Here is a 72,089-nt window from a genome sequence, read left to right as displayed (position 1 = left end):
TTATAACAATTTAGCTTCTCCAAAATCACATGCGATGCTCTCAATTCACAATTTCAATATTCACAATTTTCTCTAACCAAGGTGCACAACCACTTATTATTTCACAACAATAAACTTCCAAATGTTCAACGATAATGTTAAGATAATAACTCTTTCTCCTACATTAGGTAAATTACCACTATGCTACACAATGTGATGAAAGTTTCACTCTTTAATCTTTGAAACAACAAGATATCTCTAAACATGTTTTCACCTTTCAAAATCCCCAAAAATATTTTCTAGGGTTTAAGGCAAAAGCCCAAAACAACCATTTTCCCCCTCTTTTGAAAGGGTTTTTCTCTCAAAATAACACACCTACTATTATATGAGTTAAAAGCTCCAAGAGAAAAGAGTTAAGAAAAAGAGAGATCAAGAACCCATTTTTGGAACCATAGCATTTATGAGACAAATCTAAGCATTTAATACCATCAATGGGACCTTTCAAAACTAACCAAATCTAACATAAATATATATATATATATATATATAACTCATGGAGATTTCCCTACCTTAAGATCTTGATGAAGAAGATGATAAAACCCTAGTTTTGATTGGAAAACTCTTCAACTCTTCCACAACACCCAAAGAAACCCTAACTTGGATCTTCAAAATTAGTGTGGAATGTAGAGGATCTAGACCCAAAGGTTACAAGAATCAAAGTATTTTGGTGTTTGAGGAGGTTTTCTAGAGAGAAGGTGGAGTAAAATGGTGTTTTAGAGTGAGAGAGTGATGCCCCAAATGAGAAGTAGCTCGGCCAAAAGAGAAATAAAAAACAGAATTTCGAACTCAGGCCTGTCCCGCATGTGCGGCACGCTCCCCGCACGTGCAGTTGCCCTCTCCCGTACGTGTGGCACTAATCCTCGCACGTGCGGCTGTTCCAGCACCAGCCTCTCCGCACCTGCAATTAAAGAAGTGTGCAACCCCCAGCTCCCCCTGAAATCCGCACATGCGGCCCCTCTTCCGCACGTGCGACCCTAGGCCCCCGCATGTGCGGCAAGGCAACCAGTCTAGAAAAGTTGTTGGTTCGATCCCCGAGCACTCTAGACTTGACCTTACGCTCTCCGGAACCAGTGGAATTCAATACCGAGCAAAACAAAAGCAATAATTTTATCTAGAGGACTATTTTCGGATATTTCAAACCCAACAAAAGTAAAAGAAGAATTGAGCAACGAGGGAGAGAAAAGGAGAAGAAAAGAGGAAAAGAGAGAAGGAAAGACCCAGTCGTTATACAAACAGTTAAACACGAGTCATAAACAAGTTCAAATTAAATTAAATCTAAATCATGGGCCTTACCCATAAGTCAAACAAGGTCCAATTATATACCAAAATAGACCCAACAAATTTGTCTTAAATCCTGGTCCGAATACCCAAAACTAAATTTCAAATTCTGTTTTTTTTTTTTTTTCTTTCTTTTCTCCACCACCTTTGAAACCCACTCCACCAATTTGAGCACCAAGATTGAGATGATATTTTCTTCTTTTTGTAATCATAGATTATAGCCCGACAAGTCTACTCTTTTTTGACCATCTTTTCTTTATTTTACCCAAAACATCATCATCCTTCTCTTCTTTTTCTTTTTCTTTTTTATTTTTTTATTTATTATCATTATCTTTTCTTTTTCCTGTTTCCATTCCTATCATTATATATTCTCCCCCATCTATATATTTTTTTGATTATCATGTTTCTCCACCTGCACATGATCCCCCCCTTCCCCGCCCCAAAAAAAAAATATCCCATTTGACCATAATATATTTTATCCAACGTGCTAGACTCATATAAGAACAACATATAAAAATTTTATAATTTTCTGAGATCGGGAACAAAAAAAAAATTACATAACCAAACTGTTTTTGCACAGAAGTTACACAGCACTCAAATTCAAAAATTTGCTCAATTAAATTATGTACTGACTATTTAAAAAAAAAATTGGGTCACTATATTTAATTTGCATTTTTTTATTTTTATTTTTAATGATTTCTAAAATATTTTAATTAATTGTTTTAAATTTTTTAGGTAATTTAATTAAAATAAGCTTACAAAGTATGAAATTTGTACAAAATATTTAAAAAATTTATTGAATACAAAAAAAACATAAAAATTCAATACATTTTATATTTTATTATATTCGATGTTTTTTTTAAAGATTTTTATATATATTTTTTACTTTTTAATGTATTTAGATTAAATAAATTTTAAAAAAACAATTAAAATTTTTTAAAAAGGGGAATTTATTAGGAAATTATTTTTCAAGTATTTGTATATGAATTAGTTCATAACATACTAGCATATCACTCATGCAATGCACAGGATAAAACAATATATTATTTATTAAAAATACAATAATTATATTTAATTTTTTTTATATTTTGTCTCTCATAAATAAAATTTTATATATAAATTTAAGAGTTTTGTTTCAAATGTTCTTTTGCTATAATATATAGTATAGATAGATTAAAATTGTTGTAGTGACAATTAATAAGTAAAATTATGCTTTGTTATAAAAAAAAAATGACATAGTTCTAATACTTCACTATTTTAGAATAAAAATATATGAATTTTAAAAAATTATCATATTGGTTTTTGAAAATGAAATAATTAAAAAAAATTAAAAAGTTAATGAGTAAGAAAGAATCATCGTAACATGTAAAATTGCTAAAATCACGGTTATTCAAACGAAAAACGGTTTAGCTTAATCAGTTAAGTCAAAAGACCAATTAGCTTACACAAAAATTAATTAATTAAAACTTTTAAATTTTATTTTATTAAATTTAAACTGTCACTAAATATGGAAAGTAATCTATTAATTTAAATTTAAAATCGACACAATATAAATTTAAAATTATAATAATCTATTTCATAATTTATAAGTTTTAAACACAAATTTAAAATTATCATAATTGTCTCATAATTTTTGTATTAAAGAGCAGTAAGAGTGATATTGAGATTATCGATATATCTATATATTTTATAAAAGAATACTTTTAAGGAGAGATATTATGAGAGTTTCAAAATCCCATACAAAATTATTTTTAAAATCAAAACCTCTATGTGAGATTGTAAAATAAAAATTTTTACAAAAATTAGTATGAGATATTGATCATAAAACTTCTCACTAAAAATCTCCTTTTGCATATATGAATAATTGCATAAGACTCATTTTATGTAAGTGAAAAAATATACTTTTTCCTTCTTTTGTCGATGTGGGATTATAAAACAAAAATTAAATGGAAACTAACCAATGAGAATTTTCTTAATTGTTTAAAAGTTAACAATTATTTGGGCGGAAAGCTTATTTCGAATCAAGCAATCTTAACCGTTTAATCTTTAATTAGGTCAATCTTTAAATTATTTCGAATCAAACAAATTTAACTAATATATTTTGATAAAATCGCTAAAATCACAGTTAAACCAGCGAATCAGTCAAACTGAAAACGGTTCACCCTACCGGCTAGGTGAAAGTACCAATCATCTTATACAAAAATTAATTAATTAAAACTTTTAAAGTTTATTTTAATTTTAAAATTTAAACTATCTTTAACTAAAACACACATAACACTACAATTTTAAATGGGAGCATAAAGGTTTATATAGTGAAACAATTCATTTTTTCCTCTTTTTTCTGATATGGGATTGTAAAATAAACGTTAACAATTGTTTGGACAAGAAGTTCATTTCTAATCAAGTAATCTTAGTTGTTCAATATTGAATAAGGTTAATCTTATTTTATTTTAAATCAAACAAATCTAAGCAATATATTTTGATAAAACAGCTAAAACCGCGGTTAAACCAGTGAATCAGTCAAATTAAAAATAATTAAGCCTAATCGGCTAGGTCAAAAGACCAACCAATTTACAACAAAATTAATTAATTAAAACTTTTAAATTTTATTTTAAGATTTAAACCATCTTGAATTGAAACATGTACAATACTATAATATTAAATGAGAGTATAAGATTCATTTCATATAAGTGAAACAGCTCACTTTTTCTTTATTTTCTCGATATGAGATATTAATTATTTTAAAGTTAAATATTATGAGAGTTTCAAAATCTCATACAAAATTATTTTTAAAATCAAAACCTCTATGTTGAATGGTAAAATGAAAGTTAAATGGAAGCTAACTGATAGAGATTTTCTTAATTGTTTAAAATTAAGAAAATAAAAAAAATGATATTGATTATAAAACTTCTCACTAAAAATCTCATTTTGTTTATATAAAGGGGAGAATAAGATTTACTTTATATAAGTGAAATAATTCATTTTTCCCTTCTTTTTTCGATGTGAGATTGTAAAGTAAAAATTAAGTCGAAGCTAGCCAATGGAGATTTTCTTAATTGTTTAAAATTAAGAAAATTCAATAATTTATATAAATTGAAGCATAAGATTCACTTTATGTAAATGAAACAATTCACTGTTTTTTTTTTTTATGTGGGATTATAAAATAAAAGGTAAATGGAAGCTAGTTAATGAGAATTTTCTTAATTGTTGAAAATTAAGAAAATTCAATAATTTTAGAATGAGAGTTTAGAGCTTCCAGAAGGTTTCTGCCTCGAACCTCCCTTTATATGATTCACTTTATGTAAATGAAACAATTTACTTTTTCTTTTTTTTCCCGATGCGGGATTGTAACACTTTATATAAGTGAAACAACTCACTTTTTCTTTTTTTTTCTCGATGTGAGATTGTAATTATTTTAAAATTAAATATTATGCGAGAGTCAAAATCTCATATAAAATTATTTTTAAAACTAAAACGTCTATGTGAGATTGTAAAATGAAAGTTAAATACAAGTTAGCCAATGGGCATTTTCTTAATTGTTTAAAATTAAGAAAATCAAAAAAACGAGTATGAGATATTGATCATTGGGTTTTTCAGTAAAAATATAATTTTGCTTATATAAATAGGAACATAAGATTCACTTTATATAAGTGAAACAATTCACTTTTTTTTTTTTTTTTTTTTTTTTGGATGTGAGATTATAAAATAAAATGTAAATGGAAGCTAGCCAATGAGAATTTTCTTAATTGTTTAAAATTAAGAAAATTCAACAATTTTATAATAAAGGTTTGGAGCTCCTAGAATGCTTCTCCATAAAAATTCCATTTTCTTTATATAATATATAGATAGTGAAACAAACTTTACTTTTTCTTCTTCTTTGGATATGAGATTATAAAATATATTATAAACTAATTAGAGTTTTATTTTTATATGATTAAATGGAAATTAGCCAATGGAAGTTTTTTTTAATTATTTAAAATTAATAAAATCAGTATGAGAAATCGCGATGAAACCGGCAAATCGGTCAAACCCAAAATGGTTTAGCCTAATCGGTTAGGTCAAATGACCAACCAACTTACACAAAAATTAATTAATTAAAAATTTTAAATGTTGTTTTAATTTTAAGATTTAAATTGTCTTGAATTGAAGTACACACAATACTACACTATTAAGATTCACTTTATATATGTCAAGCCCCACTTTTTATGCCAACGGCTACCATTACCAAATCCTTTACTATAACACAATTTCATAGATCATGTGCGGAAATTCAATACAATAATGAGTACTATTATTAAAGGTTCTCTCATTCGAATATGAAATGAATGCAACATGAGATAAAAATAAACAAATTACCCGTAGGCTTACATCTTTTAAATTAAAAGAAGGGGTTTAACCCTTTTACATCAATAGCATTCCACCTACAAATAAAAGGCCCGTGGCTAACACATAAAGAAGATCTTCGATCTTGAAATCCTTCTCGACGTTCACCTAAAAAAGGATTAGCAACGTGGGATGAATATAAAGTCTAGTAGGGATCCCAATATGATCCTAAACAATAACAACATACATGAACGCTTTAAATCATATCATATGCATATAGTGACGATTTATACAGAAATATAGTTATATAAGAACTTTTCTCAAAAATCATTCATTTCGTTCAACAACATAAGCATTTTACTTTTCTTTCTTCATGTTACCTTTTTCAAAGTTCATATGACAATAACAAGTTCTTGAAAACAATCTCACAAAGCCCGTTACGTTTTCTCACACTTTCCGGACGTACACCTGATTTGCCTTTTCGAAACATGTTCACAAGTATCCAATGTCCTTCACATTATTCACAATCTCAATACAGTACTTACGTCCGTTTCCAACACATTCATGTCTTTACATATATACATTTAGTACAAAGGGAAAACAACAAGAAACCAACAACTATCTCCTCAACAAATGATGCAACTCGGCCTTCCAGAACTATAGCCATCATAACCCATAATATACATAGATATACTGAGACAATAATGATAAACAAGTCTTGCTCTACCTGCCTTAAGCACGGCAAGCCAAGGGTACACCTTTCCAAAACAAAATGCCAAGTCAATAAAGGATATACATTTCCATAACAAAACGCCAAGCCAAGGATACACCTTTCCATAACGAAATGCTAATTTACCAGACACCAACTAGAAGGTAATGGTACCTCTGTCAAGTTCTCCGGACGCTAACTGGAAGGTACTGGTACCTCTCATTCGAAGCGCGGCCAATTCTCCAAGCGATAGCTGGAAGGTGATGATACCTCTCATTCGAAGCGCAAACACATTCCCAACCATCTCAAAATACAAGAATGCATAATAACACAAGTGTAATACATACACAATGTATATAAACACACAATCACATATGGAGTACATCTCCTTTCTCCTCCCAACTAATCATACATATACAATGTATATAAACATAGTCATGTTCAATGACAACCAACGAAGGATTAGTTTCAATTCATCTAGTTCACATGTAATTTCTATAACAGTCATAGCTATCCTCCATCGATAGCTCAAAATATATATTCCTAAACATATATACAATCTCCAAAATAGATAAACTACCCATATTTTCATAGGTGAGAGATTACAAATATCCAACTTCACCATTTACATTCATATCTATCCATTTCTACATCTAATACAAAAGGAAAACAAAAATTCAATTCTCGCAAGACTTTCAGTCCAATAACAATGATAATATGTAAAGGTTCCAAGATCCGGCCTCCAGTTCATTATCAATTTATAAAGGGTGATTATTTCATTTTTCTTTCAAAAAGACCATTTTTCTTTATTTTCCAATCCACACAACTCCAACCATTTTCTAAGAATTCATTCTCGTCATTTTACAAAACCAAAACCAAATCCATCTTCTTTATTTTATAAAATCAATTCCATTGGTACCAAAATCATAACTCAACTCAACTTCACGTGATTAGTCTAAAACAATACCAACACCGTAGTTACTTCTCCTTTTATTTTCTTTTGATATAAACACAATTATACAACCCATATTAGCAAAATATAAAGATTATTTAACTTCCTTCCTTTTAAATCCATTATATCAATAATATTGAATTAGGGCCTTCCTCCCTTTTTAAACCCATTAAATCAATAATAATAAATTAGGGCTTTCCTCTCTTTCTTCACAAACATAATAAATTATTTCCCAAATAACCCAACAACAAACAACTTAAGAACTCCAATCACAAATATCAAACTCTAGATCCCCTTTCATGGCTTTCAAGAAAATCCATAATGAATATAGTTTTTATGCAATAAAATCTACCACATGTCTATCTATAGACGAAGTATTGGAAAAGAGCAAAAAAATCCCTACCTCAAGCTTAGATGAAAGAGAAGAGAGAAAAGCTCAAAAGTCGATGGTGACGAAACAACAATTTGCCCCAATCAAAACGAAGTCCTTGACAAGCTCTACACCTAATCTTAAAGAGCAAGGTGAAAAGATCACTCTAGGTGAGTAGATCTAGAGATTTAAGTGAAAAAGTTTGAGTTTTAGAGAGAGAGAGAGGAGAACTCACGGTTTGAAAGGAAAAATGGGAGGAAAAATAATGAGAAAAAGTGGTTTGGGCCTATTTAAAGGAAATAACCTTAAGGTTAAATAAAATAATAGGACCAAACCCCCCCCCCCCCCAAAAGATAGGCCCAATCAAACCCCATAAATTTGAAAAAAAACAAGCAGGAGTCGACTCTTCGAGCAGGGGGGTCGACCCTTTAGGTAGAAAAGACAATTTGGCACAAGTAAGGGGGTCGACCCTTAGACAAGAGGGGGTCGACTCTACTTTCCAGCAACTAACACATATATTCTGTAATATAAGAGGGTCGATCCTTCCCAGGAAGGGGTCGACCCTATATTCCAGCAACACTTCCAGAAACTTCACCAACAGGTAAGGATCGACTCTTAGGAAGGCTGGTGTCGACCCTATAATATAATTTCTAAGTCTCTAAGGAACTTTTGACAAGAACAAGTGTGAACAACAAAACTCAACGAGTTTAAATCGGATCATACTCCTCCAAAACCAACATACAACAACACCAAAGATCCCCAAAATAAAATAAAGGATTCAAATATACTTCCCAAAAGTTTTAAAAGGGTACAAGTGCTACAATATATGTGAAACAATTCACTTTTTTTAATTTTTATTTTTTACTTTTCCGATGTGGGATTATAAAATAAAAGTTAACAATTATTTGGACGAAAATTTTATTTCTAATCAAGCAATCTCATCTTTAGTTTATTTCGGATCAAACAAATCTAATTAATATATTTTGATAAAACTGCTAAAATCGCGGTTAAACCAACAAATCAATCAAATCAAAAATAATTTAGTCTAATCTGCTAGGTCATAATTAATTAATTAAAACTTTTAAAATTTAAACTATATTGAATTGAAACATACATAACATTATAATATTAAATGGGATGAGAGTATAAGATTCACTTTATATAAGTAAAACAATTTATTTTTTTTCTTCTTCTTTTTTCGATGTGGGATTATCAAATAAAAGCTACCTAATAGAGATTTTCTTAATTGTTTAAAATTAAGAAAATCAAGAAAATTAGTATGAGATATTGAAACTCTCACAGGGCTTCTCACTAAATAGGATGGGATTATAAGACTCACTTATATGAGTAAAATAACTCATTTTTTTCCTTCTTTTTCTGATGTGAGATTATCAAATAAAAGCTAGTTAATGAAGATTTTCTTAATTGTTTAAAATTAAGAAAATTAAAAACATTGGTATGAAATATTAAAACTTTCACAAGACTCCTCACTAAATCTCCCATTTTCCTTATAAAATTTATAGATTCTTATTTTCTAATAGATTCTATTATTTGGACATTTGATTTACTAAATCTTAATTATCATATTTAAGGTATTTTATGGACAATTTTACCCTTATAAATATTTTTTGAACGTTTAACAACTTGATAATGTGAATATTCATATATTTTACATGTGAATATTCTTATATTTTTCATGTGAATATTATTATTAGGAGTATTTTAGTAAGTATATCACTTATAGGACTTATTGAAATATAAAAAAATAATTTAAATTAAATAGAATATGAGTAGATGAAGAAGAATTTATGAATAAATGCCTTTAAAAAAATTACTAAAAATGAAATACAAACGGAAAAAAATTATTTTTGAAAATAATTTTTTTTTTCCTGTCTTTTGTGTTACGTGTGTAACCGAAAAGGCATACTAGTGAGATACTTTACTTTGCTTCGGAATTTTTTTTTTTTTTTTTTTTTTTGCTTTTAATTATCTTAATTTAATTTTTAATTTTTGAAATATTTTTTTAATTTTTTGTGAATATTTTTAATATTTTCAGTAATTTTTTTGTACTTTTTATACGCACCTAAAAATAAAAAATACAAAAAAATAAAAAACTTAATATTTAGAAAATTAAATTCAGATAATTAGAACGAAACAAAGTTTTTGGCCGAAGCAAAGTAAAGTATCTCACTAGTGATAACTTATGTTGTGCACGAGATTTCATAAATTAAAATAAATTATTTTAATTATCTTACAGTAATGTTTTGTCTTATGCTATGCATAAAATTTATAAGTTAATTTTTGTGTTTATAACTTTTTAAATTATTAGTTTAAAAAAATAATAAAGATCTATTTGGAGCAATTTTGATAATTTGTTAAAAGAGAGGAAGTTAAACCTTGTTAAATCAGTTATGACATATCTTTTTTTTGTTATGAAAATATACAAATTTAAAAGTAATAATTGAGATAAATATATAATTTTGTTATTAAATATGAAGTGAAGTGATATTTAACGATAATTGAGATAGTATTTCCATTATTAATCCAATAATTTAAGTTATATTTTTTAGGGTTTTTTTTTTAAGCTCCCTAATAATAACAATTTTCTGCATAAAGGACATTACAAAATGTAATACTGCCTCAGGTCCCTAACCAAAATACCAGCACATTTTATCAATTTCTTGGACCAAAATACCCTACGTCTGCTGGATATTCTCCTTTGTCATGCTGGTACTGGTGTTGGGTATTTTCCGGCGAGTACGAAAACAAATTCAGCAAAACAAAAGCACTAAGTTTGGCAAATTTGATTTTCTGGGTAAACAAACAGAGTGGAGTGAAGTTGATAGATGTATATATATATATATACAATCTGTTGCTTACTGTCTTGACTAGTATATATATGATAATTAATCAATTAAGACCATTTGCAACCATAATCAAACAGTCACTCTTAGTTATTTTATCTATGGTTGCAAACATATATATATATATATATATGATAGATACATATATATATACAATGTCAGCACATATATATATATATATATCCAGTGTTGAATATAACATCTTCAGGTTCAAAATTTCTCTGAGTGTTGAATATAACGTCTTTTGATTTTTTGGGTTTAGTAGAATTGGAGTTGTTTCTGAAAAAGCAATATTTGAACCCGTACTTGAAGAATATTGGAAAAAGAAGCTTGAGGAAGAGGCAGAGAAATTTGAATTTTCTCTAGATTTAGAGAAATTTGAATTTTCTCTGGATTCAGAGGAAGAGGCAGAGAAATTTAAATTTTCTCTGGATTCAACCCAGAGAAATTCATACCATTAAGTTTAAAGAAAATCTATCACAAACTCATAGAAGAACTATTAATTTGTTTGTGCAGGAAATTGTGATTGAATCAGCAGCAGCAAAACCAATGACAAATTGATCAAATCAGAGTTTTATCATTCCAGAGAAATTCTGGACCAGAGAAATTTTTCTCTGGGTTGAATCCAGAGAAATTCTTTGGAAGTCCAGAATTTCTTTGCTTCCAACTGATGATGGGTTGCTTTCCTTCCAACTGTCAAAATTGAACTACTTTTTGTGCATTTGGGGCTTCTTATTGAAGCTTCTTGTGTTCTTGTTTTTGTAAATTTCTCTGGCTTGTTACATTTGTGTTTCTTTATTGTGTAATTTTATCTGGCATGCTTATGTTTCTTCATTATTTTCTCAAGCAAATTATCTGTGGCTTACTACTCTATTGGTGTGGCTAATTTTCTCTGGCATTTATAATTTTCTCTGGCCAAATTACTTTTCTTACTTGTGTGTCTAATTTTCTCTGGCAGCATTTATAATTTTCTCTGGCCACAATATGTTTATGTCTTGTGTCTAATTTTCTCTAGCATATTTATTTTGTTCAATGCTCCATTTCCTCAAAATTTCTCTATTGTGTAATTTTCTCTGTCATGTTTATGTTGCTACCTTGTAATTTTCTCTGTTGTGTAATCATTGCTACCTTGTAATTTTCTCTGGGATTTAATGTTTATGTTTTCATTCTATAGAAATGGCAAAGCGCAGAAGTAGCACAACCCCAGAAATCCCGAAAAAGAAACCAAAAGTCTCTGTGTCTGCGTCTTATGATTTTAGATCAAAACGCAGTAGCAGCACCAGAACACCACAAAAAAAAAAAAACAAGTCCAAGTTGAAAAAGCAATAAGCATCAAGATCAAGACACCAACTTCAAGGGTAATTTTCACTCAACTACAAGCTTAACATTTTCTCTGTCATTTTCATTGGATTATAATAACAAACCTACGATTTTCTCTATACTACAAAGAAAAGTCCAGAAACATGAATAGTGCCAAAAAAAAAAAAATGAAAAGTGCAAAGAAAACATATCAGAAAACTTTGAAAAGTGCAAACATATAAAAACACATAAAAACACAACATATAAGTCCAGAGAAATTTGTAAACTTATCATTTGTAATACAATCATATGATTTTCTCTGGACTACAAAGAAAAGTTCAGAGAAATTTGTGAACTCATATTCACTTTCAATATAACAAAACAAAAACACATTAACATCAAGAGACAAAAATATATCAAACACAAGCACATAAAAAAATCACAGAGAAGATCTGTTATGTTCACAAAACACTCAATTCAAAAAATTTAAAAAAAAAAAAAAAAAACAAAACACTTACTACTCTATTGCTACGTCTGTAAATTTCTCTGCCTACTTACAATTTTCTCTGTGATTTTCACTGCACTACAAGTTTACAATTTTCTCTGTGATTTGAGTTCAATTATAGTAACAAACCTGCAATTTTCTCTGCACTACACAAAAAATGCAAAGTGAACAAAAAACAGAGCACAAAAACGTAGAAAAACAGAGCACCAAAAAGCAACTCATAACCATGTTGACAGAGAATGAAAAAGCAACTCCAAAAATCAAAATCAACTCCATCGAAAATTCATCAATAACAGATAATGAAAAATTAACTTCAAAAATCAAAAACAACAACACTGAGTTCGTCTCTCTCACATTGATCAAAACTAAAAACAAAAACCTAATTCAACACCTATACGATCAAATCAAATCAAAAATTGAAAACTTATCTAATTCAACTCCACATGAAATCAAATCAAACACAATGAACCAGATTTCAACTCCTACATGATCGATCAACATCTACAAACAACGAACATGATTTCAACTCGTATAGGATTTCAACACCTACAAACAACGAACAGGATTTCAACACCTACAAAAACCCTAGAAAATCTTCACAAAAATCTGAATCGTCAAGTTCATCCTCACGTAATCTCCCACAAAATATCAATATGATCTTTAGCTGCCAAATTCAAAACAACGTATATTATAAATAAGGGTAAGACAGGTATTTTACACTCTAAAATAACATTGAGGGACCTTAGGCTACAAAAGAACACATTGTGGACCTAATCCATTACTAAAAGTTGGATAGGGACCTTAAACCGATTTTTCTTATTTTTTATATTTCAATTTTATAATTAAAAATATAATATAAATATAATACGTACACGGAGTGCAAGAATGTTTTAAAGTATCTCCAACCTTTCATCATTATCTTTTATCTAATTTGATTTTAAACTTAAATAAAAAATTTAATTTAATATGAATTACTTCAATATTTTTCATTAAAATTTTATAAATTTTAAAAAAGTTCCAATCTTATCCTAATTTTTTTTTTTTTTGATGAATGAAAAAGAAATCCAATGCTTCATCTTGTGGATAGATCAAACAAAAATTATTTGTCTCACTTTCTTGTCTTGTCCTTTACTCATCCATTCGCTAATCATCAATACCAATCATAACATATAAAAACGTAATTCCTTAAAAATCTATATAATAATGTATGATGATTTTTAAATTTTTCCTATACATATTTATTCTATTAGGATATTTGAACGGCTCAGATCTATTTAAATTATAAAATAATGATTGAGATATATTTTTAAAAAAATATCTTACATGTACATTTTTCTATTTTCCTACTTCTCTCTCTTACTTTTTCTTTTTCTCACACATCTTTCTATGATCCCATGATCCCACCTTCCTCTCTCTTTTCTTTTTATTTTTTTATTTTCTCCCATTTTTATTTTTCTCTCTATTTGATTATTATTTTTTTTATATTCTTCTTTTTTTTTTCCACTTATTTTTATTCATATTATATGAAAAAGTCTGCGATCCTGATCAGATTTTGCTGTGTGTAGTGAAGATTATATTAATAAATTTTTTATTCAACAAATTAAATAAATTTGAGCAATTAATTATTATTATTAAATATATTGAATACCGATAGATTTCGTAAATTTAGACCTTATATGAATCTTCAACCTCTATATAATAAAGCAGGATGATTTTTGAATTTGTCTTACACACATTCGTCCTACTAGGACATTTGAACAGCTCAGATCTATTCAAATTATAAAACAACGGCTGAGATATATTTTTTAAAAAATATCTTACATGTACATTTTCTATTTTCCTGTTTCTCTCTCTTACTTTTTCATTTTCTCATACCCCTCTTTCCATAATCTCGTGATCCCGCCTTCCTCTCAGTTTTATTTTTATTTTTTTATTTTCTCCCGTTTTTATTCTCTCTATTTGTTTATTTTTTTTATTTTCTCATTTTTGTTCAATATATTTTATACATATTTCTATACAAAGTATGTATGCCCGTAATACATAAGGACATTACTGGCATACATACAATTTCCATGTAATTATATAAGCAAAAGCAGTATTGTATGTATGCCCGTGAAAATTGTATGTATGCTAGGCACATTTATCTATCTAGTTATATATTATATATGGAAAAACGAGTGTTCGTGAAGAGTTTTGTGAGAATTCCAAAATTTTATACTAAGGCCAAGTTTGGAAAGACTAAATAAATGCACTTTTTAACTAAAATCAATATATCATTTACGTGATTTTGTTTGAAAATAAAATGAAATCAAACTCTGGATTACCTATAGATATTCTTTATTTTAGACTTTGTTGATCCACGGACTCCGAATTTCATCAAATACAAATATTTTTGTTGTTAAAAAGAGTAATATTAGGGATTATGAAAAAAATATTATAAAATACTTTATGAAGATTTTTCATTCTTTAATTAGTGTATGATATTTTATTATATATGTAAACCAAAGGTGAAAATTTTTCACGAAACATTTCATGATATCTTTCATGATCCTTAATATTACTCTATTAAAAGATTCACAACCAATGGTTTAAATTTAAGGGATATATCAATGGTTAAAAAACTGAGAAATTTAGCCAAATTCTCTCAATTGGACCATTGTTTGGTGAAAGGGACATCTTAATTTATTTTGCTTCATAAACTCCCTAAGGAGAAAACAAATAATTGCACAAGGACAAAGTAAAGTATCTTTTTTTTTTTTTTTTTTGACAATATTACCAGAGTAACATGTTACTGTGAAACAGCATAACATGTTACTACCAAACAGAGTAATTGTCAAACAGAGTAACATGTTACTGTTACTGATTACATCAACTTCGACGGTAATAATTTTTTTTATAAAGAATTTCATAGTAACATGGATCTTATTTGATAGATTTTGATAAGAGAATTTTAAAGATACTAATTTTATTAAAAATCGACATCTACATCAAAAGTTATATTATTTTAAAGTTTAATATTTTGACAATAATAGTATGTTGTCGACTTTTCAAAAAATTTTTTTTTTTTGTCTTATTCTTAATGCATTAAAATTTTATTACGAGGGAGTTTTGACCAAATCCTTCTAAAAAATTTGTCTTATGCTCCCTTAAATCCATTATAAGGTTGTGATTCGATAACTACGTGATATATCATATATGTAGAATGAGATAATACATATGTTTAAAAATTAGTCTATAATTGTAAGAATTAAATTTTTTTAATGTCAAACAATTTGTTGAAATATACACTTTGAGTGCGTTCAGTGGCATACATCATAACTTCATAATTATTCCATAGTTATTTTGTAATAAATTCTCATAATAAAACTTGTTGTCTTTTTTTTTTTTCCCCCTAATGATGAATTAGATGAATACAATTATTGGAGTGTTAGTTAAGAGTGTAAACGATTCAACTCGGTTGGTGTGGAGAAAAAATTAACACTGAGCCAACTTTTTCATATTTGATAGTTGAGAAAACGAAATTATAGAATTTCATATTGAATAAAAATAAAGAAAAATTATGAAAGTTGTTTAATAAATGTTTTATTCTTTAGTTTTTTTTTCACAAAAAATATATTATATTGGTCACTTTTTTTTAAAAAATCAAATAATTAAAATATATAGGGTAAACTTTACTTTGTTTATTGTGGTTTGGACCATGTACAGTTTACCCCTTAACGGTTGGAAATGTTTATATAATCCTCTTGTAATTTGTGGACTGACGTGCACCGTTAAGCCCGTTTGATAAAAAAGATTAAAATACCCTTATATTTTCGTCATTTATTTGGAAGGCAAAGTGTATTTTAACTCTCAGTGCATTATATTTCATATACGATTTACTCTCTTGAACTTTGAAAATGAGAATATAATCCCTTATATTCGCCACATGCTTCATATTTGTTGTTGAGTTGGACGGAATGTTTAATGGTGCATTTCAGTCCACAAACCGCAAGAGTAAATCGCACATGGCTCAAACCAAAGAAAGGCAAAAAGTGAAATTTGCCCAAATATAAATTTGGTTGATTTAGTTTGTATTGATGTAAAAATTTATGGTACCAAAATAGACCATATGTTATGAAAAATAACTCCAAAATCAAAATTTTGCATGCTCAGTTTCGTTCTATCATTTTTTTTACACTAACTGGTTAGTGCTAGTGCTAGTGTTTGTGTTACAAAAGAAGCACGACAAAAATAAATAAATAAATAATTCTCGTCTTTGGCAATGGCAACCACATTAAAAACAAATAATTTTGGGGTCAACTTAAAAAAAAAAAGGTCTGGCTTTGGTCCAGTCTGCCATCGGACTGGACCGTACTGTTGGGCCTATGGGGGCCCACCACGGGTCTCGTTTTAAAAATTTGAACCGTTCAATGTGTAGAACTCATCGAGTGCAAATTTTTTAAAAAAATCACGTTGATCGGATATTGATAGTTATGTGATCAAATCAGTTTTGTATAAAAAAAATGGACGGTGAATAAATTAACGGTTGATAAAAAACTGTTTTGATCACATAACTATCGATATCCGATCAACGTGATTTTTCACAAGCATATCGTACTCGACGAGTTCTACACATTGAATAATTCAGATTTTCAAAACGAGACCCGTGGTGGGCCTCGAAGGGCCCAACAGCACGGTCCAGTCCGATGGTGGACTGGACCAAAGCCAGGCCCAAAAAAAAAAAACTAATGTTACGCATGGGAAAGGGTAGGTAACAATTATAGTTGACAATTAAAGAATCTTTATATTTTGCCCGATTCAGTTTGTATTAATGTAAAAATTTATGACATCAAAACAGATCATACATTATAAAAAATAGACTCAAATTGAAATTTGTGGGCTCAGTTTGGTTCCTTCGTTTTTTTTTTTTTTTGGTTTTTATTTTTTATTTTTTACACTCATTGTGCTAGAGTTTGTGCTATAGGAAAAGCAGGACAAAAAAAAAAAAAAAAAATTCAAATCTTTGGCAATAGCATTTAAAAAATTACACTGACTCCTCTGCCATTGTAATTATTTAGACGAAATTAATGTTGATATCAAAAATATATTGAATTCATACACGCTTCTTTTTCTTATTTTGTTTTACTTCTTCTGTGTTTTTTTTTTTTTCCACCCCTTTCTTTTACTTTACTTTAAAAAACAAATATATAATTTCCTTTATTTTTTTACTAAGAGTAGTTGCCTTTTATATAAGTAAGGAGTTTGTGAAATGAGACTATTAATCATAGAAGTGAGAATATAATTTCTCAAACGTCAAGATGTGAGATATATTAAATTCAAATTTCAAGAGTGTTGGTGTAATTTACCAAAATAAATAATTTTGGGGTCAACTTAAAAACAAAAGTTAAGTTACGTAGGAAATGGTAGGTAAGAATTATTGTTGGCAATTAAAGAAGCTTTTGTAATATAATCAATTGACATTAATTATAGTAGTCTATACATTTTTAAATTTGGTGATGTTACATGTACTAATTTATTGAAAATGTTTGAGTGCTCGAAATGTGTTGCTCGAATCTGGCTCGAAATCGATTTTTTTTTTTTTCATTCTTTTTCTTCCTTCTTCTGTTACAGAGGAGGCGAGAAACAGAGGCCAGAGTCGTCGCAAGCAGCTCGTCGTCGTCGCTGGCAGCAGCTCGTCGTCACAGGCAGCTCGTCATCGTAGGCAGCAGGTCGTCGTCGCAGGTCCGTCCCTCGCCTCCGCCGATCGCGTCCCCCCCTCCTCCTCCATTTTTGAGGCCCCCTCCAGTCCTTCCTCCCCCTCATCCCCCTCCTTCTCTTCTTCGTCTTCTTCCTTCTGCTAAAAAAAAAAAAAAAAAAATACAAAAACAACGCCGTTTAAAATTTGAGCCAACTTCGAGCCTGAGTAATTCGAGCTCTGTAGCGGGTTCGCTAATTTATATATTAACTAGCGTACTGGCACTAATTATAATATTATTATTAACCCCACTCATTATATAAATTATAAATATAAAAAATCTCTTAAATTATGTCACATCATCAATTGATATATTAATTATGAAAAATCTAGAAATCCCCTAGATGTTGATTTGTGATTATGTATCAATTTTAAGCAGAATATAACAATCCCAATCAAACAATCAAACAACAAAGAGACACAACGATTTAACGTGGAAAAAACCACAATTGGACACCTCCAACTGTGATCAAAAAACCACGGGCAACAGCCACAAGAACAATCCACTAAGAAGATTTAAAGGAATTACACAGGTATAGTCTCAATTACCTAGCGAATCCACAACGCCTAATTGAACCAACCTCTATGTGCCTCTTCCAACCCCATCTTCACCACGGAATTGTCTTTCTGATGAGCCACTCCGGATTCCACCAAAGCTTCAGGCTCGAATTCTTCAGAATCCACAACTGAAGAATAACTCTCTCTTTTGTGTATAACAAACAAACCTTTGATGTACTCTCTTTAAATCATGAGTTGAAGACTCAATAAAAGCATCAAAGAAAACAAACAAAATATCCCCAGATATAAACTTTAAGAACCAAAAAGAAGATCTGGAGGACTTCAATCAATCACCTAGTTTTGGGAGAAAACCAAGTATTTATAGAGAATCAAAAGTAATCCTAGATTGGGAAGAAAACAAACTTCTTGAGAAATCCGGATTCTGAGGCTCGCTCGAGCTTAGCTTTGCTGGCTCGAGCGAGGAGTGTATTTTTCATGATTTCTACTAGTGCCTTGGCTCGAGCGACGGATCCTTGGCTCGAGCGAGGAATACACTTTTTCAGGTTTTTGTATGGACGCAATCCTTGGCTCGAGCGCGCATTCCTTGGCTCGAGCGAGCAAGCCCTAGCTCGAGCGAGAATTCCTTGGCTCGAGCGAGCAACGACGGACATGCAATTTTGAATGCAATTTTGCATTTTGCTTCGGCCGCGAGCTGACCGGGCAGCTCGACCCCCGTAATAATCAGCGAAGTGGCAATCTTGAAAGCATTAACATCACAAACTTCTCTACATGGTTCGATTCGGGTTTGGATTCGCATCTAATAAACTCATAGCCTCACTGAAATAAAAAGTGCGAAAAAAAATACATCTGAAAGGAGTTTTGTCAAATGGGGTTGCCAAGAATAAAAACCTAACAAATTAATATACTAATTGATACATATAGCATTATTCTTTTAAATTAAATAGTTGTAATCTCATACAATTAAATTGTAAGGTCCAAAAAGGCACCTATCAAATTAGAACAATGTTACAGATACAAAACATACTATAAAACATTTGACCAAACACTTACATGGGTGTGAGTGGAAGCCAAACTAATTATTTTGTAAAAATTTTAAGGTCGGTAACATTTGAGTAATGCTAGAAATATTAAAATTCTATCTATATGAAACATTTGATAGATATTTTGGGCCTCTAAACATTTCTCGTAACATTTATGATCAAATTAATGTAACTTACCTATAAAAAGCCTTGCGTCCCAACTGAAAACATCATTAAACAATTCTATCAATGACAACTACTAGCGTTGGTCAGTTTGTTCTCTTCTGTTTAGTCTTCTTTATCCTGTTGGTTGGCCATAAAGGTAAGTATGTTTGCATTTTTTCTTCTAATTATAAATAAAAGATCAAGAAATATTATTAACCAAGTTTATTATAATTCATATATATATATATATTTATATTTATCTTGTTATGTATGTACAATTTAATTAACACTACTAGAAGCAAAAGATCTAACTGAGGAGTCTATCTTGTCAAAAAAAAAACATAAAAAGGATGCATACTCTTCATTCTTAATATGAATGTTTACAATGCAGGAAATGATGTGTGTAGCAGCCAAGATGAAGATGGGTTTTTAAAATCAAATTCAAATTCAAAGTTAAGTGCAGCTAATTATGTGTCTTCCAAATTGGGCAGGAAAATAGTTATACCCTTATGCTTACCATTTCCTCGTGGAAGACACAAATGTTGGTGCTGCCAAACTGTATTTCCGATTAAATTTTGTTTTAGCAATCACTCAGACAGTGAGAGCAGTTGCCCTCCTCAACCTCAATTTGTCACCAATCCACGATGCTCTAATTATATTATTGTCCATCCAAACAATAATGCTAAATATGATTTTGAATACTATTGTTCATCTTAATAATAATGCTAGATATAATTTAGCATGAATGTCCCTTTTTCAAGGTTTCGAATACCTGTTGTGGTTGCAATTTTTCTTTTTTCATAAACAACATTTTTATTGATAAATATATGGAAAATAATGAATAGGCCCAATTTTTATGCCGAAACCAACTATGATGTAAGTTGTAATTGGCCAGAAGCAATTGAGAGTCTCTCTCTGTCGATAAAGTTGGTCCAAGGAGTGCTCGGCAAGTTGGATTTTAGTTTTTTTTTTTTTTTTTTTTTTTTTTTTTTTGGGGGGACTAAAATTCACAAAAAGATAAAATAAGCTAAAATAACTTTTCTCTCACAACATCAAATTCAACTAAAAAAAAAATTAACTATCTTCCAAAACACAAAAATTTTAACTTATTAAAATGAATAGCTAAAAACTAAAATAGCCTACTAAAATAGCAACTTTCCAAACATCTACTATACATATTCACTAAATCTGGCAATCACCCTCAATTACTAGCATTAAAAGAAGCAAAGAAAGAAAATCGAAAGAGTTAATTACACTAGTAGTCCCCAAAGTATGTGTTCTATTACACTCTAATTCTTCGTTTGTTCATTTTTGTCTTCAGGATATGTAATTTACTACACTTTAATCTTTGATATTAACGCCGTTCAAAATCAGTAATGGAGAGAAGGGGTGTTTTGAAATGGGGGAATTTTTAAAAAGTAGAGAACGATTTTTTTTTTCCTAATTAATGAAGCTACAAGATTTATTTGCAAAATTTAATGCATAAATCATTTGTACCTTCATCATTTTATAATATTTTTTCACTCTCCACTTTTTTTGATGTTCTCCCTTTTGAAATTTTACAAAAAAAAAAAAAAACAAAACAAAACAAAATCAAAGTGACCAAATACATATATGGTCACAAAGTATGCATTTTATAGCATTTTGGTTCCTATAATATTCATTTTGTTTCATTTTAATTTCCAAGATATGCATTTTCTTGCACTTTTATTCCAAATATTTTAATTTTGTTACATTTTTTTGGTAATATTCTAAAAATAACCCTTCTCTTCCCGTTACTGATTTCAAATAGTGTTGATAATAAGGACTAAAGTGGAACAATTAAAGATCGGGGACTAGAGTGTAACATAAGTATACTTTAGGGACCAATCGTATAATTAACTCAAATTAAAATGGTAACTGATATTGGCAAAGCCTAAATTAACAAATCCAACCATTTGATATTTTTACATTTTCTTAATATAATACTTTTCTATTTAATACTCTTTATTTGATGTGTGCTGTTTCTTTCACTTCTTATTATGGGGGTAACCGGCTCAATTTTGTTGATTTATTTTATTTTATTTTTATTATCAATGGATCGAACGGAAACAGTCGATTTTGATGATTAAAGCAACTATAAATTAAAAATGGTAACTGATATTGGTAGCCTAAATTAACAAATCCAACAATTTGATATTTTTATATTTTCTTAATATTTTTCTATTTAATATTGTGAGAGCCGAATTCAAATTGTATCTTACACGGCATCTAGTAGCCCAGCCCATCCAATATGGGCCGAACAAGGCTCAAGCTCGTTGGGCCGGGTAATTATCAAACGCTGAGTGAGCATAGTGGGCAGGAACATTGAAGATATTTTTGGTGTACAGTCAAGTCCAGGGAAGTAAAATAGTTAATTTAAACCTTTAAGAAATAAGAAAACACGAGTCTGTTAAAGAAGCTAACTTGTTTGTTAGAGTGCTAATTCTGACATCACCGATTGGAGCGTTCGTTTTTATTTCAAGTGACATCACAAGGATCTTAAGAATTTGACTAAATTGAAGAAGTATTTCCAAATTCACTTCACCACAAATACTTTTTTTTAAATGTGTGCTGTTGTTTTCACTTCCTATTATGGGCATAATCGGCTTAATTTTGTTGATTTTTTGTTTTTATTATCAATGGACCGAAGGGAAGCAATCGACTTTGATAATTAAAGCAACTGTTCTATGTCGTTTACTGTCTTTTGTTGGCTCTGAGTTAATTTGATACCATCATGTTGGGATTTTAAAAAAAAATAAAATAAAACAGAGTAACCATTATGGTTAAGTTGGGTTCTTATAAATCAACAACCAAAACCAACACCTCAATACTAAAAAAATTTAGAAACAATTTTTTTTTGACTATTTTTATAGATAATGTGCTTTTATTATAGCATAATATATATTAGCATGTTGCTCGTGTTATGTACGGATATAAATAAATAATTAAAAGGGTAAATTATATTAATAATTCTTATAGTTTGAAAATCGTGTCACTTTGGTCCCTGATTTTTCAATTGTGACACATTGACCCTAAATTTTGAATCTTGTTCCAAATAAGGACAATTGAAGATACCATTGCTCAATTTTAAGGACAAAATTATCAATTTGATAAAATATAAACTAATTTGATAAAAATAAATGTCAAAAATATAATTTTGAATTTTAAAAAATAATTTCTATCCACCAAAGATAAAATTATGTAAAATTGATAAATCTTTTAGACATTTATTTATTTATTTTACCAAATTAATTTTTATTATGTGTTTGGAATCAATATACCTAATAGACCTAATATATGAAATATTTTTAGTATTGAATTTTTTGATTTAATGGATTAGTTTAATAATGATATCAAAGTTATCGTCATATTTGACTTTTGAAAAAATAGAAATTAATTTAATGAAAATAAAAATAACCACCCATTACATGATCATCATCCAACATATAATACAAATTAATTTGGTAAAATAAATAAATAAATAAATGTCTAAAAAATTTATCAATTTTACATAATTTCATCTTTAGTGGGTAGAAATAATTTTAAAAATTTTAAATTTTTTTTTGACATTAATTTTTGTCAAATTAATTTATATTTTATTAAATTGACGATTTTGCCCTTAAAATTGAGCAATGAAATTTTCAATTATCCTTATTTGGAACAAGATTCAAAATTTAGAGTTAAATGTGTCACAATTGAAAAGTCTACAAAAGTGACGCAAGACCCAAACTATAGTGACCTTTAGTGTAATTTACCCTAATGAAAAATTAGTCTTTAAATTTAAATAATAATATAAAATTTATCTAAAATATGTAGTAAAAATAATTTATAATTAGTTAGATTTTATTCATTTTTATCAAAGGTACACAAAAGAGAGTTTTTATTCTACATGTTCTAAGTTCTTAATAAAAAACACATGTCATCAATTATTATACTGGGCTAGCTCAAGGACTACGTTTTTAGCCTAAAAAATGCAATAGACCATAAAAATTTATCCTAAGAGTGAGTGTATGACACGAATTTAGAGTTATTGAGATGTGACATTCACTCACAATAGATGTGTTCAGCTTGCTTGGTTCTATTTTTCTAAAAATAGTTTCTAAAAAATTTTACTTTTTTATTTCTTGTGTTTTTTTGTTTTTACTAAATTTTTTAAATATTTTATGCAAATTTTTTACTTTTTAAACACACCTAACATAAATACACCTAAAAAATAAAAAAATTGTAAAAAAAATCTTTTAAAAATTCACTAAATACCAAAAATATTAAAAAAAAATATAAGAATTCAATACATTTTTTGTATTTTTATGTATTTCTTAATTTTTAAAAATATTTTTTCACAATTTTTTTATTTTTTAGATACATTTAAGTAAGGTGCATCTAAAAAAGTAAAAAAAAATGTTTAAAATTTTAAAAAATTCACTAAAAACAAAAAAATACGAAAACAAAAAAACTCAATTTTTAAAAAACTTAATCCAGAAAACTCAAACCAAACACACTGATTATTTTTATTTTTGAATATTTTTTTTGGTAGTCAAGTGAAATTTTGTCAAATTTATTAATTTAAAGTTAATACTTAAAAATTTTAAACTTTTCAATATAATATATATATTTTTTCAATAAGGTTATGACATGTGTACTTGACATTTTTGACCATTTGATAAATTATGATTAACAACTAAAAAATAATTTAAATATATTAAAATTATATATGATTCAAAATTTTTTTGGACTTTATTTTTAAATTTAAAATTAAATATAACTTAGACATATATCTAATAAAATTACTATCTAACCAAAAAGATATAGTTAAAATTATTTTTTGACATTTTATATACATTTTTTTCATTGAATTTGAATTTGAAAATTAGATATGGTTAGATATATCAATAGCTTTAAATTATATTTATTTTTTAGGTTCAAATATTTAAAAAATGAATAATATTTGAAGTAAATGAGGTAAATATTTTTATAATTTTAAATATATAATACTAAATTTAAATTTAGAATTTCTTTTTGAGGATTTTTAAATATCAAAGTAAATGTGGCTTAGTTATGATTAAATTTATTTATTTGACTTTCTATATATAAATATTTTTTTTAAATTTAAAATTATAGATACGGTTAAATACAATAGTTGTTTGTCATTTGTATTTCTTAACTTGCCTAGAGTCTCTTAGATCAAAAATTTCTTTTGCTCGGTAATAGTATACATATAGATATAGATTAGAATATACTCTATCCCTAAGAAACACACTAATTGATAAATTAAATATTCACTGAAGAAAATTGAAATTGAAAATTATGTAAAATATAATTATTGACTTTTAAGGACTGCGTGTATAAAATTAATAAAAGATACAATTTTTTTTATTTTATTTTATTTATAATCTATATGATAGGGTTATAATCAATCACAAACTCTATTTTTTAAAAGTTTAATATTGACAATTTAAAAGGCTATATATGGCACATCGATTCATTACATGATTTAGAAATAAAGAACTTGTAAAAAATCTCACACCTAATTTTAGCACCGATGCCAACAACTATTTGTAATTACCTTAGAATTTGAAAGAGGCATCTATGGTCATCTTTACATACGGGTTTGGTTTATTGTTGTTCCGTTTCTAACAAAGGTTAGATGGACATGGAGATTAAGCTTTAATGAAAAAGTAAAAAGAAAAAGAAAAAAATAATTTAAACATCAATAAAATCCTAACAATCATCAATTTGAAAGAGAAATGTGTAAAAAGTATTTATTTTAATAGAGATGAAAATGTTTCTCGTATAAGTTTCCTTCTTATTTTGAAAGCAGTAAAATATGTTTATTGCATAAGTTTTTTTTTTTTTTTTTTTAAAGTAAATTTCTCATTCTTAATATATATAGTAGAGATAGATTTGCCACTCTTATGTGAACCAGCCCATGTGAACCAGCCCATGAGTTTGCTTCAAATTTTCCGAATTTTTCAGATTCTAAGAACTGTCCCTGCGCTAAGGCCATTGAGTTCTGTACTTTAACGCCCCTAAAAGTTAGTCCAAAACAAGTTTGGGAAGATTCAAAAAAGTCAAAAAGTCAAAAAGTTACTCAAAAAGCTAAAAAGTTAACACTATTCACCAAAAGTCAACAATTACGGCTGCACAACTCCCAATTCAAATTTTTCCCTACAAATCAATTTTTACAATTTTTTATTACACATTTTTCAATAAAAAGTCAAAAAGTTAACCCAAACATCCATATTTTCAACCTCAATTTTTTAGTCCAAAAAGACAAAAAGTGCACTTTTTTAGTCTTCCCAAACTTGGCAGTCTCGTTTGGGAACAGACTAATTTAATAATTTTTTTATTATTTGGCTAAAATATGAGCTAAAAAAAATTAGTATGTTTGGGATGACTTTTTGACTTTTTATGAAAAGATGTGCAAAAAGTAGAAAGAAAAGAGAATCTTTAACTTTTTGGTATGGATTGTTGACTTTTTGACTAATTTAATAACTTTTTAACTTTTTGATTAAAAATAAGGATTCTCAAACGAGGCCTAAATTGATTATAATATATTACAAATTTAAATAAGCCTAAATTATTTTTGTTACTTTAAGGCCAATTTAAAGGATCCAAAATATTCTGCTGGCCCATATAAAAAAAAATTATTTATTATTGTGATTTGACCCAAATTAAAATTAAACATATACAAACTTTGGTGCCTCTTGAATCAGAAGAACACGACAATGAGCTCTCATCTCTCTCTCTCTCACGTTTCACGAACGAAACACAACCACTGAGCAGAGCAGCAGCCAGAAATTGGTGATGACGACTCACTCTTTCTCTCAGAGTAAGTTCTCCCTCTTTTACTATCAGATTTTAAAAGAACAAATAAATTTATCCTAATTTTTTTTCCCCTTATTTCTTTATAAGATTTTAGTGAAATAAATAATTTTGTCATAATTTTTTTACTTAGGCCTGTATTAGTTTTAATTGAATAATTTTTCCTAATTTTGTTTTATTAAATTGTGTTTCATAATTTCTTTGCTATCAGAATAATCAGTGGATTGTATTTTCATTATATAGTCATGTTCCTTAAGAAGTATAGTTTTGGAAATGAAAATAGAAAGAAGAAGTTGAAAGTAAAACAATTAATTTAGGCCAAGTTTGACATATTGTAAAAAAGTCAAAAAGTCAAAAAGTTATTCAAAAAGTTAAAAAGTTATCACTATTAAGTCAAAAAATTACGGCTGCACAACTCCCAATTCTAATTTTCCCATACATATTAATTTATACAATTTTTTAGTATATATTTTTCCATAAAAAGTCAAAAAGTTAATCCAAACATCTATTTTTTCCCTCAATTTTTTAATTCAAAAAGATAAAAATATACTTATTTAGGTCATCCCAAATCTCAATTGCACTTACAAACAATATATTCAACAATGCAACCACACTCAACTATACTCATAAACAACACATTCAATAAACAATAATTAATTCAATACATTTTAATTGAATAAAGTTTTTTTAATTTTGATAACTTTTTATTTGATACTGTAAAATAAATACATGTTGATATCTATTTTGATATCAACTGATATCAAACAAGGTAATTTTTTCTTTCTTTATGAATATAAACCTCCTTTTTGATTTCTTTATTTTCAATTTTATCCCTTAATTTATCTATTAACTTTTTTTTTTATTTGTTAATTTTTTTTGACTATCTTTTCAAATTTTATAGCTGTTCAAATGTTTTTGCCTATCTGTTTAAATATCTATTCAAATTTTATTATCTGTTCAATTTTTAACCATCTATTTAACTTTTTTTAACTATCTGTTTAAATATTTTCCTATCTGTTCATTTTTTTCTGTTCAAATTTTTATTTTTTCTGCTATCTATTCAAATTTTCTTTATCTTTTAAAATAACAATTTCTTATATGTTAAAATAACAATTTATTTTTCCTATCAGTTCAAATAACAATTTCTTTATTTGTTCAAATTTTCATACATATACACATATAGATAGATAGAGAGAGATTACAGATCTGTGAATTTGATGCTATTACAGATCTGTGAATTTTCATACATATAATTGAACCATGTTGCTGATTTGGTTGCAAAATAAAGTGTATTAAGATGGAGTTGCTTACTTATGTAAAATGGAATTTTTTGGTTTTGCAGGTCCTCATGAAAATGCTAATAGACATCATGTTCATAATGAACTGAAGATGTTGGAGTGATTCGGGTAAGGATACTGAAAAAGGTCACTCAAGGATCAGTCGTTATATTCTTAAGTCAAAAGTTGATATTCAATATGAAACTGATACTTCTAATTCAGGGGTAAGAACTTTGTCATAAAATATGAAGGCTCTTTCAAGAGTGGGAATTCTGAGTGCCTTGTTTTAGAGCATGTTCATCATGACAGACCCGAGGTAACTATATGGAACTTTAGAGGCTTTTTTTTGTCTATTCTTTCTCTGACTTCAGTTTTTATTTTAAATGTTTAGGTATTGAAAAGAGAAATAGATGTTTTCCAGCTCCAGTGGTATGCCTACTACATGTTCAGAGCGCTTGCAGGTTTACATAAGCAGGTGGGATACTACACTAACCGATAAATATGTTCTACTTGGGTGGTTATGATTTCTCCAGAGCTAATGGAGCTTTGTGTTTCTTTTTTCACTTCAGGGAATAGTTCATAGAGATGTTAAACCTGGCAACTTCCTTTTTTCTCGTAAGGTCAATAAAGGATATCTCATTGATTTTAACCTTGCTATGGTGAGTGATACTACTTGTCTTGGGATTTTTACTTCGGCATTCAAATTGTTCCAGAAATTTCTTAGTTTAATAACTTCTTTCTTTACCTTTTTCTGCATAGGATCTGCATCAGAAGTATGGAGCTATTGGTAAGCTGTTGCTTCTTTATTTTTCTATTATTTGCTAGGCAATAAATGACCTAAGATCTAGTCCAAGCCCAACCATCACATTACCACATTAGCACTTGAGCCAAAGGCCAGAGCCCCTTCCATTTCTATTTGATTCCTTATGTCATAAAAATGGGATTTGTTTTTTTAGATTCAATGAAAAAACTGCAAGTTTTAACCTGAAGAATTTGGTGTTACTGAAAAACAAAGGTGTGTTGGCTATGTTAGGTGAATTGGATGATTTGATACAACAATCTTTTAAATTCTTAGAAAGATTGCTCACAATTTTGTAACAACAAATAATTTATCCAAAAAAAAAAAAAAATAAATCTTGTAACAACAAATAAAACATTTTTGTAGTTTTGCTAGTAAGACAGACTACTTGAGTGTGTTTTCTATATTTCTTTCCTCCTGCTGTGAAGTTATCTGATCTCACTGGAATATAATTGAAAAACTGGATTAATGGAATTACTTTGCACAATTTCACCGACAAATCAAAGGTGGGCCATGATGTGAGTTTTAATCATGTTCCTCCTGCCCACACCAAGTCTCTTCCTCCTACCAATCAGAAGTTTCTGGTCAGTAAATCTTCGGAAGCAATCAACAAGCAGACAGGAAAAAGGTCCAAGCTCCTTTTATCACCCAAAAATCTGAAAAAGAAGGCGGTAGACCAAACAAATGCCTTTTCTGAATTAGGCAGTAGGAATGTGATGAAAAGCCAAGGTGCAGATGGCTCTGGGGTAACTTCAGCTAAGGATGCAACAAGCACAAGAACTCCTTCAGCGGAAAGGTTGAGGGAACCGATTCCATGCCAAGGTGGGAAGGAGCTGATCAGCCTGGTGCATAAAGCAATGCAGGGTTCAAATTATGAAGCACTCAGTGTTCCAGCTCCTAAGAGAAAGAGGGTCGTCGCACTTCCGGGAAAAGTAGATAGAAAACTTGTTTACCTTACTCCAATGCCAGTGCACTCTGCTGGCATTGCTGTTGCTGGTGCTGGCCTCCTGAAAAACAAAGGTGTGCTGACTATGTTAATTGACTTGAATGACTTGATATGACAATCTTTTAAATTCTTATTAAGATTGCTCACATTGCGTGTTCGTAGGGGATGGGAAGCAAAAGAGAGAAGGCCCTTGTGTTGGAACCAAGGGCTTTCGGGCTCCAGAGGTGAGGAATTGTTGTTATCTTCAGTTCATTATAAATCAAGTCTTTCCATAAATTTGTTGCAGCAAAATAATTAAAATTGGGAAGAATGAGAAACTTGAATGCAGGAGCAAGAGTTGCAACTTATGCTATAATGTTATCCTGACATTTAATAATGGAAAACACTTTCCACATAGTGTTTTAATCTTGTGAGAATTTGTAAGTACCGCCCTTGAATAGTAGCGAATTTCTATTCACAAAATTTGAACTTTATGGAGATCAGGTCATCATTAAATCTGTTTAGCTATATGTGAATTAATGAAGTGTGTGCACCTACTTGATGGATTTCAACTTGTGCAGCCCTTAATAATGAGGTTCTCATCTTTCTCTTCTTTGTGGTGGATTACTAAGAACTTGAAATTTTATTTACTTTGTGGTGGATTACTAAGAACTTGAAATTTTATTTAATTTATTTTACAATCAGTAGGGAAATAGAGGAAAGGGAAACTGCATCATGTAGCAAAAACCTTCAAGTTCGAACCTCAAGGTTTATGTGTTGGTAAGAAGATCAAGTGTCTTACCTTCAGTTGGTCAAATTCTAGTTGGGTGTGAAGATAAATAAAAGTATTACTGCTTGTATCATTTGAGTGAATTTTTTATTATCTTGGAGTGTAGTTTTGGTGTAACACCTAAAAAATTTATCATTCTTCTCTTTAGCCAGGAATCCAATGTTTGGCTTAAGAACTTGATTGTCGAGAAAATCAATGTTTGTAGAGTTAAATTATTACCCACTCACTTGTAGCATGTGGGCACTTGTATCAAGCCAAATATGTGGCAAGCCCTACGAGTGCCACATCACCAAAACTCTGCCCGCGTGGCAGACCAATAAGGCACCACGTGGGCATATCACATGTTTGATACATGGCGAGCCCTATGGGTGCCGTGTGCCAACGTATCACCCAAAACCAAGACTATATGCTTAGCCTAAGCGGGGGCATACATACAAGCCCAAATGTATCTAATTATGAAGAGCCCTGCAATAGGCAGCACCATGGCCTCACATGGCACATGGTCCTTCATACCTCGCTCCAAGACCAAATAATAATATAATTAGCCCCAATTCACTTAGACTTGGATTGATAAACACTGACTTTCCTAAACATTGAGATAGGTCCGCAGCTCATTCTCCTACTTGGTCACTTGGAAGCGAGCCCTTGGCTCTCCTAAACACTGAGGTGGTCCTTGGCCCATTCACTTGCTTGGTCTCTTGGGTTGGGAGTAGGACCCAGGCATTACTACTTGGAATCATCAGAGGATATTGGACTGGCGGTTGAGGTCATGGGATTGTCGAGATGGTTGTCTTCTTGCTAAGACAACTCCATCTCGACTAGGCTTGGAGAAGAGGCAATGACCTTACATTCATGTCATCCAATGCATATACGAAACGTTACTTTCCACCTATCATGAAATGTTGCTTTCCCCTTGCTGTCAAGCCACAGACAATAGAAGGGCTTATATCACTTTTGGCAGAGTTAGGGAGAACGAGCCACCTGTTCAACAGTTTGCTTGGGCTCCAATACTCTTGTGGCCTATATAACGTATCATATATGCAGCAAGAAACTCCACTCCACCACGCAATTTAAACACACTAAATCTCACACTTAAACATTCTCTCTCATATTCTACATTAATGTTCAAGGTCCATTATTGCCAACCTCTTCCTTTCGGCTTGGCCTTCTCTCCACCTCTGGTGATCTCAGTTGATTGAAGTGCCTGCCATCTTCCTACACTACCTCTAACCACACCTCTCACCCACATACCACAATTGGACTTGGTCTAATTTCAGCTTCAGAATCGTTTAATGAACTCCACTCTTATTCTTGACACAATTTTGCAAAACACACTTGCCCTTTCCACTTTACCAACATTGTCATACCCAAACAGAAATTTTGTTCAATTTTTGTAAGTAATGATTTTCTGTTTAGTTTTGTGCTAAGAGCCTAGGAGTTGAAAGTGTGAAGATTATTGTATTTTCTGTTAGTTATTTAGGGTAGTTTCGTCTATTAGATTATGGACGCGCCCGAACATACTGGAAAAATTCTGTTTTGTTCATTGGGCTTACTACAGTTCGGACTCCATGTCACGGTTTTGAATCTAATCTCACAAAGTGCAATGCAAGATCGATAAATCACCAAAGAGTCCAAATCTGACAAATCGTTTTGAAAAACTGATTTTTAGAAAGAAGTGCCAAACATGGACTGCTTTGCCAGATATAGAGTCACGACCTAAATATTTTATTTTGGGAGAATTTAGGAAAGCCTGACTCGTACTTAAGGCCACGTGTCCATCATCACCAAATTTGCCTCGGCTTGGGAACTTGGATACGATTGGGGAAGGTCATCTATAAGCACCCCCGCTCGCCCGATCCGAAGATTGGCCTGTACTAAACATGATATCTTGTTTTTGAAAACATATGCGTTCTTATTTCGGTTATTAGCTAGAATTACTATGTGATGCGCACAACACATAAGTATAGACTAGATCGCCTAAGTTGGAACAAATCACCTCATGTTTGTTTGTTTGTTTGAAAATGGTTTGAAGGTGCTACTCGCAAGTAAGCTAAGGCGTGGATTTGCCACCCTCAAGTGGGCTTTAGAAAACATGATTTTGCCACCTCAAGTGGGCTTAAAACTCGTATTTCGATGAATTGTTCAAATTCAAGTAATCTAACCTTCACCTACAGGCATAAGCAAATAGCCTCATGGCAAGTATGCTATCATGGTAACACTCACACTCATGCAAGATGCTAAAGCACAAAAGCTTACCTGGTACTCCAAGCCAAAACAATAGCTAGTTAGTAATCAATGCATGATCCTAGCTATGTTAAGATGCCTAATGCGACACATGCAAAATGCAACTAGAAATAGGCTTGGCTATCTAAGAATGTCATGTGAAATGTGACAACTCGATACACGTATTCAAGTTGGAATTAAAATACCATGTCGTTAGTATGATGCGCCGAGCCCGATGCATGCAATACAAATGAATGATGCAAACATGAGAGCATAAGAATGCTAATTGAAACATGACCTAAAACTAACTACTGAAAGCAGGTAAGTAAAATGGAGAAAGACGTGGGGTTGGAAGACATTCATATACTCACACACACTTATTACAAAATTGGCCCTCTCGACGGAGGGTCCGAATAACAAGCTAACTAGCTAATCTAAGCTAATCTAATTAAACTAGTTATTACACAACGAAATGAATAACGAACTATAGCCAATTATTACACAACTCTAACCAATTAACAAATTAACTAAGTTAGCAATTAAATAAGTATATAAACTATATGATGTAGGCTGCCTCAGCTCTGCTTTGGATGGCAAAGGATGCATGCATGCTCGAGTCACCTTGTTCGGAAATCCCTCGCGACGCCTCGATTTGCCTCTGTTTGCAATTGATCTCAGAAACTTGCACCAAGCTCCAGAGAGATGAAACTCCAACTTGGGAATCTGTAGGGATGCTGCCGATCAGATATTGGCCTTGGAGACCACCTGCCGACCACTTTTTGTGGTGAAAACTAGAAAAAATGGTCGGCCAGCCACTTTATCTGGTCGGCCGACCAGTTTTTGCTGCTAGTTTCTGGTTTTCTGCAACAGAGGGCAAGAAAGGGGCATTGCAAAGTATTTGTAACACATGTATGTGCGACCACCCTCCCTATCATTACATAACCTCAAAGGAGTGTAGGTCTCGACCCTCGGGCCACTAATCACGCATCTCGATGCATGATGGCCGAGGGGCCGAATTGCACAACTCAATATGGAATGAATGCATATACAAACACCTAAAGCCTAGAACTCCGTCATGTATAGTCAAGAGTGTCGGCGACCGGGAATCGAGGCACGTTTCATCACTTCGAGTATGAAATGTCCCTCGTTTCCCGTGTTTGGACTAACGCTTATTCCAAACACAATGCAACAAACATGGCATGCACAATGCGACTCAATCATGCAACTTAATGCAACACAACTTGGACATGCAAGCATGCAAAGGATGATCATGCAAACTTGCAAACTAGCATACACGATGCTATGAACTATATGGCATACACAACGCTCATGACACTAACATACACAATGCACGTGGTAACCAACATACATAATGCAATGAAAATGGCATGCACAAGTGCAATGATCAATCATGTAACAACATGGCATGCTCAATGCTACGAACTACATGACATACTCAATGTGCAATGGACTTAAACGGAAATGAATAGGCCTCAGCCATGTCCAAATCAACGGCCATTGATGATGAAATCAAGGCACCAAAACACACACAAACATGTATAATGCAATGGCCCAAGCCTAAGGCACAAAATACAACTCTCCAAGAGCATTGAAAAGATGAAACATGGAGTACACTGGCATGTGTTCCAGCACTGAAATGGCATGCGAGATGACTTAGAATCATGCAAAACAACTCACGCAATGCATGTTGAAAGGCTCAAGTATCGAAAGCTAGTGAAGCATATTACACTAGAGGCATGCAAGGCGATGCTCAAATGACCAAACTAACCCCAAACAGACCCTATGCAGGCCAAAACAGTAGCAAAATGAGTTGGGATGATGGCTTTGAAAGGCACAAAAATGGGGCTCATGCAATGGCTCACAAATAGGGCATAAAAGCATAACTCTAAAGAGCACTTAAAGAGTGAAAAATATGGAAGTACAGCAGCTCTACATGCTTTGAAATAACATTCCCAATGATGCCAAAACATGCAAATATCTTAAGTTAAGCATGCAAGAGACCTCAAAACTCAAAGCTAGTCAAGGCTATTACACAACAAGCATGCATGGCAAGAATCATTCGACCAAGAGGCCTCAAAATAGAGCTAAGACAGCCCAAAATATGAACAAAATCATGTTGGAGAAAAGCCAAAATGTGCTAGAATAAAGAGCCAAAACATCAAGCGAACCAAGTTAGTAAACAAGATTTACACTACAAGGATATGGAGCATGTGAGAGGTTACCAAACCAGCCAAAAACAGAGCCATGACATGTCAAATGATGACCAAAAAACCACTGAAATGGAGCTAAAACATGCTAGATTGACATGCTACCTTGATGAGCCATAAATAGGAATGCACTACACATATGAGAAGCACGCCAAGGGTGACCAAACCAACCATGAACTGAGTCTAGGAAAGCCCTAAAAGTCACTAAAAAGTGCCTGAACCAAGCCTTGAAAGTATGAAAATGTATGCACCTTTGATAGGCCAAAAATGCAAGTAAACAAGACAAAAAGAGAGAGGGTCACCCCTCTCTGATTTAGGACCTCAAAACCACATGCCAACCACTATAAATCCACTGGATTTCAGTGGCTAAAAAGCCAAGCAAGGATTAGCTCAAAGGCCCTAAGGCATGGCACAAAACAAGGCCAAACAAGGCATGCAAGAGGGTAGGAGACCCTCAGCACCCAAGAGGCCTTAAACAAACATGTTAAGTGCTCAAAAATGAAGCTTTTTTTAGTTGAAAACAAAGCTCAAATAAGCATGCAAGTATGGCTGAGAGAGTGACCAAAACAAAGCTTAAAAGGGAGAAAATAGGTTACCCTTGAACCTCAGCAAAACCAGCAGATTTTCTGAACCAAAAACCAACTCTCGAGCCATCTCAAGACCCTCAAGCAACTCAGTAACAAGGCAAGAGTGTTTGGCTATGAGGTTGTGTGCACAAGTGTGAAGCAAAACACCAATATAGAGTGAGAAAGAGAGGGATATATGCCTATGCCTTAAACAAAATTTTAGAACCTCTGCCATAAAGAGGGAGAGCCTCTCTTATAGAGGAACAAAGTTAAAGCTTCCACAAAAAGCTAAAACTTGGATGCAATCCCTCCATACACGTGTATGGAGGATACAGTCTGTGCCCTCTAGCTGGTACAGCTGGCATCCATTCAGTCTGACAAAACAGAAGGAAAGCTGCTGACCAAAAAAGGTGGTCGGCCTGCTACTTTGAGTGGTCGCCCGACCACTCGAAATGGTCTCCCAGATAAAAAAGTGGTTGGCAGGGGAAATTGGTGGTCTCCACATTGAAAGCAAGCCAATGGTGGGGTGGGAAACCAGAAAATGTGGCCCAAAGACCAAGAAAACCAGTTTCCCGACCAGAAAATCGGCTGGCGGGGAGAAAAGTGGTCTCTAAGGATAAAATCTGGTCTCCCATCCTTGTACCACTTCCCAAACAAGGAAATTAAGGTTTGTACCCAAGACAAACCAAAACGGATGCAAGACGAGGGTTCGAGAGGCAAGACGTGCGGCCGGGAGCCCCGAAAACCAGCTGCCGAGCATCAAAAGTGGCATATGACCACAAAAGTGGTCTCACGGACCACAGTGTCCCTCTAGACAGAGGAAACAAGGTGTGTTCCAAAAACCGTGCCAAACGGAGAATGTTAAGCGGTCCCAAGCTGAGGCACATGACCGACGGCTTCGAAAACTGGAAACTAGTCTCCAAATGGGAACAGTGGCCTATGACCACGAAAAGTAGCCTACGACCACTGAGAGATGGTCTACAAGACCTCTCCCTCCCTCAGGCAAGGAAAACCAGACTTGGTCCGCAAACCGAGTCAAAGCACAAAGAGTTCAGAGGCCCGAAAGCAAGGCTCTCAGCCAAAACTCTGGAAACTCGAAACGAGCATAACATGCACTGTCACCAAGCACTTAATCGGTGACGTCTGAGTCTTAAGGTCGGTCAAAAATGGGGTGTCTATAGGTTTATTTCATTTAGGTTATATATATTGTACTCAATGATTACTCAAGATATACGAAATAGATGTTCTTTGTTATCATGGTATCAGAGTGGGTTCTGGGTCAAACCTCTAGAAGCCCTTGAGTCAACGTCTTCTTCTCTGTGATTGTCTGGTTCGACTGAAGGCTTCTAGCGACCAACAGTTCTCTCGCAAATGCCTCTGCCTGGCTTCGAGACCCGATTGCCCTGTCTCGCGCCTGCCTCTTCTGTTCTGCTTCATGAATTTCGTTCGTGGTTTTCTCATTAATTTCGGCTCCAAGTCTTCAATGTCGTTCGTTGTTCTCTCGTCAATCGCAACTGCCTGACTCTACTTTGATTTCTCTCTGGTCATTCGTGGTTCTGGTCGCTGGGATTGGGACTCTTTCCTTCGCCCTTCCTCATCGTGATCTCTGGCTCACTATATCTCTCTAACTGGTACTACTCTCTCTCTCTTTTCTTCGCACTTCGTCATCGTGGTCTCTGGTTCAGTGTGTATCTGTGTCTGGTACTATTGTTATTTGCACTAGGTTGTTTGATTACAACAATATGGCTGATGATAAATTACAAGCTATCACCACTAAGTTGGATGGCACAAATTATTCTTATTGGTCTCATGTAATGAAAAATTTTATTGTGGGTAAAGGTATGTGGAACTATGTTATTGGTGTAACTACTCGACCATTAGAATCCAAAGAAACTGAGGCTGATGTTGCTAAATGGGATAAGGAAAATGCACAAATTCTTACTTGGTTTCATAATTCAGTTCAAACCACCATTGGTATGAATTTCTCCAAGTATTTTACTTCTAAACAAGTTTGGGACTACTTGAAAACTATGTATCTTGAGTCTAACTTTGCAAAACAGTATGAACTTGAGATGTCCATTCGCAGTGCTAGTCAGAAAGATAAGTCCATTCAAAAATTTTATAATGAGATGACTACTTATTAGGATCAGCTTGCTCTAACGGAACCATCAGATTTGCAGTTACTTGACAGTTATACCAAGTATCGGGAGAAACAACGTCTTGTTCAGTTTCTTATGGCCCTTCGTGATCAGTTTGAGCCACTTCAGGGCGTTATTCTTCATCGGTCCCCCTTGCCTTCTGTCGATGGTGTTGTCCGTGAGCTTATTGCAGAAGAAACTCGCTTTAAGGTGGCTCATGGTACTCCTCATTCCCAATCAGTTTTTGCCACTCCTCCGCTCTTGCCAAAACCACCATCTCCTTTATTTTAAGTTACTGGTAAGCCCAAGCCTTGGGTTTCTATGGATGAGTGCAGCTTCTGTCATTAGAAAGGTCATTGGAAACATTCTTGTCCTAAGCTGGTACAGCCCAAGGGTCGTTCACCTGGTCCATAATCCTCTAAGCCGACATCTTCGGGATCTCGCTCATCCGCCGCCTTTTCTGCACCAGTTTTTGAGAATGGTCTATCTTCCAATATGCAGTCTATGTTTAAGAAGTTCAAGTCTTTCATGGTGGCCAATCCAACTCTTTCGTCCCAGGCTTCCAGTATGACTACCATTTAATTAGGTTTGTCTGGTTCATCATCCTCAGGTAATATCCACACTTCGTGGATCTTTGATTCTGGATGTTCACATCATATGACCCCTGTTGCATCTCTCCTTAGTAATTGTGTCTCCCCTCCTTCTCTTATCACTACTGCTACTGCTAATGGTTCATCTATGCTTGTCTCCTCTATTGGTTCTATTTCCTTTTTCCATTTGTCTCTTTCTCCTGTATTTTATGTAGCTCACCTCTCACTTAGTCTTATTTCTATTAGTCAATTATCTGATTCCGGTTTCGATATTGTTTTCTCTTCCTCTCATTGTGTTGTGCAGGATCGGGTCTCCAAGAGGCAGATTGGGATCGGGCGTAGAGTTGGAGAACTATATATCTTGGACAACTTACATGTTCCTTCAGATGTGTCTTCTACTGCATTGTCTTCTTTTTGTTTAAACAATAAGTCTTCTTTATTTTATATTTGGCATTCTAGGTTAGGTCATTTGTCGAGTGATCATTTGAGGATGTTAGTTCAGTCTGGACATTTAGGCCATTTTCCCATTGCTGATATTTCAGAGTGTCGTGGTTCATACTGATGTTTAATAAAAGTAGTTCTATTTCATCTTCTCCTTTTCAATTGGTTCATACTGATGTTTGGGGTCCTTCACCTATAGTTACTAAGGGAGGTTCGCAATATTATGTGTCGTTTGTGGATGATTACAGTCGGTTTACATGGGTTTCTTTGATGACACGAAAATCTGATTTTTACAAAATATATTCCAATTTTCACTCCATGATTTGCACTTAATTTTCCACCACCATTAAAGTTCTCCGTTCTGATTTGGGGGGTGAGTATTACTTGTCTAAGTTTGAGGAGTTTTTAGTTATTCATGGTACTATTCATCAGTCTTCTTGCTTAGACACTCCTGCCCAAAATGGTCGAGCTGAGCGTAAACATCGCCATATCCTTGATACAGCTCGTTCTTTGCTACTCTCATCCTTTGTCCCTTCTGTCTTTTGGAGAGAAGCTGTGCTTACTGCTGCATATCTTCTCAATCGGATGCCTACTCCTCTTCTCTCCGGCTCATCTCCGTATGAGCGTCTTCTTGGTGTTACTCCTAATTATTCTCTTCTTCGTGTTTTCGGTTCTACATGCTTTGTGCTCCTTCCTAAACGGGCGCGCTCTAAGCTTAGTTCTCGTTGTGTCCTATGTGTCTTTTTAGGGTATGGCATTAATCAGAAAGGTTATCGGTGCTATGGTCCTGCCACCAAAAAGCTTTATGTGTCTAGGCATGTCACTTTTTTGGAAAAACTATCCTAGTACACTATACCTTCCACCCCTGTCCCTATTACCAAGGATGAATTGGTTCACATTGACCCATTTCCTTCTGATGTTTCTTCTGATGAGTTTGTTTCTGATCTTGAGATCTCTACCTTGCCTCTTCCTAGTACCTCTAATATCTCGCCAGCTCCTCCCTCTCCAGCTCCTGCTTCCCCTGCTCCTTTTCTTGTTTATTAGCGTCGCAAAACACTTCTGAGGTCGCCTGTCTCTAGCTTTACTGTCCCTCCAGCTGTTTCTTTGGATCCCGCTCCTCTTACACGTCGTTTTCCCACACGTGATCGTCGTGCTCCGAACTGGTATGGTTTTGGTAATACATGTTTTTCCCTTTCCTATCAGTCCTTTCTTTCTTGTCTTCATACTTATTTTGAGCCTAGGTCCTACAAAGAAGCTTGTCATGATCTCAATTGGATTGCTGCCATGAATGACGAGTTAACTACTTTGGCTAACACTCAGACTTGGGATTTGGTTCCATTACCTACTGGCAAGAATATTGTAGGCTGTAAATGGGTCTAGAAGGTCAAAACCCTTTCTGATGGTTCTTTGGAACAATACAAGGCTCGTTTGGTTGCCCAGGACTTTTCTCAGGAGTATGGGATTGATTACGATGAGACTTTTGCCCCCGTTGCCAAGATGACTACTACCCGCACTCTTATCTCTGTTGCTGCTGCCCATCATTGCCCTTTGTTTCAACTTGATGTCAAAAATGCCTTTCTGAATGGGCATTTTGCAGAATAAGTATATATGCGCCCTCCACCGGGTCTCTCACACTCTCCTGGTGTGGTTTGTCATCTTCGCCGTGCTCTCTATGGTCTTAAGCAGTCTCCTCTTGCTTGGTATGAGCGATTTCACTCTGTTGCACTTCAGCTTGGGTTTTGCCCTAGTCATTATGATTGTGCTCTATTTGTTCAGCGTACTTCTATTGGCCTTGTTCTTCTTCTCTTATATGTGGATGATATGATCATCACTGGCTCTAATTGTAGTACTATTAAGGAGGTTAAGCATCAGTTGTTTCAGGGGTTTGAGATGAAAGATTTAGGGTCTCTTCGATATTTTTTTGGTATTGAGGTTACTACTTCTCCTACCGGGTATCTTCTTTCTCAGACTAAATATGCCTGTGATATTCTTTCTCGTGCCAATCTCACTGATGATAAGATTGTCGACACTCCTCTTGAGTTGCATGCTAAGTTTTCTGCTTCTGATGGCGTTCCTCTTAAGGATCCCACTTTGTATCGTGAGTTGGTTGGGTGCTTTGTTTATCTCACCGTTACTCGTCCGGATATCTCCTATGCTATGCACATTCTCAGTCAGTTTGTTTCTGCTCCTCGCTCCACACACTGGGCTGCATTACTCCGTACTCTGCGCTACCTTTGGGGCACTTTGTTGCAATTTCTGCTGTTATCTGCCTCTTCGGACTTGACTTTTCGTGCCTGTGCTGACGCTGATTGGGCCGGTGACATCTCTGATCGCAAATCCACTTCTGGTCTTTGTGTTTTCCTCGGTGATTCTCTCATATCTTGGAAAAGTAAGAAACAGTCTGTTGTAGCTCGTTCCACTGCTGAGGCTGAGTATCGTGCCATGGCTCATGCTACTTCCGAGATAGTTTGGCTTTGCTGGCTTCTCTCTGATATGGGCATCTCTCTTTCTGATCCGATTCCGTTGTATTGTGATAATCAGAGTGCTGTTCAGATTGCTCATAATTCAGTCTTCCATGAGCGGACCAAGCATGTTGAAATCGATTGCCACTTTGTCCGACAGCATCTTCAGGCTGGCACTATTTCTCTTCCTTTTGTTCCGTCCTCTCTTCAGTTGGCTGATTTTTTTACGAAGACTCATACTGTTGCTCGTTTGCGTTCTCTTCTTGGCAAATTTTTGATACTTTCTGCGCTCGCATCCTCAGTTTGAGGCGGGGTGTGAAGATTATTTTATTTTCTGTTAGTTATTTAGGGTAGTTTCGTCTATTAGATTGTTAGGGTTTATTTCATTTACGTTATATATATTGTACTCAATGATTATTCGAGATATACGAAATAGATGTTCTTTGTTATCAGAAAGGAAATTACAAGCAGCCTAAATTCATAAATGGAAATAATTTTTTCTACCCTTAAAAAAATATAGAATTTTCTTTTCCCTTGGCAATTCGTTTTGATTCCTCGAGGCAAATTTATATCCTGAAGTTTCATACAACATTTATTGCTCATCTCGTCTTGGGATTTCACTGTTAGACTTTTTTAGTATATAATATTGAGTAGTTATGCAGGTATTGTTCAGGTCACCACATCAAGGCCACAAAGTGGATATCTGGTCTGCTGGGGTCACCTTACTTTACTTGATGATTGGAAGAACACCATTTACTGGTGAACCTGAACAGTGAGAATCCTTGCTATTCATCAAAGAAAACTAAATGCACACTCTGATTTACATCCTCATTATCCATCTCGCCAACATTATTGCTGTCATTTGCAGGAACATAAAGGAAATTGCAAAGTTAAAGGGCAGTGAAGATCTCTGGGAAGTGGCAAAGCTACATAACCGTGAATCTTCATGTCCAGTGGTATTCATCACTTGAATTATAAACTAATCAAGTGTACTATTGTGTTGACTATTTTATTTAGACTTTCAGTTCTGTCACAGGACCTTTTTGATGTGAAATTTTTGACATCCACAAGACTGCGAGATTGGTGCAAACAGAACACAAAAAGACCAGAATTCTTGGAGTTTATTCCAAGATCACTATTTGATCTTGTGGAGAAGTGCCTGACGGTGAATCCGAGATCGAGGATAAGTGCAGAGGAAGCGCTGAGGCACGAGTTTTTCACTCCATGCCATGATGGCCTAAGACAGGAAAGGCTGCTCAGGAAAGGGCTCAGCTTGGACTCTAGAACTACTCAGCTTTTGCATAGACAGTTAGGCGTGAGGATCCTCTAGAGTTTCTTCTCTAGAGTGATCTCTCTACAGTGAGATCCAATGGTTGATATTAAGAGATAAAAAACGACGTCGTTTGATATTTTAAAAAAAAAAAAAAAAATTCAAATCCAAAACCAAAAACAACAACAACAAAGACCAGGCTCTGTTTTTTTTTTTTCTCTTCCTGACCCAGCGTTTTTTTTTTTTTCCTTTCTTCCTCACAGATTTGAAGGACCATGCTTTGTTTTGTTTCTATGGTACACTTTGATTCTTCAAACTTCAACTACCCAACTGCTACTAGCAGTGAGTGAGAAAAATAAATACAAAATAAAGTCACTCAACATCTTCACGACTCCTCTCTCTCTTTGCTTCTTCTCTAATCTCTAGCTCAAATCTTAAATTTTCAATGAAATCTGAGATGGGTATCTCAGAAAACTTTTGAAAAAGGAAAAAAAAAAAAAATCAGATTTCAGATTTGAATTTTCTTCTACTTCTTCTGATCTCTGTTTCTCTATTTCTAATCAATGGAAATGCTTATTTCATTCTTCAACAGCAAAGACAGTTGCAGAATACAAATTGATGCCTTCAAATCATGGGTTATCTTCTAAAAGCTATAATCATCAGCAATCAATGAGTTTTTCTCAGAGCATTGCTGTTCAGATTCAAGAAATTGATCGGTTCAGATTTGCAATCAAAATAAAGAAAGAAGAATGTATCTTTGATGATGTTTTGAAACCTGATTTTTTTTTTTTTTTTTTCAAAATTGCTCACGAGGCTGAATCTCAAGTTGTTCTTCAAGTTCTTTCTCAGCCCCTTCTCCCTTTCTTCCTCTCTCTCTCTCTCTCTCTCTCTCCTCCTCTTGCATTCAAACTGTAAAACAAAGAATTTTTTTTTTGGGATTGATCTCAGCCATTGGCTTCATTAGTGGGACAGGTGTCGGGGGCTGTGAAGGATCACTCTAGAGGATCACTTCACCAAATCACTCTAGAGGATCCCAACGCGACAGTTAGAGCCTTGTGAAAGTATTTCAATAATGTTGTTAGAATAGCTTTAGCATAGCTTTAGCAGACTTCATTATTATTTGTATAGCTTTATGATAGACTAGCTTTAACTTTATATTATTAATTGTATAGTGTTTGCTTTCGGTGATAATGGTGGTATCCAATGCCCCTTTTTCTCTCTATAAAGAGAGCCTTCATCTCTTTGTAAATCACACAACATAATACAAACATTTCAGAGTCTCTCTCTCACTCTATAGCTTCTCTCACTCTCTCAAACTAATCTTACATGGTATCAGAGCCCAGTGTTACATTTCTGGCAATTTTCAATTTTTGTGTTTAGTCCCGTACACAGTGGCATACATCAAAACGCTCGGAATTTTCTCACGATTCCAACGGCACCTAGCCCGTTCTCAGAACACCCTCCACGCGCCCACACGCGCCGCCTTTACCTTCTGCGCGTCACCAGCTCCGCCACCACTCTCACACGCGCCCGCACGCGCCATCTGTTGCCACTCACCTCCGCCACGCGCCTCCACGCGCCCACACAACCGCGGCTGACGTCAGCCCTGCCACTCCCGTACGCCGCGCCTGCTATTGTGCGCCTTTCGTGCGCCGCTTCACTACATTGCACCCGCGTGCGCCAAAACGGCTATTGTGCGCCGCGCCTGCGCCTGTTTCGCTACCGTGCGCCGCCGCCTTTCTGCTAACGTGCTCCTCCCTGCACTCTGCTAACGTGCGCCGCTGACATCATCGCTGACATCATCTCTGTCCAGCAGCCTTTTCTGGCTATTTTCGACCTTCCGGACTCACTGGTACACTCTGTTTTACCAAATTTTGCTCCTACAGGTCTCTTCCTGTTGCTTTAATCCTACTTAACTAGTATTATGGATCGTCTTGACACCTCCCATCCCATTTCCGTTATTCTGAATGGTTCAAACTATGTTCTGTGGGCCCAAGCCATGTCTTCCTTTCTTAAAGGCAAGAAGCTCTGGCGAATTGTCACCGGGGATGTGACTAAACCAGTCAAAGACAGTGCCACTACTGAAACTCCTGTTCTTACTGCTACATATGAAGACCGACTTGAGGAATGGGACAGTAAGAATTACCAAATCATTACCTGGTTTCGTAATACCTCTGTTACCTCTATCAGTCTTCAATTTGGCCGGTTTCAGCTTGACTCTGTAACTACTCCTGCGAAAGACATCTGGGATTTTTTGAAAGAACGATACCAGATTACTGGTCTTGCCCATCAATATCAACTTCAGAACCAACTTCACCGCATGCGTCAAGAATCCACTCAGTCCATTAATGACTTCCTTTCTCAAATATACTCTGTTTGGGATCAGCTTGCTCTTTCAGAACCAACCTGGCATGACCCCGAAGATGCAGTTTTATTTACTAACCATCGCAACCAGCAAAGGTTGGTGCAATTTCTCATGGCTCTTACCCCCTCTTTTGAGCCCGTACGTGCCTCTCTGCTTCATCGCCATCCCTTGCCCACTCTTGAACAAGCCATTTTTGAGTTGCTATCAGAGGAGACTCGTCTAGGTACTCTTCAAACTCATCATGTGGACTCTGTTCTTGCCACTCCTCCGTCCCGGCCATCATTTACCCAGCGGACAACTGCTTGCCTCTATTGTCAGAATCGGGGCCTTCCTTCAACCCATCTCCTGGTCAATTGCCCCGTCAGATCCTGCCGCTACTGCAACAAACTTGGTCCTGGTCATCTGCAACAGGATTGTTTTCGCAATCCATCTCGCTCATCCTCCAATAGCCACTCCTCTCGCGGTGGCTCTTCCCGGGGAAGTTTTCATCGTTCCGGCAACCAGTCTCATCACACTGCTACTTCTGCTTCCGGGAATCAGTCTTATCACACTGCTGCTGCTGCTTCCGGGAATCAGTCTCATCACCCTGACACTGCCCCCTCTGCAGGGTTCTCTGAGTCACCTGCTCCATCTACCCCTCACTTTTCTCCAACGGATGTAGAGGCCATGCTCAAACAACTTCTCTCCTCATCTGGTACACCTCCTCCTACTGCTTTGTCTGTCATCCCAGGTAACTCTTCTTGGTATTTTGACTCTGCCTGTTGTAATCATATGACCTCCAGTTCTACTATCTTTTCTTCCTTATCTTCATCTCCTCATATTCCCTCAATACATACCGCTGATGGTTCCCTCATGTCTGTTCGTCATGTTGGTACTGTTTCCACCTCTTCTTTATCTCTACCTCACGTTTATCATATCCCTGCTCTTACCTTAAACCTTATTTCCATTGGTCAATTATGTGAACTTGGTCTAACTGTCACCTTTTCTGCTACTGATTGTTTGGTACAGGACCCTCAGACAGGGCAGACTATTGGGATCGGCCGTAAGCGTGGACGTCTCTATGAACTCATTCACCTTCATGTTCCTGCCTCTCCTCAGATTGCTGCTCCTACATCTACTTCCTTATTATCTCCCTTTCATCTTTGGCATTGTCGCTTAGGGCATATTTCTGTTACTCGTTTAAGGTCTTTGGTTTCTAGTGGACAGTTGGGTCATGTAATTCCCGATAATTTCGATTGTATACCCTGTCAACTTGCCAAACAACCTGCTTTATCATTTAATAAGAGTACTTCTGTTTCTCTTGCCCCTTTTGATCTTATACATTCGGATATTTGGGGGCCCTCCCCTACTACTACTATGGGGGGATCCCGCTATTTTGTTGTTTTTATTGATGATTTTTCCCGGTTTACTTGGCTTTTTCTCATGAAAAATAGGTCTGAACTTAAACACATTTATTATCGATTTGCACAAATGGTTCACACCCAATTCTCCAAAACCATCAAAATTTTTCGCTCTGACAATGCTATGGAATATCGGGATTCAGATTTCCTTTCCTTTCTTCAGCATCATGGTACACTGCCTCATCGTTCCTGTGCTGGCACGTCCCAGCAAAATGGCCGCGCTGAACGGAAACATAGGCATATTCTTGACACTACTCGCGCTCTCCTTCTCTCTTCTTCCTGTCCTGAAAACTTTTGGGGAGAAGCTGCTCTCACTGCTGTTTACACTATCAACTGTGCTCCTACCCCTGTCATCCATAATCAAACTCCCTTTGAACGTCTGCATGGCACTCCCCCTCCTTACGCCAATCTCCGGGTTTTTGGCTCTGCTTGTTTTGTTTTACTTCAATCCCATGAACACACCAAGCTTGAACCTTGCTCTCGTCTTTGTTGCTTTCTTGGGTATGGAATTGAACATAAAGGTTTTCGCTGTTGGGATCCTCTCTCTAAACGTCTTCGTATCTCCCGCTATGTCATTTTCTGGGAACACCAAATGTTTTCCTCGCTATCCTCCTTTCACTTACCCGGACTTTTCACTACTGCACTGTTTACTAATCCTTCCATCGATCTTTTCTCTGCTGAATTTGATACAGGTTCCTCCTCCATCGAGACGCCCTTGCTCACCCCTGATCCTGTCCAGCCTGCTCTACCTGAAGGTCTACCTCTGGTTGCCACACCTCCTTCTCCACCGACTCTTCCTCCCACCGATCCTCCTACGGGTCGACCCCGCCGGGTAACTCAACCTCCTATTCATCTTCGTGATTATATTGTTGGATCTGCTGCCTTCTCTACTTATGAACCTACCTCCTATCGTGAGGCTTGTACTAATCCTCTTTGGCAGCAAGCTATGACTGATGAACTCCATGCCTTGGACAAAGCTCATACTTGGGATCTTGTTGATCTTCCTCCTGGCAAGACTGCGATTGGCTGCAAATGGGTTTACAAAATCAAAACACATTCTGATGGCTCTATTGAACGCTACAAAGCTCGTCTTGTTGCCAAGGGTTTCAACCAAGAATATGGCATTGATTATGAGGAGACATTCTCTCCTGTTGCTCGGCTTACCTCTGTTCGCAGTTTACTTGCTGTTGCTACTGCTCGCCACTGGGGGCTCTTTCAGATGGATGTCAAAAATGCTTTCCTCAATGGTCATCTTCTTGAAGAGGTCTACATGCAACCCCCACCTGGGTCCACTTTTCAACCTCATCAGGTTTGCAAACTACAGCGTGCTCTCTATGGTCTCAAGCAAGCGCCTCGTGCTTGGTTTGCTAAGTTCAGTTCTACCATTCATGACTTCGGATTCACCTCTAGCTCCTATGACTCTGCTCTTTTTATACGGACTACTTCTCATGGTACTACTCTTCTTCTTCTGTATGTGGATGATATGATTATCACTGGTGATGATCAAGCTGGTATTCTCCACCTCAAACAATTTCTCCACCAACAGTTTGAGATGAAGGACCTTGGTACTCTTAACTACTTCTTAGGCCTTGAAGTCTCTCATGATTCTACTGGTTCCTATTTGTCCCAGGCCAAATATGCATCCGATCTTCTAGCTCGAGCTGGTCTTACTGATTGCAAAACTGCCTCTACTCCGGTTGATCCCCAGATTCGTCTCACTCCTCTCGATGGGACTCTTCTCTCTGATGCTACTCTTTATCGCCAGCTCGTCGGCAGTCTTGTCTATCTCACAGTCACTCGTCCTGACATTGCCTATGCTGTTCACATTGTCAGTCAGTACATGTCGGCTCCTCGCACTCCCCACTATACTGCTCTACTCCGTATCCTTCGCTACCTCAAAGGCACTATGTTCCATGGTCTTCACTTCTCGGCTTCTTCCTCTCTTGACCTACGTGCCTTTTCTGATGCTGATTGGGCTGGGGATCCTACGGATCGACGCTCCACCACGGGCTTCTGTTTCTTCTTAGGGGATTCTCTTCTTGCTTGGCGTAGCAAAAAACAATCCCTCACTGCCCGCTCTAGCACCGAAGCTGAATACCGAGCTCTTGCGGATACTACTCAAGAACTTCTCTGGCTTCGCTGGCTCCTTGCTGATATGGGTGTTTCTTCATCTGCTCCTACGCCTCTCTACTGTGACAATCAGAGTGCCATTCAGATTGCTCACAATGATGTTTTTCATGATCGCACCAAACATATTGAGATTGATTGTCATTTTATTCGCCAGCATGTCACCTGTGGAACTGTTCATCTTCTTCCTATTGCTTCAGTCGATCAACCCGCTGATATCTTCACTAAGGCTCATCCTCCTGGCCGCTTCAATGATCTTGTTTCCAAACTCAACTTGGTTGATGCTTTCCCTCCTTGAGTTTGCGGGGGGCTGTTAGAATAGCTTTAGCATAGCTTTAGCAGACTTCATTATTATTTGTATAGCTTTATGATAGACTAGCTTTAACTTTATATTATTAATTGTATAGTGTTTGCTTTCGGTGATAATGGTGGTATCCAATGCCCCTTTTTCTCTCTATAAAGAGAGCCTTCATCTCTTTGTAAATCACACAACATAATACAAACATTTCAGAGTCTCTCTCTCACTCTATAGCTTCTCTCACTCTCTCAAACTAATCTTACAAATGTAATGTTGTAAAATAATTATTTGCATTTTGTAACTATGTCAATATTTGAGTTAAGTTATTTTAGACACAGTCGATGAAAATTAATAGATTGACCTTTTTAAGAAAAAAATGGCCAGTCTGGAAACTTGCAATACGTTATGGAAACACCATACTAGCACATGTATAATAACACATTTATAACTCAGAAATGGTACAACTATTTTTTATTTTTTAAAAAAGAGAATCATCGAACAATCTCTTTAATAAATTTGAATGAAAAAGTAGTTTTTAATTTATAAAAACTAACAGGGTTAACTTACCTAACCAAACTTGATCAGAGGACTACCTACCACTTTGACTGACATGAAAGATAGGCCCAAACATGTGGTGCATGAGGAAATAATAGGTTTCCCTGGGGATTTACTGTTGCATCTTCCAAGCCTTTTAATACCCTAAAATTCGAATTGAAAACTTGTGAATAATACAAACCAAACCATTAGAACTTACTCAGTTTATTTATTTATTTAATTTATACAAATCTCTTGGGTAAAATTTATCTTGAAAACCGACTTATAAATTACAAGTTAAGGATATTTAAGAAATTTAGACTTCGTTTGACAATATGTTATTTTAATAACTTTTTTGATTTTTTATAAAAAGATATGTAAAAAACAGAACGTCATGTGATAATTTATTGTGATTTTCTAACTTTTTAACTAAAATATTTAATCCTCAAACAAGGCTTTAATTTACAAAGAAATTGAAATTTTGGATGTAGAGGATCTTGTGCCTCGACAAGAAGATTAATTGGATTAATCGTACCCGCCACATGTTTATAAAATCTGTCGCTTGCGTCAAATGCATTGCAACCAAAGTCAGACTTTGGCTTTACGCAGATAGACTTGAAAATTCGATTGCTATTATATTTCATTTCCGTTACGTCGGCTACTTCGTTCACAATTATTACAAAGTCATCTTATTTTTATTGGGATCGTACTCCCTTAGAATTTCAACATGAGATCATCTTTTGGGATTAGTTTATATTCTTACTTTGTATTTTTGAACAGAATATTCTTACTTAGAAAATATTATAAGCTCTAAATTTTTTATCAAATGAATGACTAAACATTTGATATGATGTGAGACCACAAAAAAGTGGACTCCATGCTCACGTGATATATTTGGTCATTCATTTGATAAATTTTTTTATATTCCTAACATTCCTCTTTTTATTCAGTTGATCTCTTATTTACGCCATTCCATTTATTTATTATTTTTTTTCTCCCAAACAAGGGACTTTCATGGTTCTAACAAACAAATAATTGATTAGTTGTCGATTAGAGTCTACAATTTCTGTGTTTTCACATTGACTCAAGAAAGCTCACCCAAGATCAAAAGTGGTTTCACATTGACTCAAGAAAGCTCACTCAAGATCAAAAGTGGTTTGTTAGATCTACTCTTCCAGATAGCTAATATTAAAAGGCCATGTTGTTTTGTTCCCATTGCCAACTTTTCTCAACAACTATTCATGTACAATAATTTTCATGGCTACTTCATTTCTTCTTCTTCTTTATGTCTTGGTTCTATCTTCCTTTCCATTTTCATCATCATCTTCTTCTGCAACTTTCTCTAGTTTAAGCAAAGGTTCATCTCTTTCAGTCGAGAACCCAACCCACGTTTTGATTTCACCAAACAACCTCTTCTCCTCTGGCTTTTACCCCCTCGGAGAAAACGCTTATGGCTTTGCAATCTGGTTCACCAAACCCTCCTCCCATGGAAACCACACTCTAGTTTGGCTAGCCAACCGAGACCAACCCATCAATGGCAGACTCTCAAAGCTCTCCCTCCTCAAAAATGGCGATCTCATCTTAATCGACGCAGACCAGTCAATTCTCTGGGCCACCAACACAGCTTCAATCTCTTCAGTGCAGCTACTCTTGCTTGACAATGGAAACCTCATTCTCAGCACTTCAGACAATGTTCTCTTATGGCAGAGCTTCGACTCACCCACCGATACCCTTCTTCCCCAACAACCTCTTACCAGACACACCCAACTCGTTTCGTCCAGAAGCCGGACTAACTACTCCTCCGGCCTCTACAAGCTCTTCTTCGATGACGACAATGTCCTCCGTCTAGTCTTTGACGGTCCCGAGACTTCTAGCATTTACTGGCCAGATGCATGGCTATCTGCTGATAACGATGGAAGATCAAGGTACAACGACACGAGAATTGCGGAGTTTGATTTCTTGGGTCATTTTCTATCATCGGATAAGTTGGAGTTTCGAGCTGCTGATTATGGTGCAGGGCCTCAGAGAAGATTGGTTCTGGATTTTGATGGTAATCTTCGATTGTATAGTTTGAAAGAGGAGACTGTGGATTGGGTTGTGTCCTGGCAAGCCAAGTCGAAAGCGTGTAGAATTCATGGTGCTTGTGGACTCAATGGTATGTGTAGATATAGTGCTGGGTTTGGACGAGAATGCTCGTGTTTACCTGGGTTCAGAATCAGAGATCCTACTGACTGGTCTCGCGGATGCGAACCTGAAGTCAACCTTTCCTGCAATCAAAGTGAGGAGAATTTCACTTTTTTTAAGGTCCCAAATGCTGATTTCTATGGCTATGACATCCAAATTTTGCTAAACTACACTTTGCGGAGATGCTTGAAGACGTGCTTGGACTCGTGCGATTGCAAAGGGTTCCACCACAGGTTTAACCAGAGCAGTGGTGTTTATGATTGTAATCCCAAATGGGTGCTTCGCAACGGACACTGGTCTCCGAGTCTCGCAGGAGACCTGTTTGTGAAAGTGCCTCAAACACCTTTAAACAAGGACTTCTTGAATAAGTTAGATTGCTCAGGGACTGCTAATATGGTGCAGCAGCTTGACAGAGTTTATGAAAAACGGAGCGGAAATGGGTTGCTGACATTCTTGGTTTGGTTTGCCGCTGCGGTTGGATGTGTTGAGGTGATCACCATTTGTCTGGTCTGGTGTTTCTTGAATAGAAATGGAACCCATCTAGACATGGGTGGTGGGTACATACCTGCTGCGACCGGATTCAAAAGATTCACTTATAATGAGCTAAAGCAGGCAACGAGGGGTTTTCGTGATGAGGTGGGAAGAGGAGGTGGTGGGGTGGTGTACAAAGGGGTATTGCCAGATTGTCGAGTGGCGGCAATCAAGCGACTCAGAGAAGCTAATCAAGGAGAGGCAGAGTTCCTAGCGGAGGTAAGCACCATCGGCAGGCTTAACCACATGAACTTGATAGAGCTTTGGGGATACTGTGCCGAGGGAAGGCACAAGCTTTTGGTTTACGAGTACATGGCGAACGGGTCCTTGTCAGAAAACTTGAACTCCAAAACACTTGATTGGGACACGAGGTTTCAGATTGCTGTGGGTACTGCAAAAGGCCTTGCTTACTTACATGAAGAGTGCTTGGAATGGGTTCTACACTGCGACATAAAGCCTCAAAATATATTGCTGGACTCCAATTACCAGCCAAAGGTTGCGGATTTCGGACTTTCCAAACTACTGAATAGAGGTGGTGGCGGTAGTAGCAGTGGTGGTAATAATTCGAGCTTTTCAAAGATAAGAGGAACAAGAGGTTACATGGCTCCAGAGTGGATTTTTAATTTACCCATTACCTCGAAAGTCGATGTTTATAGCTACGGAGTAGTGATGTTGGAGATGGTGACTGGAAAGAGTCCAACATCAGCTGGTGAGATGGAGCAGAGGAGGTTGATTAAATGGGTGAGAGAGAAGGTGAGTACAGGTGCAGCAATGGAGTCTTTGATTGAAGAAATTGTAGATCCTGCGATAAGTGGCAAATATGATGTGCCTAAGATGCAAATACTTGTTGCAGTGGCATTAAAATGTGTGGAGGAAGACAAAGATGCAAGGCCAAGCATGACCCAGGTCTTAGAGATGCTTCAATACCATGAAAGTAATTAGTTGCAATGGCAGTTTGTTTGTTCTAGTGATGCACAAAACATGGTATGAGACCCGTGCACACAAAACAAAGCAGTGTAGAAATTATATGTAAAATAGGAAATTTAGTTGCAGTTAAAATTTTGACAAATTCTTTTATGTCTTTTGTGATGAGACTTGCCTATAAAATTCTTATTGAGAATGCAAACCACCGCCTTTAGGGTGTACGTTAAGGTTGAAAAATGAATAAAACATGTAAAAAGGATATTATTTTATTAGTAAGATTTAACAAATAATCGTCACATTAAGTCAAAAGTTTATAGATTTTGAGTATATTTTTAGTGGTCAGATTATATTTTTAATGATAAAAATTATATTCTTAACTAAGACGCTTGTGGCGGTGGTTAACAAGATCTAATTCTTACTTGATATTTTATGGAAAAAACTTGGTCAAACGACCACCCAACGCTTGGACTAACATGCAAGCCACGAATAACATGTGGTGCATACACAAGGTTCGCAATGCATAATCTTCTAAGGCTTGTCATGTTTGTTTAGCCTCCATGGTGTGTTGGATTAGTATTTCTATGAGGGGTTGAGTTGAGATTACAAATTTTGAAAGTGAAAAGATAATTTTGTTCTCATTTTATAAAAATAATTAAATTAAATTTAATATAATGACAATTTTTATGTAGTTTTGTAAAGGAAAATTTATTCATAAATCCCATATAGTGGAATGTTGATTCATTTAGTTCTAAGAATTTCTTATGAACAAATTAATCATTTTTGTTTTGAAAAATTATATTTATTTGATTAGGTGTTGTAACGCTCCCAAAATAATATAATAAATACAATCCAAAACATTTATTAATAACTGCATACATCAGAGTAAATAATCCTTTTACTTCATGTAATCACTTATACAAAAGAGTTTAGTACAGTAAAATGCCCTATAGGCTTATACCTTTCCAAGTCTTGACTTAGTTACAACAAAATAAGATTAACTCGTACAATTAAAGCACTAGGCTATACAAAAAGTGATATGAAACAAAGAAGCTTTTGCTTCCCAAAAATCCCTCCAATGCTATTGTCTTGGCGGAGGCATGCCATCATTACTTGAAATTGTTTTTTCCAAATAGGGTGAACCACGGTCCAATAGGAATAATCTAACACAATATACGAGGTTTAAAAAAGATTTAAGTACAATATACATAAACAATGCCAGTGATAAAACATATATATTTTTATATAGTCATAAGATACCAAATCCAATTCTTAATCCATTTCTATTCGAGTCATTTCATTACATGAGCAATTTCATCATATCTCAATAACCCAAATGTGACTACGACTCATTAGTTCTATAATCACATTATCAACATATAAACACTTCAAACTGTCATTTTATGGATATTTCGTCCGCGGGATCAGCACCCATGTATAATTTCGGGACTTTCACTCACGATACTCCGGCCAACTTAATTATAATGGAGTCCATCCCCTTTCTCCTCCCAAATAATGAAGTCCATCCCCTTTCTTCTACCAAACAATCATTCATACATATGCAATGTATTTAAACATATAATCAAACAATGGAGTACATCAATTTTCTCCTCCCAAAAAATCATACAAATACTAAGTATTTAAACATCGTCATATTCAATGACAACCAACAAGAGATTAGTTTCAATTTACCTAATCTTTATGCAATTTTTACAACAATCATGACTATCCTCCACCGATAGCTCAACAGAGTTATTTCTAAACAGATATACAATCTCAGGACATATAGTTTATTTGAAAATTTGCAAAGGTATGAGATAATACATATAAAATCCCATCATTTATATCACTAATCATCAAATTTTACATTTCCAATGTCAATTCCAACTATTTATCCAAAATAACATTTTTATCCCATTAAGGCAAGTTTTTCTCTTTTTTTCAACTATTAACCCATGTACCAAAATCAACCATTTTAACATAATATGGTCTCATATTCAAACCCCAAACCCACTTATTCCATATTCCTCAAAAACTCTTTTTTTCATTTTATATCCCAAACCCTAGGTTCGTCCATAATACCCCCAAGACCACAATTGTTACACAATATACAAATAACTAAGTTAAAAACCATAACAAAGTGTAGAAAATCCCTACATCAAAGAGAGAAGACGAGCCAAACAAGAGTGAAACTCCAAGAGCACCAAAACTCACTTCTATTCGGATCAAAATAAAGATCTTGAAGCGCTCTACCTTTTTATCAAAGGCACTAGGATGAAGAGATCAACGGATCTAGATGAAATAGAAGAGAGAATGTGAGTTTTAGAGAGAGAAACTCAAGATTTTGTTTTTGAAAAGTTTTAGATAGATAGAGAGAGAGAGAGGAATGAAAAAGTGAACAAAAATGTCATCTTCACGGACTGTTATACACGTAGTTTGCTCGAGTGTGGAAAGCGATGCTCGAGCGTCAGACACAAAGTTTCGCTCGAGCGTGAAAAGTGGCACTCGAGTGTGGGATACACACTTCCAGAAGTTTTACAGACGAAGGACTCTGCTTGAGTGTGAGATTGGACGCTTGAGCGTCCAATGCATTATCCCAGTATTTGCAGATTTGCAAAAATACTAAGAGTTGATAAATCCCGCTCGAGCGCAAGAATGGCCACTCGAGTGGAGAGGCAAAATTTGTGAAGCCCGCTCGAGTGTAAGAATGCTCGCTCGAGAGGAAGAGCCAAAATCTGGGCATCACAGGTTTGGAAAAATAAGTAACCAACCTGTTCCAAATACACAATTACAACCCAATAACCAAAATAGAGGGGAGACAAGGGAAACAAGATATGAATAACCATTCAAACCATACGGACCTGAGTTTGGAATACGACAAGAGTCAGGTCAAAATTGGGATTGCTATGGGTGCCATTTGAGTTTAAGTGAATGTCTTTTTGTAATTCATTTTTCTAATTTTCTGATTCATTTATTGGATGGGAATGGAAATATGAGGCGTGAAGATTCTTTTTAGGAGGATTGGTGGTTGAAGTGTAGGTTGTTGACCGTAAAAATTTACATTTCTGTTAGTGTGATTTTCTGGTATTACATTGGAGTGTTATATTAGAATGCATTGATTGGAGTGTTATATTTAAAAAAATACATTAAGGAGTTTTTTTTTAGAATGTTGCGTTGTTACATTTGAGAAAAGTACATTAAGGAGTTTTTTTAGTGTGTTACGTTTGGGAAAAGTCCACTAAAGAGGTTTTTAGTGTGTTATAGTGATTGTAGTGTTACGTTTGGAAAAAGTATACTAATAAATTTTTCTGGAATGGTACATTGTTTCATTTTCAAAAAATACATTAATGTTGTGTTTGGTTGGAGGATTTGAGGAGGGATTTGGAAAAGGAAATGGAAAAGGTAGGTGAAATGTGAATAAAACATATCTATATTTTATTTAGTTTCACAAACCTTTCTAAATTCCTTCTCAAATCTCCCAACCAAACACAACGTAGGGAGTTTTTCAGTGTGTTAAATTGAAGTGTTACATTTTTTGAGTGTTATATTATTGTGTTACGTTTGAGAAAAATATACTAACTAGTTTTTTTGAAGTGTTATGTTGAGTAATTTTAACATTATGAGAAATCCACATTTGTTCATCAACACATAACACACGCCCATTTATATTTAGTCCTATATGTAATTCACATTAGAATAGGACCTTTGGATTCATAAGGAAAAAATGAGGACAAAACAATTTATAAGATTACTATTTAGGATTTATTGGTGTTTCATGCATTTTATAAATTTAATTACGACTAACTAATATTTATTGTATTAATGTATAAATAAACATAATTTACCTTATATTTTTTTGGGACAATTGCAAAATAAATAAATAAATAAATAGTAATAACACAAAATAATTGTTAAGTGATGGAAGTACAAAATTTTCTTGCGCATGCATAAATTGCTTGTATTTTCACCACTTTACAATTATTTTATATTGATACAATTTTTTTTTGCAATGGTTACCTATTTTATTTTCTTTTATTTTAAATTTCTATTAATTAATCCCACCGTATCCTAAGCCATGATTGGTTTACTTTTTAGAAATAATTTTTAATTTTTTTCATAAAACAAAAACTTTAATAAAAATAGATACTAAAAAAAAATTAATTTTTCAATTTTTAAAAATTAGTTGTTCAAAATTATATGAAAATGATTAATATTTTTCATTTTTTCACTAAATTATGTTTTAGATTTTTATAAAATTTTTATTAAAAAAATTAAAACTAAATCAAACAAAATCTTAATATCCAAAATTAGATTTGAAACTTTTGCAATATAAATCATAGTAAAGGATAAATCATTGAAATTAGAAAAAATAGTTTTTTTTTTTTGAGTTTTTAATCTCGCTTTTTTATTTTAATTTTTTTATAACATTTTAATTATTTTTTTTAAAATTTTAAATTCATTTAATTTGAATACACTTACAAAGTGTGAAATTTCTACAAAATATTTTAAAAAAATTATTGAATACAAAAAAAATATAAAAGTTAAATACGTTTTCATATTTTATTATATTTAATGGTTTTTTAAAAACAATTTATATAATTTTTTTACTTTTTGATGTATTTTGATTAAATAAATTTTAAAAAATAATTAAAATTTTTTAAAAAGGAGAATTTATTAGGAAATTATTTTTCAAGTATTTATATATGAATTAATTCATTACATATTCTTATATTCTAATAAATCTTATTATATGGACATTTGATTTATTAAATCTTAATTATCATATTTAAAATATTTTATAGATAATTCTATCCTTATAAATATTTTTTGAACGTTTAGTAACTTGGTGATGTGAACATTCATATATTTTACAGCGTGAACATTCACATTAACGATGCAAATATTCATATCACGGAGCATTCACAATGTCAATATGAATATTCTTATTAGGATTATTTTAGCAAGTATGTGTTGGTTGTATAATTTGTAAAAACCAATTACAATTCAACACGTGGCATGAAGAGGGCAATTTGGGGAATCAATATAAATTGCCAACCATAGTCAGACATGTGTCAACCCATATTGATAATAATGGGTTTGCGTAGCACTGGAACGATCGAGGGATATAAGGTGATGTGGCCTAACGGTTACTCACGAAGTTCAAATTTAAAATCAGGAGGGAAACTTAATTGCAAATGTGGCGTAGTGGGACTGACTGTGAGGAAGCATGTTCATCAATCATGGAAGGACATTTAGACGGTTAGAAGCCCACTTCGATAGTTATCATTGAAAAGTGTAAATAGTAGCGAAGGCCCTAGAATGAAGGACCCAGACTCAGATCAAAAAATCAATTTTATTTACTTTGTTTATTTTCCAGTTTTTACAATACTTTACATTTCTGTACTTCAAATTCTTGTACTGCACCTCATTCATATGAATAGTTTCAAATAGCTTGTTACTATAAACCTCTACGAGGCTGGGTCAGATCATTGTAAGTTTTTCATTTTACTTAATGAAATTCTGAAATTATTCTTTATTTAGTTGTTATTTGCTAAATTCTCCTAAAAAATCCACCAGTAAAAGTCCTCTTCATTGAGGCTGAAAGAACTAAAACATAATCGTCTGATAATTTGTTGACAATTAATCTTCTATAAGGACTGATAGATCCTTACTGGTACGCTTAAAATTATAATATTAACCTTCGAAAGCCAAAAAATCCAACATATATTTTTGGCACGCTTAATGGGAATAATTGAAATGGCTAGACATATGAGATAAGGAGAAAATGGATGCTTGGAAGAAGGTGTGGAAGGAGAGGTAAAGGTACATGATTCAGAGGATAATGTGATAACACATCTTATGGAAGCACCTATCTCATTAGAACCTATGGTCGAACAAACCAATAATTCAGAACATGCACCACATGTTCAAAATATTGGATATTGGACGAGGCCATGGAATTAGACCATCTATCGTTCCATCTACTCAACCAATGAATCCATGGGGAGGCCTGATAGATGCCATAGGATAGTAGTTGGATATACTAATGGTCAGACTAGTAATCAAAATTATGAAAGACCATCACCCATACCTCAATCTTGGTATGAGTCTCTTTCGAGGTCTATGGTAAATCAAAATGCCTTATTACCTAACAACGAAGCCATACAAATTGGTGGATCTAGGCCAACACAAGAAAATGGCATGAGAATGTTTCCAAATCCCATGTTTGAAGCCATACCTGGCATATGGGGTTTCACTAATCCCTTATTCGAATTCACACCCGGGGGGTTGGAAGGGTTTCCTGCAGCTAGGAGAGAAACAACACCTGTTCCTCTTATTACAGTACCTTTCATAGGTCCTTTCGCAGGACAAGTTCAGAGAGGTCAACCATACCCTCAACAGTAGCTAGTACCACAGGGACAACCAGTCCCAAATATACCTCCCTATGGACCAAGAAGATCTCAGGCACAAGATTTTCCACCAAATCCTGTGTTTGTTTCTCCAGTGGTAGTCCAACAAGCACCAAAAATGGTTCATAGGGACCAAATTGCTGATATTGTCAGAGAAATATGTGGACCTATGGCTCGAGGGGTTTAAACTCCTGTGTATAGAAAGCCATACCTAGAATGGGTGGATAGGGTGCATGAATACCCAAGGGTGTTTAGAATACTACACTTTGCTCTTTTTTATGGAAATGGAAACCAATCAATAGTGGAACACATTGCTAGGTTCGTTGCCCAATGTGGGGAATTTATCAATAATGATTACATGAAGTTAAGACTTTTTTCAAATTCTCTAACTGGGGCAGCTTTTGTATGGTATATTAGCCTTATATCTGGTTCTATCCAAACTTGGCAGCAAATGGAGGAGGCGTTTCATGCCCAATTCTTCCAAATGGAGCTAGAAGTTTCCATGGCAGACTTGGCAAGGTTGAGTCAAAGGCCTGATGAGAAGGCTATTCAATTTATTGCTAGATTCAAAAGAGCACGAAACAAATGTAGGGCCATTCTACCAGAGCCTGAATTTGTGAGATTGGTCAAAATGGTTTAGAGTTTAGGCTTCAAAAGAAGTTCGACTCAACTGAGTTTCGAGACTTAGCGGAATGATCCTATAAGTTGTCTAGATATGAATCATTATTTGAGGAAGAATAAGATCGAAGTAATGCATCATATAAGACTTATTATAGAGACCCTAATTACGAGATTGATGCAGCAAAGATCGTAGGGAAAGAGCCTACGACCTGTGAGGCATTAATTCATAAGGATACTACAATAAATTAGCAGTTTAAAAAGAAAGACCTTCATAGGAAATACTCTTTCGATTTAACAAAGGCAGATGTCATTTTTGATCATTTGCTTGTAGCAAATTTCCTAAAGTTACCAAAGGGGGTTAAAATTCCTTCTCCAGAAGAACGTAAAGGGAAAATGTATTGTAAATGGCACAATTCTTGGTCTCACTCAACTAAAAATTGTACTGTTTTTCGGGATAGGATCTAAGAACAGATTCGAAAGGGAAGTTTAAAGTTCCCAGCCAAAGTAGAGAAAGCTATGGGGATTGACACTAACCTATTCCCAGAGATTGGGAAAATTACAGCCAATGTTGGTGTGCCTGACTTCCAAAACCTATCCTTGAAGGAATTGGAGGAGGTTAATGTGCGGATGCATGTTGCCAGTCAGACTGTTTCCAAGAAAGATATCAGAAGTTCACCAGTAGATGGACAGAGCTTTGTGGACCAAAAGGAGGACTCTAGTGCGGAGACGCTAGATGATGACTCTCTAGAGGCAACTATTATGCAAAGGATGTGTCCCAGATGCAGGTTAAGTTACAAATGGTTGAAAGGTCTCCCAATTGATGGAAAACAGTATTATAAAGATGTGCAGAGATGCCCTAACCAACCAGTACTTACAATAAGAGGCCATACCCAACTGGTCCCAGACAACAGCCATTCTTGGTTGGACCACCAGCCGTTAGAGTGCACTCCAAGGGTAAGAGACCTCTCCAAGAATTCAGACCACCCAACTACTATATGATGGAAGGCAAACATCCTGAGAGGAGGGCTGAAGTGGGCTCAAGTTATGGAATCAGAGCTAGAGATTGGCCTCCTAGATCAGCCTCAAACAAGATGGAAGGTAACTACCCTGACAGAAGGCTTGAATTAGGCTCAAGATAGGGCATCAGGGCCAAACAGTGGCCTCCACAGATAACTGCGAAGCTGGCTTTGAAGGCAGAAAGAGCTAATTCAGCAACTGAACTAGTGAGTTCATGGATACTTGGGGTTTCGGATTGGTTTGTCATGCAGAACAAGCCTAAGGAAATGCCTACCCCAAGAAGTGTTATTGGAGACTAGGGTAGAATGATTAAACCTCCCTTAGTGGCTCCAAATAATTGGGTGTTACTAAAGCACCCAAAAACAAAGGAACCAAATATGGTATCAGTAATTTCTAGGTCTCAAATGAGGGAGATCCAGCGAAGGTACACTCAGTACCAAAAGGATCTAAAGGAAAGTGGAGAGAGTTCTTTATTGGCCTAGCCAAAAAGCCAGACAGAGGAAAGAGAAATCCAAAATTGGATCATAGTCCAAAATTGACTTCTCAGAACAAAAAAAGTTTCAGCAAAGAGTAGTTGGCTAAAGTTCACTCTAAACTGAAAGCCAAGGAAAGATCTAGCTAAGCAGGTCTTGAAAAGGCCTTAATAGAAAGCGACAGTGAGACAGAAGGAAAAGTTGACCTAGGCCAAAAGAAAGAAATGGTTGATGAGGAGATGTTTGAAGCCTTCATGGCTGAACATACATTTTTGATCGAAAAACCAGCAAGAATAGACCATTCGAAGGAAGTCACTAGTACTGAAGTACTAGAATGCAGCATGGAAGATGTTTCTGAAATAACTGAACAAGTTAGCTTGGAAAAAAACACAAGTGCAACCAGTAGTTCAATTTGGCTCGTTTCCTCCAGTGTTAGTGAATATGGTGCATATATTACCATAGGAGTTCCAGGCTGAAGATGGAAACCAAAAAGGTCAAGAGATTGACCCTATTCCAGTTTCTAGCGAAGATTCACAGGTTAGCATGGTTCAAGATGAATCTGAAGTGGCCACACCGATGGAAACTGAGGACGAGAGTGAGGAAGTGAGTATTAATCTCTCATATCCTTTTGAGTATCCTACAACATCTATGACATAACATGTGAAGCCCTTGTATATCAAGGCTTTTTTTGATGGGATATAGATGAATAGGGTATTGGTGGATAATAGGGCAGTAGTGAACTTGCTTCCAAAATCCTCTTTAAAGAAACTGGGAAAGAGGAACTCCAGATTAATCCCAACCAGTACAACCATTGCTAGTTTTGTTGGGGATAAGCAGATGGCTCAGGGTATTTTGCCGATCAACCTGATTGTGGAAACTAGAGATTGCATGACGGCATTCTTTGTTATTGATAGTAATGCTAAGTACAATGCTTTACTTGGTAGGGATTGTATTCACACCAACAAATGTGTGCCTTTCTCTCAACATCAGAAGATAATGATGGCCTTGTGCAATAGAGAGATAGAGGAGATCAATGCAGACCCTCAACTCTTTGTCGCTTATGCTAACTTTACAAAAGCCAAGTTGTATACTGAAGGGGTGACACCACTCAGTATATTGAGAAAACCTAGTGGTTCAGCCGTAGTGATGGCTGATGAGGAAGTAGCACACCTGAAGCACTTGGTACAAGAGAGTGTTGATGAAGAATTCGTCATCAAAGATGATAACCATGCCTGATTGTAGGCAAGAAGATGAAACCCAAGAAGCTAGACCCTTGGCTTTAGTTAAGTTTTCAGCATTGGACTTAAAATTAATAGTCCAAAAAGTTCAGGAACAAAAGAAAGAAGCCATGGTAGTTGGCTGTAAGTAGGAACAACAACAGGTCAGGCCTTTGACCTTTGATAAATACTGTGCATTGGACATTGAAACAAAAGTCCAGGAAATACAGGAAGAAGAAGCCTTATAGACAGACTTTGTCTATGAGGAAGAAGGCAAAGATGTTGAATCAAAGAAAGTGGGAGCAGAACAAAGTAAAGAAATTGCTTCGAGGGCAGAAGAAATCAAAAGAGAAGCATTAGTGAGTTCTCAAATACAAGACCCCATGGAAGAAGTTAATTTAAGGGAAGGTTCTGTACAGCAACCCACTTACATCAGTGCTTGGTTGAGTGCTCTTGACAGGGACCGGTTATTAATGGTCTTAAAGAGATATAAAGATTGTTTAGCATGGTCTTATAATAAACTACTAGGATTGGATAGGTCACTAGTGGAACATAGGCTCCCTATGAAGCCTAATTTCAAGCCATACAAGCAGAAGCTAAGAAGGATGAGTCCTGAAGTGATTCAGAAGGTCAAAGAGGAAATTCTAAGGCTCCTTAAGGCAGACTTTATTAGAATAGCCAGATATGTTGAATGGCTATCCAATATTGTACCTGTGGTTAAAAAGAACGGTAAAATGAGGGTATGCATCAATTTTAGAAACCTGAATTTAACAACTCCAAAAGATGAGTACCCCATGCCCATAGTAAACTTATTAGTGGATAGTTCAACAGGGTACAAGATTTTATCTATGATGGATGGGCATTCTGGTTACAACCAAATTTGCATTACAGAGGAGGATGTCCATAAGACACCATTCAAATGTCCTGGGAACATTGGCACCTTCGAATGGGTTAAAATGCCATTTGGCCTAAAGAATGCTAGGGCTACATATCAAAGGGCAATGAACACTATCTTTCATGATCTCATTGGAGGGTATTTAGAGTGTTATATTGATGACATTGTAGTAAAATCCCAGTCCATGGAGGAACATTTGGTTCACTTAAAAACAACTTTTGAAAGAATGAGAAAGTTCAAGTTCAAGTTGAAGCTCAATCCTCTCAAATGTGCTTTTGGTGTATCAGCTAGAAACTTCTTGGGCTATGTAGTACACAAGAAGGGAATACAAATTGATCAGAATAAAGCCAAAGCCATCATTGAGGCCAAGCCTCCATCAAGTAAGAAAGAAGTACAAAAGTTCATTGGACAGGTTAAGTTTCTTCAAAGATTTATTTCTAACACTGCAGGGAAAACTAAAGTACTTTCTTCCTTATTAAGGTTGAAAGATGAAGAGGAGTTTGTGTGGACAGCAGAACATCAAATTGCTTTCGAAGGAATTAAAGCCTACTTGGCCAAGCCTCTAGTGCTGATGCCACCAAAGAGTAATAAGCCCTTGAAGTTGTACATTGTTGCAACAGAAGATTCATTGGGAGTGTTTTTAGCTCAGGACAATCTAGAAGGCAAGGAGCAAGCAGTTTATTATCTTAGTAGGTTTTTAAATTCTTATGAATGTAAATATTCAGCTGTAGAAAAGCTGTGTCTTGCATTGTATTTTGCTGCAATGAAACTAAAATACTATGTTTTGTCTACAACTGTCTTGGTAATTGCAATCACAGATTTGGTTAAGTATATTATCTAGACCTATGTTGAGAGGGAGAATTGGTAAATGGATACTAGCTTTATCATAATTTCATCTAGAATATGTCTTTCACAAAACAGTAAAAGGACAAGTTTTAGCTAATTTCTTGGCAGACCATCCATGTCAGACAGAAAGCCAAGAGATAATAGATCTTGGTATGGTTAATATTGAGCCATGGCAAATGTGGTTTGATGGATCAAAAGCCAATGGTATAACTGGAATTGGTGTGGTGATTAAGTCACCACAAGGGGTAGAAACCACACATGGTTTCAGAGTCGATGAAATTACTTGTTCCAATAATCAAGTTGAATATGATGCTTTAATAATGGGATTGGAAATGCTTATTGGATTACAAGCTCTTGCGGTTGATAAATTTGGAGATTCTCAATTGGTGGTCAACCAAGTGAAAGAAATTTTCAAATATCAAAGTGTAAGCATGTTGCCATACTATGTTGTTGTGTGACATTTGCTTTCTCAATTTCAAATAGCAAGCGTGACTTATATCCCAAGATTCATGAATAACAAAGTCAATGATGTAGCTTAGAAAGTTTCGAATTTCAGGAGAAAGGATGGCACTCAAATGAACATAAGTCAAGCAACATATCAAAAATTAATATTGCCTTTAACTAAAAGGAATGTGGTGTTAGAAATCAATCATAATGACTTACAAGATCAAGATTGGAGGCATCCAATAATGCTGTACCTAACTAGCCCATCTTTGAAAGCCAGCAGAAAGATCAAATTACAATCTATGCAATACATAGAGTATGGTAATGCTCTTTACAAAAGGGGAGCAGATGGGTTGTTATTGGAATGTTTAGGGCCAAAGGAGGCATTGACAGCCATGACTGAAATTCATCAATGTAACAACCCTCATACTGGTTACCGATTTATGATTGATTAATTGCTAATTATTGTTAACCGAGACTGATTATGACTGATAATTGAACTGAATGAACTACGGAACTGACTGACTGAAAACTGGAACTGAATTGACTGAGTATGTATGTTAATCTGTAGTCTATCTGTTTGATTGCTTATTTGATCTGTTCATGTTTTATGTTTAAACTGCTAATTGAAGGCCTTATCGGCGGCCGAACCGGGAATTGATTGTTGTTTCTCGACCCTCATAATTAATGTGATTTTATGGTGTATTTATCTGAAATCTGATTTAGTGTGATTAAATTAGATTAAAATAAGCTAATTAAAGAGTTAGGCTTAATTACCAAATTGCCATCCTAGTGGGCCACATTGATAAACCTTGTCTAAGACTTAGTTTTGCCCTACACCACATTTGCTCAGCCATTTCTCTTGAGTGTGTAGCCGACTAGAAGAGGAGAAATAAGGAGTTAGAGTGAATTCATCTTGAATTGCTTGGAACTTGAAGAATTGCTTGGTAATTGAAGTATAGCTTGCTAATTGGAGCTTCTAGTTTTGCATTGACGACCTAAGGTAGAGTAACTACCCTTTTGTTCTTGAGTTTAAGTGATTCTTGCATGATTTATAGCAAATTGTAGCCTTGAGCCCAGTTATGGCTCTTACATGTTGAATTGTAGCTTGATTGTTGCATGCATGTTACCATTCTTGAGTTTTGAGGTTGTAAGTTCATAATTCCTCACATGCATGTCCATCTTTCGATCATACTCCGTGAGTTCATCTTGTTTTTGAAGGTTTGAGCTCTTTTGAAACAGCATTAAAGCTTTGAAAATGATTTAAGCTCATGCGCGTTCATTTGAATTGTTGTCATGAAGATTGGTTTGATATTGGGTTTGAATTAAACACCCTTGGGCCTTGATTTTACAAATTGAGGTTTGATTTATGTTATTCTATGTGGTTACAAATGTTTTCCAGAAAAGTAACCCAAGAGGATCGGATTTGGAGCATCAAAACTTGGTTTTTGGCTTGAAGGTGCAATCTGGGTTTTCCAGATTCTGCACTTCCGCTCGAGCGGGGGCTAGTGCCGCTCGAGCGTGGAATCCGAGCATCTAGCATCTTGCACTGTTTTACAGTCCCCTCGAGCGGAGAAATGGGCGCTCGAGCGGAGGCATGTGTCTCAAGCTCGAGCGGGCGTTGAGCGTTCGTCGAGCGGAGATTTCACCCATCCAACACTTTTACAGTACGCTCGAGCGAGGTATTTGACGCTCGAGCGTGTAACCTTGTTGCATGTCCGCCCGAGCGGGGAAACCTGCGCTCGAGCGGGACTCTGTTTTCTGAAAATTCTGAAAATGCTTTTAAAAGTGCATCTTTGCATCCTCATCTCATCCTAGGCATTCTTGGGCTTAGTTTAAGACATCTTATTGAGCATATAGATGTAGAACACACCGAGGCAAATTAGGGATTAAGTTATTATCTTTCCCAGCTGTGTAGCTTAGTGTGTTCAATCTGTTAACTGTGTAGGGTTGGCGACTGGGGAGCCCAAACTCTGTGAGTAACGATTGTGTAACGATATGTTCAAAAATGATTATTTTCTGAACAACTGAACTGTACTGTTTCTGAATTGAATACTGTTAATTGAATGAATGTTCTGTCCTATATTCTGAACTATATTGTGGCATCCTTAGCACCTACTGTCTATTGTTTACTGTTACTGTTACAGAGATCTCTGTCGGTTCCCTTGTTGGAACCACTACTGTTACCGACTGATGGCCATCATTTACTGCTCGGTCTTTTAAGACCTACTGTTTACTGGACTGTTATGCTAATGGATGTACCACATATGACTGTACTGACTGAACGACTGAAACACTGATTTGATGAACTGTTTTCATTACTGTAAGGACATTCATTCTTAACCTCTTTACGCATTATGTTATTCACTGGGCTTTAGCTCACTGCTCATATATATATGTAGGTGTACAGGCACTGGACCAAAGCTAGAGGCGTCAGGGTTATTCCAGTTTTGTCAAGCCAACCACTGTGCCTCACTACGAGGTTCCGAGTTCGCCATGCTATGGCTTGGGGTGTTTTGTTTTTCCCCCGTCTGTCTCCATACTGCTTGGATTACTGTATAGACTGTCAGCTACTAACTGTACTGTTATCAAGGGATTAGGTCCCTGTACGGCGTGACTGTAAATTTTGCATAGACTATACTGTTTGTATGTATGAATGCATGAAAAATCTTTTTGGCATACAGACTGTCACAGCTCAATGGACATTATTTATTTACTGTATTGGCTTCCGCCGGGCCCTGAACTCTGTTTTACTGTACTACTGATAAGCAGGCCTTCGGTAATCTCGGATTACTGGCCGGTTACGGTGCTAAACCCATAAGGCCGGGTTTGGGTCGTGACAATCAAGGCATCTGTGATGCTCATCAACCTGGTGTGAAGATGAGATGACTACTTCGAAGGCATTCTTACTATTGGCCCACTGTAGACTGCTCGAACTCCGCTCCGCGCGCAAGGGCGCGAATTGTAAGTTCTAGCTACTACAGTTTGAACTCCTATCACGGTTCTGAATTTAATCTCACAAAGTGCAATGTAAGACTGATAAATCACCAAAGAGTCCAAATCCGGCAAATCGTTTTGGAAAATCGATTTTAATCAAAAAGTGCCAAACATGGACTGCTTTTCCAGATTTTAGAGTCGCCACATAAATATTTTGTTTTGGAAAATTTAGAAAACCCTGACTTATGCCTAAAGCCACGTGTCTGTCATCACCAAAGTTGCCTCGGCTTGGAAACTTGGGTACGAGAGGGGAAGGTCATGCAATGAGCACCCCCGCTCGCCCGATCAAAGGATCGACCTTTACTAACATGACATGTTGTTTTTGAAAACACATGTGTTCTTATTCCGATTTATTAGCTAGCTTACTATGTGATGCGCACGGCATATAAGTATAGACTCAATCACGCGGATTGGAACAAAACAACTCATGTTTGTTTTTCAAAAAATGATTTGAAGTTGCTACTCGCAAGTAGGCTAAGACGCGGATTTGCCACCCTCAAGTGGGCTTGGAAAACAACATGTTTTTGCCACTCTCAAGTGGGCTTAAAACTCATTTTTTTTGATGAATTGTTCCAATTCAAGCAATCTAACCTTCATCCACAGGTATCCATGCAGTTAAAAACTTAAGTAGTTAGCCTCATGGCAAGTATGCTAACATGGCAACATTTGTACACATGCAAAGATGCTAAAGCGTAAACACTCACAGTGTACTCCGAGCCATAAAAGAAGCTAGTTAGTAATTAATGCATGATCCTAACTATGTTAAGATGCCTAATGCAACACATGCAAATGCAATTAAAATAGGCTCGGCTATCTAGAATGGCATATGAATGCGACATTTGATAACATGTATTCAAATAGGTATTGAAATACAATGCAGTTTGAATGACGCGCCGAGCCCGGTGCATGCAAGACATATGAATGATGCACACATGCAAGCGTAAGGATGCTAATCGAAATATGCCCTAAACTAACCATTGAAAGCGGTAAGTAAAAGGGAGAAAGAAATGGGGTTGGAAGACATGCATCACACACTCGCACACTTATTACAAAATTTGCCCTCTCAACGGAGGGTCCGAATAATGAGCTAACTAGCTAAGCTAAGCTAATTAAGTACAAACCAAAACTAATTAACTAACAAACTAATTAATTATTATAATTCAAATTGAAACAAATAGCTATGCTAAGATAATTAGAATATCACAACAAATTGAATGACTAATCATGCAAACTAATCGTAAGCAGTGAAATGGCCTCGCGAGCAAGGAAGAGATGCATGCTCGGTCGGCTTTGCTCGGAAATTCACTACCGTGCCTCATGATGCCTCTGTTTGCACTGTTTTGGACTTCTGAAAATTGTGCCACTTTCCAATATGCTTCTGATCTATCTTATGACCATGCTGAGGGGTGGTCGGCCAAGAGGGAAGGCCATCGGCCAAGTATAATGGTCATCGGCCAATTTTATAACCGATCGGCAGACTTTGATGGTCGATCGGCAGCTTTAATGGTCGATCGGCCACTATTTCCTGCAAATTCTCCCTTTTGCTGCAACAGAGCACTAACAGAGGCATGGCAGTGTATTTGCAGGAAAATATGTGTGCAACTACACTCCTTATCATGTTTAAAGCTCAAAGGAGTATAGTGCTTGGCTCTCGAGCCATCAATTACGCATCTCAATGCATGATAGCCAAAAAGGCCGATTTGCACAAATTAATGTCAAATGAATGCATGCAAATACCACATAAGATTCAATGAACCTCCACCTTATCATGCATGATCAAAGGCGTCAGTGACCGAATGAATGAGGCGCGTTTCATCACTTCAAGTATGAAACGCCCCTCGTTCCCCGTGTTTGGATCAACATTCGATCCAAAAACGATGCAATGCATAAACATGCAAACATAATGCAACATGCAAATGTGACAACGTGCAAACAACATGAGCATGCAACAACATGCAAACAACAATGCAATGGCAAGGGCAATGTAATGCAACATCTAATGGACCAAACCAAACTCAAACAAACCTCATGCATGCCAAGACAATTGCCAAGGCATGCTGAAAATGAAGTCTAAAAGCATATACAAGCATGCATGCCAATTGGTTCACAAGTAAGGCATGAAGGCACCAACTCTCAAGCACATTGAAGGAGTGGAAAATGTGAGAGTATGACAATGAAATAGGCTTTGAAATCACATTTCAAAGGATGCTAAATCATGCACATATGACAAACAAAGCATGCTAGTGGGTTCGAAGCTTAAAGCTAGCCAAGGGACTTACACCATGACCATATCAAGCAAGCCCCAAAGGGCCAAGGTGACTCAAAACAGTCCCAAGGAAGGTCAAAATAAGACCAAAAACATGCTTGAACATAGCCAACACAAGCTAGAATTAAAGGCATGAAGCATGGAGCATACAAGGGCAATGAGAGGGATTACACTACACCCATCGAAACCAAGCATGAGATGACTTCACCAACTAAAATTAGAGTTATGGCATGTCAAAATAACACAAAAAATGCACTGATATGGCAGCCCAAAAGCTTAGGCAATAAGGCATGCATATAGGCTCATACTTAAGGCATCAAGCACAAGCTTCCAAAAGCATTGAAAGAGTGACACATGTGAGTGTGTGGCAATGCTATATGCTTTGAAATATCATGGTAGATGATGCCAAATCATGCACATGGCCCAAGAAATGCATGCTAGTGACTTGAATACTCAAAACTAGTGAGCTAGAATGCACTATGGCTATACAAAGCAAGTCATGCATGACCAAAACAACTTCAAATCGAGCTAGAGCATGCTAAAACATGAAGAAAAACTTCTTTGAGTAGAGCCAAAAGCATGCTAGAATGATGATCCAAAGCATGATGCATGTTAGGCTAGATTGCAAGATTACACTACAAGTGTAGAATGCATGCAACAAGTGATCAAACCAACCCAAAACAGAGCTAAGACATGCTGAAATAAGGCCTAAGACATGCTAAAATGGAGCCAAAATAAGCTTAACAAACATGCTACTTTTATGAGCCATCAATACAAGCATTCAAGACACAAGGAGAGGGGATGACCCTCTCCCATTTAAGACCTCAAAACACACTTTACACCACTAAAATTCCTCTAGAATTTAGTGGTAGAAAGGTTATGTAAAGGCTAAAACAAAAGCTTAAAGAGGTGGCCCAAAACAAGGAAAAATAAGGCACAAAAGGGGGTAAATCACCCCCAACACCAACAAGGCCTTAAACAAACATGTTAGGCATTTTAATAAAAGACTTTTTTCAGTTGAAAGCTAAACCAAAAGAAGCATGCAAATAGGGGCAAATAAACAATGAACACAAAGCTTAAAAGAGGGCTAGTGGCTCACCCTTGTAGAACAACCTCAAAGCAACAACTTCAGCAACTTTTCTGAGTTAAAACCAGCTCTTGAGTCCAAGCAAGACCCTTCGGTGCCTCAGCAACAAGATTATGGTGTTTGAGTAGGTGCTTTAGTGCAAAAAATGTGAAAAAATTACACTTTTGAGCACAAACAAGGGCAAATATAGAGAGAGAGAGAGGAAATATAGAGAGAGATATATGTTTTGTATATCCAATTTTCAGAACCTCTGGAAAGGGAGAGGGGTCTCTCTTCTTATAGAAAATCAATTCCTAAGCTTGTTGGACAAGCTAAGGGCTTGGTGCAATCCCTCCATACCCATGTATGGAGGATGAAATCTGTGCTCACCAGCTATCATAGCTGGCACAAAAATATCTACAAAAGCAAATAAAAAGGCCTCGGCCAAAAGATATGGCCGATCGGCCAACACTGATGGCCGATAGAGAGAAAATATGGTCGATAAACACAAGGCTTGGCCGATGGGTTGTAGGGATGGCCAACAAGCCACCCCATTTCCTCAGAAACAAAACCACAAGCTCTTAGTCCACAACCAAGCACAAAACAGACAAGTTGAGAGGTTCCAAGGCAAGACACGCAGTCGAGACCTTCAGAAACTCAAAACAAACACGAGCATGGATGATCATCGAGTGTTCAAATGATGACGTCCAAGTCTTGAGGACGGTCAAAAATGGGGTGTCTACACCCATTATCCTTAAAGATTGTATAGAATATGCTAGAAGTTTCCAAGCATGCCAAAAGCATGGCATGATAAGACATGTACCAATAATGGATTTACATGCAGTTGTGAAGCCCTGGCCATTTAGAGGTTGTGCTATGGATATGATAGGAAAAATACATCCACCCTCTTCGAAGCACCATTGTTTCATCCACAAACTACTTTACTAAGTGGATCGAAGCTAAACCATGTAAGGCTGTAAACCAAACTAAAGTTATTGGGTTTATTAAAGATTTGATTTACAGTTTTGGCATCCCACATACCATAACAATGGGTAATGGGATTGTATTTGATGGAAAGATGGTAAAGTCTTTTGTGGCAGAGTTTGAAATTAGTCTTGTTAATTCCACCCCTTATTATGCACAAGCAAA

General features: G+C 35.2%; 2 protein-coding genes and 1 long non-coding RNA gene across 3 annotated transcripts in view; 2 read left to right on the top strand and 1 right to left on the bottom strand.

The window, feature by feature from the left end:
- LOC114279831 (uncharacterized) overlaps window positions 1-774 on the bottom strand; it is a 14,867-nt gene extending 14,093 nt beyond the window's left edge. Inside the window, exon 1 of the long non-coding RNA XR_003635407.2 lies at window positions 549-774. This is a non-coding gene — a long non-coding RNA (uncharacterized LOC114279831). The remainder of the gene's footprint in view (window positions 1-548) is intronic.
- Window positions 775-28,833: 28,059 nt separating this feature from the next.
- On the top strand, window positions 28,834-42,388 carry LOC114279841 (uncharacterized). The gene is made up of 6 exons (XM_082900521.1): window positions 28,834-28,872; window positions 29,202-29,715; window positions 29,804-29,865; window positions 41,721-41,830; window positions 41,927-42,014; window positions 42,095-42,388. The coding sequence occupies exons 1-6, from the start codon at window positions 28,834-28,836 to the stop codon at window positions 42,386-42,388; spliced, it is 1,107 nt and encodes a 368-aa protein (XP_082756647.1).
- Window positions 42,389-50,026: 7,638 nt separating this feature from the next.
- Window positions 50,027-52,893, top strand: LOC114279852 (putative receptor protein kinase ZmPK1). The gene has a single exon (XM_028222144.2). It carries the CDS (start codon window positions 50,310-50,312, stop codon window positions 52,707-52,709), a length of 2,400 nt encoding a protein of 799 aa, XP_028077945.1. The 5' UTR covers window positions 50,027-50,309; the 3' UTR covers window positions 52,710-52,893.
- Window positions 52,894-72,089: the final 19,196 nt, after the last annotated feature.

This window comes from Camellia sinensis, chromosome 13 (genome assembly GCF_055761805.1).
Source record: "Camellia sinensis isolate YWXY chromosome 13, ASM5576180v1, whole genome shotgun sequence".
Classification (NCBI taxonomy): Eukaryota; Viridiplantae; Streptophyta; class Magnoliopsida; order Ericales; family Theaceae; genus Camellia; species Camellia sinensis.
The sequence above is the reverse complement of the archived record's forward strand: the minus strand, read 5'-3'. Positions and strand labels throughout refer to the sequence as shown.

Bases quoted from the DNA above. Each gene is read 5' to 3' on its own strand.
- LOC114279852 (XM_028222144.2), top strand. From the start codon at position 50,310: ATGGCTACTTCATTTCTTCTTCTTCTTTATGTCTTGGTTCTATCTTCC.
- LOC114279841 (XM_082900521.1), top strand. From the start codon at position 28,834: ATGGGATTTGTTTTTTTAGATTCAATGAAAAAACTGCAA. The intron at 28,873-29,201 runs GTTTTAACCTGA...GACAAATCAAAG, and splicing joins ATTCAATGAAAAAACTGCAA to GTGGGCCATGATGTGAGTTT. The intron at 29,866-41,720 runs GTGAGGAATTGT...GTAGTTATGCAG, and splicing joins AGGGCTTTCGGGCTCCAGAG to GTATTGTTCAGGTCACCACA.